This window comes from Alosa sapidissima, chromosome 18, assembly GCF_018492685.1.
Source record: "Alosa sapidissima isolate fAloSap1 chromosome 18, fAloSap1.pri, whole genome shotgun sequence".
Lineage (NCBI taxonomy): Eukaryota > Metazoa > Chordata > Actinopteri > Clupeiformes > Clupeidae > Alosa > Alosa sapidissima.
The window spans coordinates 20519973-20592061 of NC_055974.1; the positions used below are offsets into that span (position 1 = coordinate 20519973).

The 72089-nt window shown below is 40.3% G+C and overlaps 2 protein-coding genes and 2 long non-coding RNA genes across 5 annotated transcripts; 3 read left to right on the top strand and 1 right to left on the bottom strand.

The window, feature by feature from the left end:
• Nucleotides 1-10476: 10476 nt before the first annotated feature.
• Nucleotides 10477-16032, top strand: epdl1 (ependymin-like 1). The gene is made up of 6 exons (XM_042069676.1): nt 10477-10733; nt 10935-10969; nt 11098-11232; nt 11682-11868; nt 14595-14682; nt 15519-16032. Exons 1-6 carry the CDS (start codon nt 10655-10657, stop codon nt 15631-15633), a joined length of 639 nt encoding a protein of 212 aa, XP_041925610.1. The 5' UTR covers nt 10477-10654; the 3' UTR covers nt 15634-16032.
• Nucleotides 16033-23557: 7525 nt separating this feature from the next.
• On the top strand, nt 23558-48502 carry LOC121689647 (NACHT, LRR and PYD domains-containing protein 1 homolog). 2 transcript variants are annotated; one of them, XM_042069643.1, is made up of 20 exons: nt 23558-23657; nt 27663-27736; nt 28249-28590; nt 29707-29979; nt 30882-30989; nt 31114-32758; nt 36962-37045; nt 37215-37382; nt 37775-37870; nt 37962-38099; nt 38186-38341; nt 38575-38673; nt 41954-42076; nt 42175-42273; nt 42427-42579; nt 44029-44112; nt 44232-44375; nt 44725-44880; nt 46256-46387; nt 48004-48502. In XM_042069643.1, the coding sequence occupies exons 2-20, from the start codon at nt 27682-27684 to the stop codon at nt 48185-48187; spliced, it is 4239 nt and encodes a 1412-aa protein (XP_041925577.1). In that variant the 5' UTR covers nt 23558-23657; nt 27663-27681; the 3' UTR covers nt 48188-48502. The 2 variants fall into 2 exon arrangements, with proteins under 2 accessions (XP_041925577.1, XP_041925578.1); XM_042069644.1 differs by lacking the exon at nt 42427-42579.
• On the bottom strand, nt 35597-36682 carry LOC121689665. Its single transcript, XR_006024839.1, has 3 exons — nt 36666-36682; nt 36257-36303; nt 35597-35828 (listed from the first exon to the last, which is right to left on the bottom strand). It is a non-coding gene; the product is annotated as an uncharacterized LOC121689665 (long non-coding RNA).
• A 3893-nt stretch (nt 48503-52395) lies between the features above and the next one.
• Nucleotides 52396-53759, top strand: LOC121690199. The gene is made up of 3 exons (XR_006025017.1): nt 52396-52688; nt 53451-53568; nt 53704-53759. It is a non-coding gene; the product is annotated as an uncharacterized LOC121690199 (long non-coding RNA).
• The last annotated feature ends 18330 nt before the right edge of the window (nt 53760-72089 follow it).

The following is a 72089-nucleotide window of genomic DNA, read 5'->3' on the forward strand; positions in this document are numbered from 1 at the left end:
CGTGGGACAGGTTCAGAGTTTTCTTATGCTCTGCTATCATGTTAGGTAGGGGCAGCGCGAACAGGCCTATGTGTTTGACATGTTGGACTACGTGAGTGTGGAGTATCGTCGCACGGTCTCGGATTACACTCGTTCTAAAGGACATTGTTGGATACTTTGCCTTTTTTTTCTATATGGGGATTACTCATCTGGACGGGCGTTTACCAACAAGGACAGGCTGGTGAGACGCGGGGTTTTTAAAACCGGACCGCCGTGTCCTTCCTTATTTTTTTTGCGTTCGCGGAGAGGCTGCCACTTCCTAAAAGGACATTGTTTTGTTTGCTCGGACATTTAGTTATTCCACGGACTTGACCTATTAGACAATATACTGGACAAGTTGTTTTGTGGGGATTTTGGGTGGCGCGATGCACGCACTTTGTTTTGTTTATGAGTGAATAAATGGAGCGTATTCATTGTGCCCACCCCAAATTTCTATTTGCCCCCCAATCTGATCAGCCTAGATCCGGTTTTGCATCAAAATTTGTGACTAGAGGGCGCTGTTTTATTGGAGTCTATGAATGTACTGAGCTGTACTGACACACTGATGAGGCAATTCTGTTATGTGTATAATTCTTCTAATAAACTTTGTAGGCTACATTTTTGAAACATGGATCATTGACTAGGTGTGGGTGTATTATTCTAGAGTAGAGCTAAAGCCTACCCCTCACCACTCCTGTGAACAGATGGACTTCAGCAGGACAGGTCACATATTTTGATAGGCTACTGTCAAATTATGTCACTGTAACTGCAGAAAAACATGCTGTGGAGGTCACAAACTGCCTCCTTAAGTTTGTATATCAATTTGAGGTGCCAAAAAGTATATTAACAGACAATGGCAAGGAGTTTGTCAATAATGTAAATAAAGTGTTTGCTGATGTCAATGACAATGTACAATATCAGTCCATTTCTGCAGAGTTATAGTGGGGTAACATCATTTGACAGTAGGCCTATCAACATATGTGACCTGTCCTGCTGAAGTCCACCTCTTCACCTGGAGTGGTGGGGTAGGCTTTAGCTCTACTCTATAGAGATAGTATAGAGAGCGAAGATACACAGGCAGGCATGTGGAGTAATACATCCACACCCAGACAATGTTCCATGTTTCAAAGATGTGCAAAGTGTATTAGAAGAATTACATGCATAACAGAATTGCCTCATCAGTGTGTCAGTACAGCTCAGTACATTCATAGACTCCAATGAAACAGCGCCCTCTAGAGTCACACAATTCGACAGGTTACAGAATTTGGTGCAACACCGGGCCTGCACTTGGGTAAGTTTTTAGTAATAAGTGATACTGCTACTACTACTACTTCTACTACTACTATTACAACTACTACTACTACTACTACTACTACTACTACTACTTCTACTACTACTATTACAACTACTACTACTACTACTTCTACTACTATTACAACTACTACTACTACTGCTTAGTTTCTTTCCTAACCCCCCTCACTGGGCATATCCTCTGTCTTCTGTCTTTGTACTTTGTCAGACTGACAGGAATGAGTACTTACAGTAACACATTAGCATTAGCATTAGTGCTTATTTCAAATAACTTAGTGAAACTTTTGATTGTTGTTCCCTGTAAATACAAATTTGTGACCAAAAATGTTATTCTTTTGTATTCACTACTGCCCCCAGACCAGCTTCATCTGGTTTCTGAGATGATGAATTGGACAGCTGCGTTGCATTACTGCAGAGAGCACCACACAGACCTGGTCTCCGTCACCTCACCCACGTACGGGCTTTTCCCAAATCATGGAAGAAACGTCGACGCAGCGGTATAGTAGCAGATAATCAGTCAAGTCTTATTTAAATAAACTCCTGGTGCACTTACAAACATTCTAATGCCTCGTTATTGGACTAAAGGTCATAGTTGTACTACTGCAGAAGTTTCGTACCATTCAGGGCATTATTAGTGGGGTAATTTACGAGATAAAAGTTGGTTCCATCACGACTGCAGAACGTCATTAGTTTCTGACAGCGCGACTCGACCAGGGTTCGACCAAGGGAAAAAAGGTTCTGGGAGGGTGTTTGGCTCGGGGTCATGGTGCAAAGGACCCTAGGGTGAAATTACTCCGAACCATCGCTTTAACAAGGACACATGTTTAACATTCTCTTAATGTGAACTTTTATTTGTTGTAGTCTTCTTGTTTTTTGTTTGCTTGCTACATAGTATTATCTTTTTTACATTAATTGTTATTATGTAATGGTTCATAGGAATAGCTGTTCTTATAAAGATTACTTCAAGGACTGGTGTGGAACTCGATGCAGGAGTTTGTACTTCTGACTGTAAACCCTTATCATACAGACACTATATAGAAGAAAAAGTAAAAAAATAATAATAATAATGCTTGAGTGAGTATATCTTGTTATCATTGTTTATGATTGTGTGGTTATAAATAAAGACAATACACAAAAAATAATCGTCCCCTTTAATCAAGTGTTACATCTCAAGGCGAGTGTTCTTCTTCCCCCGAATCACAAAGGCAACAAAGCTGAAATGCTACACCTGAAGCAACAAAGCTGAAATGCTACACCTGAAGCAACAAAGCTGAAATGCTACACCTGAAGCAACAAAGCTGAAATGCTACACCTGAAGCAACAAAGCTGAAATGCTACACCTGAAGCCTGTTTAAATCAAACACGGCAACATTTGCCTTTTTTCAATATGACATAGCCAGACACACATTTTTTTTTTTTTTTTTACTTAGGGTTCTTTTTTGCCTTAAATTACATCATTGTCATTGCCATACTTTTGCACTAAGCTTAACTCAATTAAACCAAACTGAACTAAACTACAAACAACTAAATCCAAATGTGAAACTTCTAATTATTTTGGCACCGATTTACAGTATCAGTCAGAAAGTCTTGTGACCATAGACTGTGCTTGTGACTTTTCAAAGCCACATGCTGCCGCTCAGTTTCCATCATGACAATGCATTACACGTCAAAGTCCATAAGAATAATTGTTATACAAAAGCTAATGCGATAAGTGGGTAAAAAAAAGGCTGTATTAAAGAGCACCTGACCATTACTTCAACACATTAGACCTTGTGCTCAGGTAAAGGTGCTTCCCCCTCTAGTCAGGTGAGGTGAGGTGACACTCCCTGAATCATATGACCGTGAGACATAACTAACTTATGTGACTCACTCCAGTCCAAATCAGTCCAAATCCACTCCAGGCTTTCAACCAGCCACCAATACAAACACATGCACACGCATACACATACAGTACACACACACACACACACATGCACACACAGTCTGATATACGCTGGCGTCTTCTGGTGAACACTTACAAGTTAGTAGGGGGGCCTATGTGTCTAATTTGGGGGCTTGTGGGATTCGCATGTTAATTTTTGGAGAGTATTATATCTTTGTTCTAGGGGTTCTTAAGAGTAAAAAAAAAACATGTCTCCATTTTTTTGAAGGTTTTGAAGGACCCAAATCAAAGGTCAAATTTGGTGTTTTGTCCATAAACCTCACATTGCCGGTATTAGCATAGGGTTTGGTGCCAAAAAGCAAAGATATTCTACAAGGTAGTGTGCAAAAGTGGACCACATAATCAATACAGCATTATAAAACATTTTTAGGTTGATGATTGATCTCTTTAACAAGAAATTGTGCCTAAAATTCTTGAAATTGTCCGCTTAAAAAATAATACTTCAATATCAATACTGTCAATTCATGCCTATTAGTGTGCTTGAGTCTAGGCCTAGCCTGCTCTGCCAGTTCTTGTCTACACCCATTCAGAGCACAAATAAAAGTGCAGAGATCTCTGTTAAATCAAGTTTAATAGACTTTTACATAGCTAGTACCAGCTAAAGTCTGTAAGGCCTTCCGTAGCCTATGTAAGTGTCAAGAAAAGAAAGGGTAAAAGGATCAGATAGACAAACAGACAGGTGAGAGAGTGTGTGTGTGTGTGTGTGTGAGAGAGAAAGAGAGACACTACCAGTGACAGTTGGCTGTTGATAGCTGGCAGTTATAGAATTTAGAATATCAAATAACCTGAAGCACATAGTGCTGTTCTTCATGGTTGGTGACATTAGTGACCTTCTAGCCTTCTACATCTGAGCAAGCCCATTTTCATAGTTCATGGTGGCACAGTCTAGTTAGGTTATATTCTGAGGTGTGTCTTTCTGTTAGTCAGGTGATGGCACACATTCTAAAAGAAACAGATTTTGGGCTATGTATCCAGTGGCAGATATGTGTGGACTGGTGAATGACCCATCACTAGAGACATATGCCAAATTTCTTGTTTTTGTCCATGAGAGAGTATGGAGATGGTGATCACAGATTGTTACAGTAGCCTGGCTGGCCATCCTATATCATTGAAATGTATAGTCTGGAATCGAACCATTCACCTCGCTTAATCCAAGGGGCGGGCAGAGAATTGTCTTTCAAACTGCCTAGGCATGCAATAGGCCAGCGCTACGACCATATCCGTATCCGGTCGGCAAAACGGCAAATACATCCTTCTTCGAAAGGAATGACTTAAGTGCATTGTGTTGCTCAACTTTCAAAGAAAAGCACAAGTCCAACTCCTCCAAAGTTGACGCCAACGCCGATTCAAACAACCGCTCTTCGTTCGCAGGGATTAAAGTGAAAAAAAAATCGTTTGACTGAACTTTTTTCAGGCCATAAGTCATACATTGTTCGTATCTACCTATAGAGATAGCACCCCTTTTGCGGTCGTGACCTATTGGTTTTTAATGTACAAAAAGATGCAAACAACAAAGTAAAGGGAGTATTCGCCTTATTCACACAGCGGCCATTATTTAAACCAAAACGAGGCTACAGGGTACACTTACTATATAATTAATGCCACCTACAGGTGAATGCATAGAACATAACAATCCTATGGTTTGTGTACCCTGTAGCCTCGTTTTAGCCGCCAATGGCCGCCATGTGAATAAGGCGAATTGAGAGTGTTCTTGATTGAGATTGAGTTTTCCTGATGAACAAAAATATATTTTAGTACTATCCCTGACCATTGCTGATTAGCCATTGCTGTTCTTTTCTACTGCAGCAATATAGTAGAAAAGCTTTAACTTACACTTTAACTTTTTTTCTTGTTAATATGCAATTCAACACCAAGTAAAATCTATAAAATCAAGTTTGCAAGACTTCCCATTTCCTCATCAAAATAACGAATCAGAACATTCTAGATATTGTTCATATTTCCATTTGTTGCCTCATCCGCATTTAATGAAAACATGGTAATTTTGAGTTTTACAGACAACTCAGTTTTCCAATGAGCAGTGTGTGCTCATCCAGGAGGTCGGCGCATTTGATAACGGCAATCTGGAGAGGGCGTTTTTGTCTTCAGCAACAGATTGTATAAGGTTGACAAGAGGTTGCGATATGGTGAGGGACAGGTCGTTTTGCGCTATGAAAGAACATGCGTAGCCTACTTTCTAAATGTAAAAACGGTCAGCCATAGATAAACGTAGCCTATCCTCTGTCGTGGTGGCTAGTTGCACCAGGTAGGGAAGAGGTCCTGAAGTGCACGAACGTTAACCTTATGACGGTCTTCTGATTGGTGGCATGCTAAAACGTTTTCCTATTGCATCCATAAACAATTTTCTTGCAGCGAACCGCGCAAAAGCAAACCCCTGGCACTTTAATTTCTTTACACCATGGTTCTCCCCCGTTTCCAACAGCCGCCCATCTCCATTTATTTTTTAACTTTTGACACCTGCCTTCCTTTAGCAACAACGCATCCATGACAGCTAGTGCCCTTGCCAAATAGACGCACACAAATCATGACGCTAATATGCGAGGTTCTGATATGCCTACTGGTTATGGTTTTGTGCTATAAATTAAAAATATTTCATAGCAAAGTTTTAAGTTGACTATTTTAATTAAATAGTTATTTTTTGTCAGTATACACTTACAACCTACTGTCGTTAAAAGTGAGGCCTAAGCAAAATAGGCTACAAGGCTGTCTGTGCGTCACAAACACGACTGACCCCTTTACTCAACAGTTCGCGATGATGACAATATTATTATTATTTTATGTTAACACGCTCAGTCAAAACCTTCCGTCGCATTGTGAAAAACATTGGTGTACATGTCATAACAGACGGGATAATAAATTGCATAGGCCACGGTTTATATTGCGTCGCTTTACACATAATGTTTGCATTGATTAAAAACTGTAACAATAACAGTAGCCTACATCGGGTGGCATAGCAGGCTATCTGTTCAAGTCATAGGTGACACCCAAAATGAATGACCTCCCCTGATAAGAGTTTGCGATAATAAAAAATTGTCTACATTGAAAAGAACACAGCCTACGCTTCTTCTCCGAATACGCACATAGAGCTCACAATATCATATCCAAAAAAGTTAAACGGATTGGCCAACCTCATCAGCTGTCTCGATTGTGTCAAGACCGTTATAGTCCTCCATACGTGTTCTTTTTTTTTAAGCAAACGCCCGAGACAAGCGTGTAGCTACAAAATAAACAAAGCGAAACTCATGGCTGACGTCGGCTATCTTCTTGTGCGGTCACTGATTGAAACACAGAAAGTTCTCAAGAACACTATTAGGTCTTTAAACATTTACCATCACACACATTAATTCATCGGACCTAATATTTGTAGTTGCCTTAAAAAAGGAAAAGCAAAGGTGCCCCCCCCTCCTTTTTTTTCTCATCGGATCTGCATCGATCTCAAATATGACATTTCTAAAATCAAATTGACGGAAATCCGTCGTACGACGGAGAACTTTAATCCTTGCATTAGCCATAGCCACCTTCCTTGTTGTTCACCGTCGCAGGACTGTCGTTATCCTGTTAAGCCCGCCTTAAGACTCTAACAAAATAGAGCGCTGTGATTGGATGACGTCCACGGCGTCAGCCAATAGAAATCCCTATGGTTTGATACTAGACGTACAGGATGAGCAAATTAATTTGCCGCCGCTAGGGTGCGTCTAGATTTCTAGGCTATTGTTACAGTGCAGTTATTTTACAACAGAACAAAGCAGTTTGGCACAGGAACTGCTACAAATCCACCGGTAACAGTGAGCATCTGCAGCATGCTACGATTCTCTACTAGAAATCATGTGAAGCAGGCAGGACTCAGTGTCTTCAGAAAAGACATGGTAGACCATCTTCTGAACCTGCAGCAACACCTGCAACTGCATCAAGTCCATCTAGAGGGACTTTGTACGCTTGTTCAGCAGCAGCTGCTACCAGCATAGATAAGTGCTTCTTCTGTCAGAAGCAGACAAAAGAGCGTCTTCATGAGGTGACCTCTTTCAATGCAGGCAACCAAACAAGAGATATAAGTAATATTTTGAAGTCAATGACTTTTAACAGGTAGCCAGTGTAAAGATGCTAGGATGGGGGAAATATGTTCATATTTTTTGTGTGTGAGAGCAGCTCCATTGTATAAGCTGTAAGCTCTTTAGACAGGTATTATTACAGCCATCATAATAGCATTGCAATAGTCTATCCTTGCTTGAGGTGACAAAAGCATGGATTCATTTCTTGGCATCTGGTAAGGATAAGGACTTCCTTATCTTTGAAATGTTCCTTAAATGGTAAAATTAAGTTTTGGTGATCTGTTTTATGTGATTATTTAGTGCTAGGTCCTGGTCAATTATAACTCCTAGGTTTTTAACAATTGTGGATGAGGTCAGTGGAAGATCACTATATGTAGCCTGTGATGTGGATAGGATATCCCTCATCTTTTTAGAACCTAAAACCATGACTTCTGTTTTATAGTAGTTCAAAAGCAGGAAATTATTCGTCATCCATGTCTTTATATCTCTTATACATGTGTCAAGTTTGGCTAACAGGATTAATTCATCAGGTTTTATGGAGAGGTATAGTTATGCATCATCTGATAGACAGCAGGGGCTCCAGTGTTGAGCCTTGAGGCACTCCATATTTTACCATAATCTGGGTAGATGGTTTATTATGGACCTGTACAAATTGTTGACGGTTAGGAAGGTATGATCTAAACCAAGCGAGTGCTGAGTCTTTGATGCCTATCAAATTTTCAAGCCTAAGTAGTATGTCATGGTCTATGGTGTCAAAGGCAGCGCTGGGTCCAGGAGGACTAGTATTGATACAAGGCAAGGTTTTCTGAGGGAGGGCTTAATAACAGATGTCTTAAACGACTGCGGTATACATGCCCTGATGGCATTGAATTATTCAAAACATTATCCAGGAAGGGGAGAGTAGTCTTAAGAAGGTGAGTGAATAGGGTTTAGTAGACTTGTTGCAGATTTTGAAATTGTGGAGGTGAGATCTAATATGTTTTGTATATGTAAATGAATTAAATGTTGTTCGATGTCTCATCTGTGATTCTTTTATGTTTTTGCTATCTTTCAGCAATGGAGTATGTGTATTTTGTGAAACTGATTGGTTATTGATCTTATCTCTTATTGTTTGACATACAATCATAATACTGACATACAATTATACTGTTGAAAATAACTGTTTTGTGAACTTTATTCATCGCCAGTGATTTAGGTGAAATTTATGGATTTAATTATAGTGAAATATACAATTTTAAAAAAATAGGGTTGAAACAGGTAAAAAAAATGGAGACATCATTTTTCTCCTTGTTCAATGACCTCTAAAGACAGTCCAACCACTCTCCAAAAATTAACATTTCAAACCCACAAAAACCACACACCACCCTGACTAAGTGCTTAAGGTTATTGCTTAACCAGAGAAAGCCACTATATGCTGCCTGCATTATGTAGCTATGTTGCCACTCTATGTTGCTGAATGCTGTCATGTGTTCTGTGTCCTATTCATGGGTTTCATCAGGTCCCTTTCCACAGGTGTATAAAATCAAGCACCTAGATTATGAATGCAGACTACATGGTGCTTGATTACTGTAATACACCTGTGGAAAGGGACCTGATGAAACCCATGAATAGACTATATCCATTCATGATTTGCTACACTTGTCATCTACAAAGTGTTCCAGAATGTTCTGATTTCAGAATAATTCTATAGCAAATCAATGAAATTGAACATTTTCAAGGATAAGGTATCTTGGAAGAATTTTGAATCTTACAATCGTTTCTAGGATGTTTTTAAATCACATGTGACAACAGAGTAAACCACTGATTTGTTCACATTATTAAAGTAAAATACATGTGTTCCATGTGCTGTTTTAGAGGGGGTATAAGGACAAATTCTGAAATAGAATGTCATTGCTCTTTCTAATCCGCACTAGACAAAGACAAATAAAAAAATAAAACAAATAAAAAATTGTTTTACTATACTGCCCAAATTTTCTAGCAGCGCCCCTTATAGTATATAATATAATGGACTAGAACAGAATAGCTAAGTGCTTCACACTAAGAGAAAGTGGAATACAGCATTACGTCCAATATTCACATGTGGTTTAATGTTATATTTGTCATTAGTAGATCACCCTGACACTAAAGTCAGCTCCTTCGTCATGTCTCTGTGATATATGGACTGTGTTCCCAAACAGGGACAATGTATGGCGTCTGGTTTAATATCACTACTGATTGCTTGTTTCCTGTCAAATGCCATGTACTGTATGTCATTGATTAGGGACAATAGCCTGGACATCTTCTGACTCTGCCATTGTCACTATATGGTTATCGATGCTTTGCCACGATTTGTTATGTATTTAAACTCTGGATAATTCTGTGTCAGGTCAGAGACGCATATGCTGAAGTGCCATGTGCTTTGTGTGTGCCTCTCTCCTGTATACAGCCAAATAAACTATCTTGATTGTACTTCTTCTCTGTGACTGGACCTCGTGCATCACCTTTCTATACAGAATGTTTACCAACACACAGACATTAAAATACATAGACAAAGACAAAGACAACATTAACAACAAATAAGAAGTCCATGGTTATTTAGTAACAAATGTATTTTCTGTCTTCTTGTATGATTTAATTCCTTAATTTTCTTATCAGAGGTCAGAGTCAAGCACTCTCAACATCAATGCCATTACACACCTCTAGCAAACAAAAGGAAAAAATAAAGGCTTTTATGACCTCATAGTCAATGATCTTCGCAACCAATCAAGGATCTTAGTTGTATGAAGTTGTATGGTTTATTGCTAACATTTTTTTCCCTACCATGTTGTTACAAGCCTACAATCACCAGGAGCATGACCTCAGAGTGAATGATCTTATCAATCAACCACTTTAAAACACCAGAGAAATACAGAGGGTCATATTCCTTAGTTGCACAGTTTATTCCTAAAACATATCATTTTATTATAAAGACACAATAAACTAAGATAGACAACAAAAAAATAACTTGGTCTTATCGGTCATCAGCTTTCCTGTACAATAAAAGCACATCTAGGTGAAAGGCTCTGGCTCATGGAAAATGTGAAGGGGAATAAAACCCGGAAAGTGGAGTCCTGGAATGGACTTGGTTTGCATAAATAAGGAAGTGAGGGGAGTGGAGGCGTTAGAGATTGGCTGTCGGTTTCCCTGTGTCATTGTTTACAGTGCAGCAGTGCAGTGCAGCTTCGCAAGACGAGCCCGAGAGAGCAGAGAGAGAGGCAGACTGCAGGCGGTTGAGGCTAAGAGGAGGACTCTTTAGGTTGTGTACAAGTGTTCAGAGTGAAGTTGAAGGCTTAGAAACATGCAGGCGACGTACTGGATTACCCTGGCCATGTGCCTGGCTGTAGGCTTCTGTTCTGCACAAAAACCGCAGCATTGCAGTAAGTGTGAAAGTGGAGGATAGTGAGCGAGTGAGAGTCTGAGTGTGAGAAGAAATGTGTGTGTGTGAGAGAGAGAGAGAAAGAAAGAAAAAGGAGGGTGGGGGTGAGAGAAGGAGGGAAAAAGTGGGTGTGTGGGTGTGTGTCTTTCCCACTATCTGTATGTCTTAAATCTAACTTAAATTTGCTCTTGTTATGTTTAAGGGTCTCCACCTCTTTATACCGGAGGCATGACTGTGGTAAGTTTAACAACCTTCCCATAAACCCATTTATCAACCACCACAAACCAATGTCTGTGTGTAAAATCTATGTCAATATTATTGCAATGGTAAAGTCATTTGCCTTCGTGCACCCCTTCCACTTTCAGGGAACCCAAAATGAGCAACTGTGGGCTGTTGGGGGGTATGCCTATGATGCCATCACCCAGCGTATCCACTTGGGAGAAGTGGGGACTTACAACAACAAGAGCTTCACCTACGATGCCCTCATGCTCTTCCAGGAGGTAAATAAGGCCATCTCCAGTGGCAAACTCTTCCAACTGCAGCACCCATCATTCACATGACAAACACAGATACAGATGTACACACACTATAACACAAACACACACACACAACCGTTCACACACACACACACACACACACGCACACACACACTGGGACTCACATTCACTCACTCACACACACACATACGCACACACACACTGGGACTCACATTCACTCACTCACACATACACACACACATACACACACACACACACACACACACACACACACACACACACACACACACACACAGTTTGGTTTTGTCCAACGGGAATTAAATCTTCTCTAAAAGGGAACGTGAACCCATTGTTAAACTGTCTCAATTGTGTGAACCATCGTCTGTGACCCACAAATCACCTGACATGCGGCCTGCCTTTGTTTCCCTTCCTCTTCACATCATAATCTAAAGGAAGTCCTGTACGAGATCAACCACCATGACAAGACCTGCGTGAAGAAGGCCCTGAAGTCTGACTTCCACCCCATGGAGGTGCCCAAGGCGGCCAGTTTCGTCTCCCAGGTGGTCCTGGGAACCTCCTCGGGACCTGGAGAGGGTCTGCTGGTCAACTCCTGGTGGGGGGACATGCCTGACAAGAGTGGTGAGAATTGTTATAATTATTATTTATTTGCATGGACGGGCCTTTAGGCAGAGGGGGCAGCCGTGGCCTAACTGGTTAGGGCTTCGGGCTTGTAACCGAAGGGTAGGAAAAATGTGGGTGCGGGAAGTGGTTGAGCACTGCTCTCCCATGCCCACATCCACAGCTGAAGTGCCCTTGAGCAAGGCACCTAACCCCCTCACTGCTCCCCGAGCACCGCTGTAGCAGGCAGCTCACTGTGTCGGGATTAGTGTGTGCTTCACCTCACTGTGTGCTGAGTGTGTTTCATTAATTCACGGATTGGGATAAATGCAGAGACCAAATTTCCCACACGGGATCAAAAAAGTATATATATGCTACGTGATTTCTAACCCGTAACCCTTTTTGTAACATTCAGTGAATATCCTCACAGTCCACTAGCTTTCCATTCTGTGAGAACACTGTAAAGAAAACCTGGTCTTACACAGCCTTAGCTCTGTGACCTGGAGAGTGGGGGCAGCTTGTCCCCCAAACAATAGCAAAACACCATGTGGACCACTGAAGGGAGCAGTGAGCTACCTCGTCAATATGTTTTGTTTGATGCTTAAATATAATTTTGCTTTGAAAAGGAAGGGGTCACCAGAGCACACAGATGTTGAAGTTGCTAAAGTTGTTTTTATTTTTGAGCGGTGCAGCTGATGTTTTTTGCTGCACGGATCTAAACTAAAAACAAGCAACTTCAACATCTGTGTGCTCCAGTGATCCCTTAATTTTCACGGCATGATCGGTCCTCTCCCATTATCCTCTCCCATGATTGTTCTTGTATCTCTACTTTAGCCAGAAGCGTAGTGGAATTACCATTTTTTACTTTATTATAATTTTGTTAAGGAGAAGCAAACACATACACAAACGCGGCATCATCCAGCATTGCTCACTCTGCCTCGAACTGTTATTCTTTTTTGGTCAACCTACATCAGACTCCAGCTTGCCCAAGTCTGACATTGTGCTCAGAATTTTGTCATTCTGATACTGACATAACTGGTTTCCATGGTGTTGGGAGCAGCATTCCAGTGGAGTGGCAAGACTGGATGTCTTACTTCTCTCTCTGCATTAAGTGCACCTGATTGAATTGTGCTAAACAACAGTAGGCTATGAACACAACAAAGCACAACCTCAAAAATGTATCTGGGTTACAGTATGCAAAGAATACAAATTTACTGCAGCATTTCTGTTACTCACTATTTTTTTTTACTGTGCATTCTAAGTAAAGAAGACTCATTTACTTGTAGAAAGTATAAAGGTGCCACATTTGACAATCATTTGAAACATTATTATTATTATAGTGGATGGAATCCACTATATTGAAATCTCCTGGCTTCTTCTTCTTCTTATTATAACCTTTTCTTTTTACCTTTTCAAGAATTAATGCGACTCTAACCGCTTAACGTACAGACATGTTGAAATAACCGTTCTGACGGTCTGGAGTGGGGCAAGAGAGTTATTATTTCAGATTTTTTATAAAGTTTATACTTTTTGAGATTTAGGGGATTAAAAATGTTAAAAAGCTCAATTTTCCCCCTTAGACTTCAAAGGCTGTGATGTCATAATGGCCTAAAGGCAGCTGCGCTTGTTAAGCTCCCAGAGTAGTTCCCGGGCTAATTAGAACACTGGCACAGGTGTCACCTGTGAAATCAACTGTCTCAGCTTCTAGTGCATACAATCTGGTGCTCCCTAAAACTACACATCCTGTTTAAGTGTTTCCCGTGTGTCAAAATAAAAGTCACAGCCATATCTCATGCTTTGCGCATTATATCTCCAGAACGGTTTGACGCATGTGCTTCAAATTTGGTACAAGTGTTTGTATGACTCAAAGATGAAGTGAGTTGATGTTGGAGGTCAAAGGTCAATGGTCAAGTCAATGAACACTCTGAGTGCGATATCTCAAGAATGCCTTGACATATTGACCTTGAAATTTGGTATGAGTATTTGTATGGATTCAAAGATGAAGTGAATTGATGTTGGAGGTCAAATGTCAAGGTGAAAAACACCTTGAGTGTTATATCTCAAGAACGCCTTGACACACAAGGTCTTTTGGTACGAGGGTTTGTATTGAACTCAAAGATTAAGTGATTTAATGTTTTTTTTTCAGGAATTTCCCCACCAACTTTAGCAGCTTTCCATCCACTATTGTAATTCCTTTGGCATTACATTCTAGTTATTATTGTTATTATTATTATTATTATTATTATTATTATTATTATTAAAAACAGTATGTTTTTTATATTCCATGAAATGTTAGTGTTTTGAGCGCTGGTGTGCAGTGACTGCATGTTTGTCTTGGATAGAAAAAGCATGTGTTAGTGTTTTGAAAGACATGTTTTGATAAAGATTTTGCATAAAGAGAGAGCTGTTTGTGTTTTGAAATTTTGTAGTATACAAATACAGTTTTGAGCGGCGAATTAACTATTTTATGGATGTTGTTGTGTTAAGAGTTTAAAAGTGTTGCAAACTCATGTTAACAATCATCCAAAAATGTTACCTATTTGGCTAATTGTGTGTTACAGGTGTGTTGTTGTGTTAAGAGTTCGGAAACGTTTCTTGTTTTTGTTTTCAAGTAAAGGTAAACACTACAGCGATTGTAAGAAAAAATCTTTTACTATTCTTTGCTCTTTGCTTTGTTGTTTTTTTGTCCTGACTTCATTTTTATGTATCTCATGTTCCTCATTTCTAATTTTCTGTCTTCCCTTTAGGCAATTACATGCTGTCCTTCACTGAGTTTGGTTGCCTGCCCGTCTCTGCTCTTGTAAAGACAAAGAATATGGGATGGATGAGTGTGAGGTTAGTCAAAATCACAATGTGCTGTGGTTGTTGTTGTTGTTGTTTTGTTTGTTTGTTTGTTTTTCACGATCACTACATACTGTTGACCAATGTAAAATGCTTGCTGTCATTTCAATGACAAGCTCACCCAGTGCCAAAATCATGCATCGTCCTTGTCTTATTTTCAAATGTTTTCACACATTATGCCAGAATAGAAAACTGAATACAACAAACAATATCTAGACAAGGAAGAAAATTAGTTGGATAAGGGACAGGAAGATGACCATGGAGGGGTTAAACTGGACCATGCAGAGTCAACAACTGAGTTGCATATAAGTACATAATGTAGTGGTTTTACAAGGCAAAAAGAGAAGAAAAGGGAAGGTGACGGGGTACAAATCAGAATAAGAGCTGTCCCTACTGATGACATATAGACCAGGACTGTGCATGTTTTGTTTTGCTGAATTCATTCATTCATTCACTCACTCATTCATTCATTCATTCATTCATTCATTTTATTTTTTTATTTATTGTCTCAGACCTTTTGGAACCATATTTAGTTAATTTCATGTTCCATGTTTTATTTTTTTTCATTCCATTATTTGTTCTATTCTGTACTATTCTGTCACTGTACTGGTGCAGTACAGGTACTGACAACTTGTTCAGTTATAGATATAACAGATGCCAAAAATGCGCCCATTTGAGTATCAGTTCTAGATATAATAGATGCCAAAAATCCATATTGAGTTTGTCATTCATTGCATTGTGTAATGGAGGCCCTTGGAGCGCAGAGTGTTCTTCGGCTCATGCTTTAGTGCACGCAAATCTGACACTTGTCTTTATCTTCTTTTGAACAGCTACTTCAACAACATGCTCGGGGTCGATCCCAATGTGTTCATCCCACCACCATTTTGCAAGGACGCCAAGCTGGAGGATGGGGAGAAGGCTGATTTCTTCTCCATTTTTCACTGAGAATGGTGGGAGTACTGTATTTTTTCTGTCGAGAGGGCTATGGAGGATCCCATCATGCACTTGATCAAGGAATATATCTGATTTCACTGTAATAAAGGCAAGATGCAAAAACCAAGACATGCTTTTCATACATTTCCATCACTGATTATTCTTTGTTTTTGTTTTTTGAAAACTGTAGTCGGGTTAATTTTTTGAACACCCTGGAAATTCTTTCACAGCCAGTTGTAAAGTTCAGCTAAAAAAAACAAGATTGGATGGAAAGTTATTTGCAAGTACACCTTTAAGGCAAATAATGTAGTTATTTTATCAAGCTGTTGAAATGTTTGAATGTCTTGATCTATGGCACTTTTTCCCTGAATGGTTGGAATTCATTCTAATAAAGTTTTTGATTCAGCTTTATTGGATTTCCCTCTATCAAATGTGCTTAAGAGGCATCTGGTCCTGAATATACTGTAAACCCTGATAAATCTCCTGGGTTTAATCTTGGTGGTTTGATGTACGTAGGCTATTCTGTAGCATTACATCAGTTGTGTCTTTAACATATGTGTTTTTTAAAATTGTGTGATTTGCTGTGTATGTTTCCTTTTTCTCAGGAACTACATTTTATTTTTTTAATCAAATTAAAATAAAACTACTTGGAAATGAAACATGGCTCTATAGCCTGCATAAATGACTGCACATGTATAACTTCAAATGTCTGTGCTCAAGAAAAGTAAAGTACAGATCCCTCAAAATTGTACTCAAGTACTGTACTCAAGTAAATGTACTCCGTTACTGTCCGGCTCTGGCCATATTGCAACGCTTTTTGGGCACTCATCGGGCATCCTATTCGGCAGAAATGCACGTGCGCAAGGCTTCACGACACCAATCTTGCTCTAGCGGTGAGTTCACAACACATGATTGGCACGATGTCTTCACAACACACCATATGATTGGCTCAATGTATTCACATCACACCACATGATTGGTTCAATGTATTCACATGTCAACGTTTTGCCGAGGAAGGGGTGGGATATGTGTAGAAAATGGCCATATTGGCGTTACAAACTAGCCCCATGCATTTCTATGGAGGATTTTTTGAGTGCTGTGTCTCCAAGTCTCTGACTATGTTGTGTGTCTGACTGTGTAGATCCCCACATTTATTTCTTCACATTCTATTGATTCTATTGCCATTTCTAGCCAATTTTTAGCATTTTCAATAAACATAATAGCTCAAAGCACATTCCAAGTCATGTATTTGACTTCAAATGGAGCCCTGCTTGAACCAGGTACCCTGCTCTGCTTGAACTTCTTGTATCTCAGCCTGTGATTTGTGCTCTGTGGTTAGTGCCTACAGTATGTGGCCTACTGTATCTCCTATTCAGTAAATAGGTCATGTGGCACAGCTAATGCTAACAGGATGTGGTGAGCTGAAATACCCTGTTGTGTATGGTTGTGTGAACAGAGGGCAAGCTAGCTATTCCACATGTATCTGGCCTATTTCTCTTTATGAGATCATATACTGCTCTTCCATGTCCACATCCATGGCTGAAGAGCCCTTGAGCAAGGCACCTAACCCCTCACTGCTCCCTGAGCGTCGCTGTAGCAAGGCAGCTCACTGCTCCGGGTTAGTGTGTGCTTCACCTCACTGTGTGTTCACTAAGTCACGGATGAGATAAATGCAGAGACGAAATTCCTTGTATACGCAAGTATACTTGGCCTATAAACCTGATCTTTACATCAATGCCCCTGTCAAAAACAATTAAAATAAGCAGTGAATTAGCTCGCCTGCCAATTCTGGCAATGTATAAACACCTACAAAGCACATACTATGGGAGCATATATCTGGCAGTAGTTAATCACTTTTTACACCCCTTACAAGGCTTGACATGTTACAAGTATCAGCCAACAGGATCCTTACAGAAATACACGTGAGCCTGTTGACCCCAGTAAATGTAAATTAACTTGACTGTTTTGGTCCCCTTTATTCACGTCTCACAGTGTTGAGTCTATGCAAACCTTATACATCAGACCAAAAAAAAAAACTTAGCATAGCATGATACCAGTAGAGGGCAAAGGTAATTAAACATTTGTTATGCCTTATAGAAAATAACTAGGAATCTTATAGTATTTTGTGACAAATACCCTCAAAAGTCCCTCAGGACTTTGGACTAAAGACTAACAGACTTAATTAATCTCAGTGAGTGAGTGAGTGTGTGAGGCCACATGGGCTTAGATAGGTATAAAAGGGATTAGGATAGCACTTCACGAGATCACATGTACCTTGGCGACGTTTAATAACAAAGACGTTGCTGACACTTGCACCATGCACATGTGTCGTGCTGTTGTTTACCTTTGTAATTTCCAGATTTCCCTATGGTCTCCACGGTAAACGTCAGAACGCTTTGAACTGTGGGTAATTCCCTTTGGTGAAGTCTGCATCGATGCAGATTCACGGAAAGGGCTCGGTAAGTGTGTACTCAAACCCTCACGCCCTTTGAAATGCGACATTGGGACAGCCCTTACGAATTTTGTGCAGCAAAGTCTGTGAGTCTGTGAGTCCAGACTTTTGGATTGGGCCAAAGAATCTTAAGGCTAAAAGTAATTCCTAACTGGTGGATTTAGGATTCTGGAAAAAAAAAATTGAGATGGTATAAAAGGGCATAAAAGCCCCCAGAGTGTAGCACTGTAGCTGCCTTGTAGCTCTAGCTGTTGGCTGCAGCAACTCGAGCTAGGTAGAACAGATATTTTTTTCGTCCCAACAGTACTCTGTGACCTCAAACAGAGATCTATGTGAAAAATCGCCACACAGAAACAAAATATACAAAATCACCTATATAGAAACAAAATATTGAAATAAAATGTAATAAAAAATATGTTTAAGTGTCAAAAATATATGTTTGGGCCAATTTATATTTACATATATTTCAAAAATATATTGTGAAAATATATTTCAAATATATTTTTGTTTTGTATGGGAATTATCCTTTAAATCTATGAAGCAACAGTGCAAAGGTCATGAAAGTAAAATAAGGCCTTGGCTGCACTAACCTGAGCAAATAATATGCATATTTGAAGTTGAAACAATCTCCGTCCACATTATTGTTTTTTTTTTGTAGCATTTCTCAAAAGTTTGGCATCCACGCACGAAAACGCCATGGAAGTGTTTCTTGTTGGTCATGTCTGGAACACTCAATTTTAGCAGTAGCGTTTTTCAAAAGGTATAATTTTCAGTGTCAGAATACGCCATTTGGCTAAATGGGGAAATAATTTATAATTCATACATATTCATACTACTTGGCTATGTGTGGACAGGGCCTAAGTTAAAGCTTCTTGTTGAACAATGTGGTTATTGACGTGTGTTAGAAAGAATGTGGGTGGAGTTGAAAGAGCAGAAAACAGCATACTAGTAGAGTTGAGAGACATAATCAGACATCACAATATTGGCCTTGAAATCTCAGTGTGCATCTTGAAGGTAAGACCAAATAAGTCGATAAAGAAATTAATTTCATGGGAAACAAAAATAGAATAGCATATAGCCTTGTGACCAAAAGGGTTGTGTTATTATAATAACAATTTTATAAGGGCATGAAATAGTATTTTGAATATCATATGAATCATATTTTGAATATCATATGAAAAATCTTAGATCTAACAGACAGTAATATTGTTTACTGTAATTTAAATTTGCAATGCTCCTTAAATTTCCTGTGAACCTCACTGGATTCTCAGTGACTCAAGTCAAAGTGGTCAGATCAGGTTTCTAACAGGGAATAAAAAATGTGATTTAAGTTGCTAGAGTAAGAAATAAATATGACAAAGGTACATTTACATTACATCACATTTACATTTAGTCATTTAGCTGATGCTTTTATCCAAAGCGAGGGAAACAATCAAGGTACACTGTGCAGCAATAGGTACCACTCACATTGAGTCAAGTATTAGTTAGAAGGGGATAGTCAAGTGGTAAATGCTAGAATTAGTCAAGTTGTTGGTAGTGCATAAGCAATGGTAGCCAGTGGGTTCAGTTATTGTGCAATCAGTGAACCTCCTCCCCAATCCCTTACAGCCGGGCATAGAAAACTTTTCTACGTTTTTTAGATACACACAATGCTATTACGTCTGGTGTAGCCAGTTCCATTGATTATAGTGGAGGCTAATTGTTGCAGCATATGCTCCGCGAACAGATCGCTTCGGTTACCTGCATGGTGTAGCCTGCCTGCTGGGAGTTGAGCTAGTGATAAGACACTACCCTAGCACCCATGGGTTTAAGCTTTCTTCTTACTGTACACAAGTTTGAACCTTGGGCTGAACTGTGCAGTTGTCAAAAAACTTTGAAGCTCGAATATCTCAGAACTGAATGTAGAACCTTCTAACAGGTTATACATACTAAACTTGTTCAAATTAAGTCAGTGAAAATGAGCACTTTTTCTGTGTATAATGAGTCAGTAGTCTTTAATTCCAGATTATGTGTAACCTACCACATTTGTATAGCCAGGCAGAAACAATTAATTCATTAATTATAGGCTATACAAGTGAAAGTTGCTAAGTCAGAATTACTTGCTTTTAAAAATATTGTAACGATTCGATAGCGACACACACAGTTGTCCAATCAAAAGGTTTATTAGCTGAGAACGAGAGCACACAGACCAAGACCAAGACACACCAAGATACAGAACACAATACACACGGGGCAGGTCAAACAGACACACACACTACACATACAGGGGAGGACGCAGCCCCCCACACAAAAAGGATCACACATGAGGGAAAACTAAAAGGGAAACATGTTACACTAAAGATACTAACTTTACACTTAAAACTAAGGAGATATAAAGACATAAACCCCCCAAATGTTCACTCTCATATCCCAGCATGCCGTTCGCGGGAGAACGCTAACACTGTCTTTTTGCGCCGACGCTACAATATTAAAGGGGCTCTAAGCGATGTTGGGTAACGTCACTTCTGTTGACGTTCAAACAAAACAGAGAGCTAGCGCGCTACTCCTTCCCCCTCTCTCCTGTACAATTGAAGCTCTCGTCGTGCGCTTCTCGTCGTGATTGACTGGAACAGTTTGTTATGTTTTTATGGTCCAGGCTGGACCAAGTTGTTTTTGTTGCCGTGTTTGGAGCCTGGGCTGTCAACAGAAACCACATTTTTTATAGTGTATATTCTGCAGGCAGCTAGCAGATGGTGAGGTGATGTTTGCAGTTTGTGACAAAAAATATTTCAGTTTCAAAATGGCGTAACATCGCTTAGAGCACCTTTAAGTATTCAACAGTACAAGTATTTTTAATTTTTAATGTATTGTAATGTTATGTTTATTTTGTCAATAATAGGGTGTACATCATTTGGTTGCTGACTAGGACTTGAACAGATTTTTAGTTCCTTACATCCAACATCAACATTTGACCTATTTTCATAACTTTGCAACAAAATTGATGCAATAATAGAATTTAAATGGTTATCTGTTCACAAATCAAATACATGTTTGACTGCCAAATACCAAACAGGATAACTCAAATATGAGTAGTTAATTTACAGTTTAATTATGTAAAATCTACCTATGTACAGTAGTAAATGACAGGTCAGGTGGTTGTTTAATTTCATTCCAAGTTCACCATGATCATGGAAAAGTTTCTGATGAAGAATCTGCTTACCACAGCCAAGTTCAACTTCTATTGAAAATGAACTTCAATATGGTCTACTCTTATTGCATTATTGTATTTAAATAATCACTTCAAATGTGCTTAAAAAAGTAACAAGTAGCCTACTTCATGCTCATATTGGAAATGTTGGAGTCAAACGTATTTGTTTTTTAAATGAGTAAAAGTTACAAGTTTCCAAAAATATTAGTTTTTTTCTGAATGCTTAAACACAACTGTGATTCTTATAGCACAATTTCTAAAACTATTAATACTTATAGCAAAACCACTCACTGAGTTCGCAAAACTAAAAGCACAAACACTGCTTTGCACTCAGTTTGCACTTTTGTAACACACACTTTGCACAACTGTAGGCACAATTCACTGCACTTACACTATTTTGCTAACTCTCTGGCACATTTTCTCATGTGAAAACAGTTTTAGATAATTACAGTTTTTCTCGATTGCTTTTACCTGCTTAAGTAAACTAGAACCCACTTGGTCTTCATGACTACTTTCTTTGCACAGCAGAAGTCATCTCTTGTGAATGTGTTCACACATTTTCATTGGGTTCACACATTTCTCACACCCTTTTGCAAAACAGTTAACACAGGTGTCATTCAAAAGCCCCAAACTCTATTGGTTTTCCTGTGCTAAACAAAAGGAAAACATCTTTTCACAGGTATAGATTCCTTGCATAAGTCTGAATCTCTGATACGCCTGTGTGAAACTCCTTTGCACAATTCTTCAATCAGCAATCATTCATTATACATAAGAGCAATCATTCATTATACATAAGAGATGTCTGTTCTGTGTTGCTTCAAAGTATGTTCTTGTGAAAACATACTTTGCAAATTCAAAGTGATACGTCACATTCAACCTAGTTTAAAATAATCAAATCATCATTTATACACATTGTAACACATTGAGGTCCTCAAAGGCAAAATTAAAACAATCGAGCCATGTATGTTGTGTGGGGTTGGGTTGGGTGGGGTAGGGTGTGTGTGTGGGGGGGGGGGGGGGTGTTGAAACAACTCCTTATTTAACTGTGAACCATCATTTATCACTTTTTTGGGAGTGATAATCAGCTTCAGCTTCAGGTAGCAGAGAATTTACAAGAGACCGCATCATCTTAAGAACAGAGGTTCATTGAAGAAACATGGGATACTCTCACATTACTGTTGAGAAGGACATTGACCGTTTACTGTACCACAGGGCACACATGTAAAACATCAACTAAGTCAAGACAATTTAGGAATGGTTTACGTAGGCCTACACATTTTTACTACACAAGGCTCTATTGGCTGTTGATGTGGCACTTCCTATGTCTGACCTGTAGATGGCACCAGTTACCTGATCCAGCCAGAGCCGTATATGGAGAGAGTTTGGCATACAAATCATGGGCGCCATGTTTTTATTATATTTTTCCCATTATTCACTTCACTATGTCAATGGGGATCTGATGAATATTGGTACCTAACATGGCACACAACACTCTTATCCAAGTACTAACTAAGCCTGCTTAGCTTCAGTAATTCAGCAAAGTCAGGGTATCTGCTGGTCTGGCTGCTGGCTAAAAACAAAAGGTAAAAGGCATATATGATTCTAACTGTCTCACTGAATTGCTCACTCAACTCTCACTCAATTCTCACTGGTATCTGCTAGACAACAAGTATCAAAACATGATTGGTTCATAGATTTCACATGTAATATACATTTTATACAACCCCACCCCCATCTTGCCTGTTCATAATTCTGAGAAATTCTTGAATTTTGTGCATGTGTGGATGTACGTATTTATGTTTATATGTGTGTGTGTGTGTGTGTGTGTGTGTGTGTGCGCGCCTGTGTGTAGGCCCTACGGTTCTCAAGATATTCACAGAAAACTCTGTTGGTGTACAGTCACTAAATGTACCCATAAATTAATTTATTGTATGGCCCACCCATGAACGAAAGTCCGCGAAACTTGGCATGCATTCAGAGGGTGTCATAATGATCCTACACTTTCAATTTTGTGCAGTCAGCCAGAGATATTGTGATTACAACACCTAATTTTTGCTTTTTCATTTTTAACTAGGTGGCGCTATACATGAAATGAGTGGTTATGGGATGGGTTGACATGGCCCCTTAAGACCAACATGCAAAAACATCCCAGGAATCCTTCATGGAAAATTACACATGCGGAAAAAAAAAACGGAAGAAAAAACTGACTAAACCTGTATGACAGCCACGTAAACCTATAAAAAAAAAAAGCTTCGCTGCACGGCGGTCATAATAATATGTGGAAGAAAGTAAACACCCTCTCAAAGTGAAAGCTGCTCAGTCATAGCTAGCAAGAACAGAAACGGCAGCAGCTACAGCGAGCTCTTCGAGCACAAAATAATTCTCCAAAATTGACTGGTATGTAATAATATATTCATTAAACTATTTAGCATTTCTTTCAAAATACTGACAAAAAACAGTGCATTGTCAATCTTTGCTTTCTTATCAGTTTCTGTGCCAGTTTGTGTTTTTTTTTTTTTTTTTTTTCCCCGGGAGGCTCACAGACGTCTCACATTTGTGCCACTAAATCTTATGGATTTTTATACTCATAGAAAGTAAATCCAGCAGATTAATAGCGCAGTGTAACATTAATTGTTAATCAACAATGTCAGTTATTCAGTGGATCAGCGTCTCTCAAAAACGTCTCATCTCTGTGAGGGCAAACGTAGCCTGTTCACAAAACACTGACAAATGTGGCAATTATGCATGTTGGTCGCTGACCCTTCAGTTTTTAGTTAGATTTTGTTTTAAAATGTAATTTTCCTCTTGAACTGAAAGCATGAAGGCATAGTAATAGCACAGAGGTCAGTGTCCTCAGATCTGAACTGCATTAAAGCACTGATGTGATTCAACATGATTTGTCATGTACAGATAAGCACACTTAATGGTTAACTTCATATAACGCAGGTTACAACATGAGGGGACTGACACGTGTTGCTCACTTTTGGGTGCAAATATCACTCTTTCATTTAAGTTATTAAAGCAGTGCCCGATTTTTGCTTAATTGCTCAAGGACCTGTCAGAAAAGGTTTTGTACTAAATTAACTTCCTTCGTTATACACTCGAGATGAGTACAAAGTTCAGGTAGCCTACCAAGTTCAAGGAGCAAGTTAGATTTATGATCGTGATAAACTCAGGGAGGCCATTTATGGTCATGTTTGTGTGGCAGTACCAAGTCACTATTGCTGGAATTCGGAACCCATTTAATTTCCCCAAGCAATCTAGGCCTGGGTTCCCCACTCTAGGTCACTCACACAAATTAATGGGGCAAGAGATGCAGTCTTCCTCAAATACGTTAATTTTATTAAGTACACATGGGCAGATGACAACACAATTTAGTTAAAAGGAACTCACAGAATCAGTAAGACAATAGCAAAATGAGCCTCCAGAGACGGAAGTGCAGCAGTGCAATATGGGTACCCTCAAGTTGGTTCTCTAACGACACAGCAAACCGTACAATAGCAAATGACCTGGTATACACACCCAAAAAATAAACTTGATGTACCGCGGAGTGGGACAAAATATGACCGCCGCCCAGTCCAGCACATTTTTTCCACAAAAATAAGTCACGCATTTTATACAACCCCACCCCCATCTTGCCTGTTCATAATTCTGAGAAATTGTGTGCCTGTGTGTGTGCATGTGCATGCATGCATACATATGTCTACTGTGTGAGTATGTGTCATACGTATGATTACTGTGAATGTATGTGTGTGCGTGTGTGTGTCTGTTTATGCACATGTGTGCACATGGAATGGGTTAACATGACCCCTGGAGGCAAAAATATGCAAAAAATTGGTCATCCTAGGCCCTACGGTTCTCAAGATATTCACAGAAAACTCTGTTGGTGTACGGTCACTAAATGTACACATAAATTATTTTATTGTATGGCCCCCCATGAACGAAAGTTCACGAAACTTGGCATGCATTCGGAGGGTGTCATAATAATCCTACACTTTCAATTTTGTGCAGTTTTGACCATGTTAGGTCACAGATACCTGCGATTACAACACCTCATTTTTAACTAGGTGGCGCTATACATGAAATGAGTGGTTATGGAATGGGTTGACATGGCCCTTTAAGATGGTCCACCTAAACCCTACTGCAGTTTTCTGCAGACACAGAAAACTGTGTCTGCCCTACCCTCCTTTCGGGGGTCCAGTCCAGCGGGGGGGCTACAGATCAAAACGAAAAATGATGGTTCCATGCTATCCATGTGGGGCTACATGCCCACCAAGTTTCGTGTACCCCGGTCTTTCAGTGTCCCAGGAATCCTTGACGGAAATTTGGCCATGCGAAAAAAAAAAAAATCTGACTAAACCTATATGACCGCCGCTTCGCTGCGCTGCGGTCATAATAAATACAAAACCAACACACCAGATAAGGGGCACAGCAAACGGAAATGACTACAACAGAAAACACAAGGCCATCATGTAACCATAGACAGTAAAAGAAATGGACGAACAGACTCCGTCGTTTTCAATGGGAAGGCACCAAAGATTTTAGAACAGAATCTTTGGAAGGCACTGAAGGTTTTTTCAGTTGGCTTCCCATCGTACTGCGCAGACTCACACTTAACTTCGTGACGTTAGCCATCGAACTGAATCTTGTAACTCGTCTGATAGATGGTTCACACAGAAATTCTTCTCACACTTCCTTCGCCTTCAAAGTCAAACATTTATTAATCATCCTCACAAGTGATATCAAGTACCAGACATGATCATCTTCAAACACAGTCATGGTAAAACAAAACAAAAAAGTTATAGCCTAATCTTCTTTCTACTTTTCCGACCTACTGTCAATCCATTGAAAACCTCTGAAATGATTAACGTTAGTGCCGTTTTTTATTAGGTTTACTTGCCTCTATGTAATGCTTTACCTTAACATACAATGGTATTGTAGGCTACATGGATTTGTTCATGAGTTTCCGTGCTGGCTGGACTTAGCTTCTTATCCAAACAATACGGTTATCTCCCCACTGTGCGACAGAAAGACGCAGGCATAATTGCGTCAAATTACGTCAAAAGTTAGCTTCCCTACAACCGGACAAGCTAACTATTATTCTTACGGGAACCCAACGTTACATACGAGGTAGTTGAGCCTGTTTTGCCTTCTATTGTTTATGTAGCTAATACAGAAACTACAATGTCGGCACAGGATATATGTTATATGAAGTTATGGGATTTCAAAAAAATCCTAAATGAATGGGCGTTCTATGGGGTTAGTAGAGAGTTGATAACCAAAGCTCCATGGGTGGTTCAACTTCCGGGAATTCGCCTGCCCCCTTGCATGTAACGCTGTATTACTGCCCCCAGATGGAATTTTCCCAGGCCAGTACTGATTACATGTCCCAAAATAAAAATAATATAAAAAAGGTTAAACAAAACCCGCGATGACCCCAGCATAATTAAACAGTAATTATGTAAACAATACAGGAAATAAACAAACTGACAGACACAGACAAAAAAACAGTCAGACACCCTTGATCGTAGGTTATGCTCAGGTTATGGTACCGGGTTTCACTCACACACATATTCAGACTCACCCAGACAACACACCACAAGCAACAAGCACACGATCACCCAGCAGTAGAAAAGCAGTAACCTTACACTAGCATAACCCTGCCCCTAAACCTGACTTACAAGGCTACGCAGTTGCAGTGCAAATGTGGACTGCCAGTATTTCATTTTCGTTTCACAAAGAATGGCCAGGTGTGCCCTGCTAAAGGAAATTTAAAAGGAGGCACAATTGCATTTAGATTATTCAACCAGCCAGGGGTGCAGCTAGAAAATGTAGGTCCTATTACAGAACATAATTCTGCCCCCCCCCCCCCCCCCCCCCAAAAAAAAAAATGCTAGATGGTCCGGTTTCAATTGATAATTGACTATAGCATATTACAATACAGCTTATAAAACCCTACATTGATATTTCCTAACACAATTTTAGGCAAGTTGGATTTCTTCACATAGACAACATCAGTGGAGTAGTTCCTGAACAACTGTAGCCTAGCAGCTTTGAATAATGTAAAGGTGACACTCGTTAACTTCACTTCAACATGACATTTATGGTTATGGTTATGGTATTTAGCAGACGCTTTTGTCCAAAGCGACATACACATAACAACAATACAGAGTTAAAAATCAGAGCAACTCTGTACTCATTATGGGATTTAATTTGGAAATAAAAATATTCAGAAAAAATATATTCCAGACTTTTCAAGGGCCCTCTTCCTCCTTGGGGCCCTAGAAAATCAGTCCCACTTTCCCCCCCAGACGCCCCTGCAAAAGGGCTGTCATGTGTATGGACACCTCTGGGTCATTTCACTCTGTTCGTAACCTCATTGCCCTGTGTGTTTGTTTTAAGGCTACCATCCTGCAGGAAGATGAAGTGTATCTGCATGATATTTCTGCTTCAGTACTGCACCCTCACTACAGCAGGTACAGAGAGGCACTGTGTGTATGTGAGCGCGAGTCGGCTAGCCTAGAAATCTAGACGCAAATTACATTTGCTGCCAGGGCTAGTCTAGCAACTCTTCCTTGGCTTGCTTCCTTCACGGTGGCTGCGGCAGGAAGACCGCTAAGGTATCCTAAAAGCACACCCTTCATAAAATAAAGTTTTTAAAACCTTTCAAAACACTTAGAATGTTTACAACACTTTGATTTGTCTGCAGACAACCTCACCACACTACCACAGAAGTGTCATTCTATTTTGAACATTGTCAGTGGTGTAAAATAGTGACGTGATTTTTATGCCCAGTTTGCTTTCACTGTAAGACAATTTGGTGTTAATGCAAACTACAGTACGTTCTTGCACAAAACTTCATCAATTTACGTAATTATGCTCTCAAACAACATTATGAACCTGTTAGCTTCTGAAAATAGACCCTAGGTTGTTTTTGCACCAGAACATTCCTATAACACATATAAATATTTGGTTTCTTTCTCTGGAGTTTGGTTTGTGGTGGTGGGTCCTGATCGTCCCGTAGTTGGTGTGGCTGGTGGGGACGCGCTCCTACCATGTTTGCTCAAACCCAACATCAGTGCCGTGGACATGGAGGTCATGTGGCTCATCGGCAGTGCTGTAGTCCATCGCTACAGAAACCACAAGGACGAGGCCGACCTGCAGCTCCCAGACTACCAAAACAGAACCAGCTTGTCCACAGAGGGGCTGCAGAGAGGAAACGTCTCACTGAGGCTCACATCAGTCCAATTCTCAGATGCAAATACATACAGGTGTTACATTGTATGTACTGAGGGGGTGTTTGACACCAACATTGAACTCCAAGTGGAGGGTAGGTGGTCTACTTCAAAATCTCAGTGTTGTTGAGCTTAAAGGTGCCATGTGTAAGAATTGAGGTAAAAATATCCAAAAAATGAGCTACACACATCAAAAGAATGAGAAGAAATAAGAAGATGATGTCATTAAAAAAAATGACAAGGTATTGTGCTGCAGAGAATTACTAGCCCGACGTGTCATAATACCAGTTTCGGCAATGGGAAGCGTTATGCGGGTAACATAACCGCCAGCCAAACTGCAATACACGTGACTCGGTTGTTACTCTAGGGTAGACCAACTCACTTTCTGGAGGTATACTGTCCCCATCTTTTATGGAATGTGGAATATGAATTGATTTTTTGGCGGACATTACACATGGCACCTTTAATGGTTGTATCAGCGATTGCAGGCCCAAAAAAAAGGCCCAAACATAAATGATCACATTCATCTATTCTAACGATCCGCTAGCTGTCTGCCCCATAAGCAGGCTGTCAAAAAAACGTGTCTCTGTAGGCAGCCTAAGGCTCCGAGATCTGTACACAAAAACAATTGCTACCAACAAGTGTTTCAACCAATAACCGACGAGATGTGCGTTAAGGAGAGTTTTAATTGCATAGGAGGGAGGGGGATGGACTAGAGAGCTAGCTCTCTGTTTTGTTTGAACATCAACAGAAGTGACGTATCCCCGGTATCGCTGATACAACCTTTAAGTGCCTTTTGGTGTATTAAAGGTTGTATCAGTGATAGTGGGGATATGTCACGTCTGTTGATGTTCAAAGAAAACAGAAAACTAGCTCGCTACTCCCTCCTCCTCCCTCACGTTCCTAAATGCGCACCGCGTCGGTTATTGGTTAAAATAATCGTTATCTTGTAGAATTGCCATCGATCACTAGTGCCTAGGCTGCCTACAGAGGCGCGTTTTTTGACGGCTTGCTTATGGGGCAGGCAGCTAGCGGATCGTTAGGAATTAGATGAATATGATCATTTATGTTTGGGCCTTTTTTGGGCCTGAAATCACTGATACAACCTTTAGGGAGTAGACATAAAGCTCAATCTTTCTAGCAGCAATTGGACCCAGGCCTGTGATTCCTAAATCTTTGAGCTCATTTGATTGTCTTCCATTTCTCTGTAGCTGTGGGCTCCACTCCAAACATCTCTGTTGAGAGTCTGGGAGATGGGAGTGTGCGTCTGCAGTGTGAATCTTCAGGCTGGTCCCCTGAGCCCCAGATGGAGTGGCTGGACAGTGAAGGACAAATCCTCCCGGCTGAAGCTACATTTGTCCGAATAGACCATGAAGGCTTCACAGTGAGGAGGAGTGTCACGGTCCTGGAGAGTGAGAGCAGCAGGTTTCTCTGCAGAGTTTCAAACACGATAATGACAAAAGAGAATCCGACCCATGTCCCACGTAAGTATGTTTCAGTTTGTGGAGTTGGCGAACTATACTTTTCTTCTAAAATTATATATTATTTAGGGCTGTCAATCGATTAAACAAATTAATCTAATTAATTACATACTCTGTGATTAATTAATCTAAATTAATCGCATATATAATTTTTGCTGTGAAAGTATTTTAAATATTTAAATTCAAATGAATCATTGAATAATCAGCATTAGTGACATTAATGTTCAAAAACTCTTTTATTATTATTTTCACTGTTCAAATAATGGCCATAATAATCTATGATATGACCTAATATGCTGAGGAAATAAATTCAAAAGTGCTTCGGGATAAAAAAAAAAAAATCACATACAAGGCATTTCAGGCCACAGATATAACCTAGGGGACACAATGAAAATAAATTAACACTCCCCTCAATGTCAACACTTGCAGACATTGCAAAGGACTTTATTTTCAACATTTTATTTTTATCAACACCATCAGGCTGTTTTTTAAAAGTAAATGTTCCAATCAATGATCCAGGCAGCACGTTTTCTTCTCTCTCCTTCATTTTACAGTCTAATTTTTACTGACTAGAACGTTTCGGGGTCAAAGGTCATACGGCATCGATTAATCTGCACTAATTGTTTTAATCAGTTATTTTTTCTCAAATTAATTATTCGAAATTAATCAGTTATTTGACAGCCCTAGTATTAATAAATGTAACATCAATCTGTTATGCTAATTCTGTTAATGCAAATAATAATGAAAAACATTAAGTTGTCAGTGCTACACCAGTTTTTAAAATGAGTCAGGCCCGTTTAAACTGTAACTTAATGTTACTTTTAATCATTTCCTATATAATAAATGAAAAGTGAAAATGAAATGAAACAATGCAGTGGTCAATTAGGTCATTTTGTATTTTTTAGGAATTATGTTTGCTCTGTCACGGCATCGCTTGTACCCTGCTAGTTTCGTCTTGTTCTTTCTGGTGTCCACTGTAGTTCTCTCAATATGCATCCTGAAAAAACATCAAGGTAATGTTGTCATTTAAAATGTCATTCTTTTTCATTTTCAATGTGTCTATCTAGGGCAAAAGACTTTCCACTGTGAAGTGAATTTGCTTAGTCGTGTCACTGATTTTTTTTAAATGTTATCCAGGGCTCACCAGATACAAAGAATGGGTCATATCCAGTGTTGAGTCTGAACGTAGCCCCTTTCCTGATAATCTACACGACCACTACACTGACCCGCTCATCATTAAGTTGAATGTAGAGGAAGATAAAGTGTCGACTGCAGGAGAAATATTCCAGGAGACCTGCAGTTTAGATAAGCTCTTCAGCGTTGATGATGGTAGACCAGATCCAAATGCAATCATTCTTCAGGGACACACAGGGTGTGGCAAAGCCTTCACTGTACAAAAGATCATGTGTGACTGGGCGTCTGGTGCGGCCTACTTAAAGCGCTTTGCCCTTGTCCTTCTCCTGAAGGGCACAGAGCTGAGGCAGGAACTTCTTCATCAGGAAGAAAAAAAAAGGAGTCTGGTGGAACTTATCAGCCCCATGGGGAAATTAAGTAGTGTCACTGGGCACCTTCTGAAGCACACTTTGAAGGACGCTCCACACAAGGTGCTGTTCATCATCGATGGGTTTGATGAGCTGAGGCTGTCGTCAGCAGTAGAGCCCAGCTCCCATCTCCCCAGCCAGCCATTCACCAGAGCGCCCCCCGCATACATCATCAATGCACTGCTGGGAGGACGCATCCTGCCCGAGTCCTTCCTGTTGGTGACCACCAGGCCCACCGCTTCAAAGGCGCTAAGGAAGATGCTCCAACAACGGGAACAGCGCTTCACTGAGATCCTGGGCTTCTCTGAGAATAAAGTAGGAGATTATTTTAAGAAGTTCTTTGAGAACCAGGAGAGAGCAGAGGAAGAGTATCAGCTTGTGCGTGAAAATGACTTCCTGTTCTCCTCCTGTTTAATCCCTATACTGTGCTGGATGATCTGCTCAGTCTTGAAGAAAAATCCTAGAGGTTTTCAGGAGAGATCTCCTGTAACCAGAACCTCTATATTTCTACTTTATTGCACATCCCATATAGATAATGTTCGGCTCAAGAGGCTTGGCCAACTGGCAGAGAGTAAGACATTGACAGGGGAGGTGCTGTTTGATGAGAAGAGTGTGTATGACACAATAACAGATCCGACCAAATCCCCGCTCTTGCGGAAATATTCTCTCGGCTGGAACAATGTCCAGCAGGTGATGTACGGTTTTGTACACCCGACTATTCAGGAGTTCATCTCAGCTCTGTACTATATCACCTTAAAAGAGGAAGAGATGCTAAGGGAAGTAAAGGAGCTGCTCAATTCATTGAAGGGACCCTCTGCAGATGAAACCATCCAACTTCGGCCCATTATTCGTTTCCTCTTTGGTCTCTCAAATGCGAATGTGTGGAGCTTACTCTCTGCCAAATTGAAATCAACAGCTGACAATAAATCTATTCGAAATATCTTAGAGCAATGGATTTTTGAAGAGGTTGCAACATTTGTTGGGAAAGATATGAGACTGTTTATTCTCCACTGTCTTTTTGAACTCCATGAGGAGGAGTTTGTGAGGAGCGCTATGAAGAAATGGTGGAAGCTTGACTTTGCCTCATTTTCTCTGAAGAGGATAGACTGTTGGGCATTGCACTACTGTTTGCAGTGCAGACCTGCCATAGCACGCCTGAATCTCAGCAACTGCAACCTGACCGCAGAGAAGCTGAAGCTGCTTGAGCCTGCACTGTCACAACTGGACTGCAAGGAACTGTGGTGAGTGACAATTGCCTGAATATACTTACAATCTAATTAGTCAAGACTTGCTCATAATTGACTGAAAGGCGAAACATGTTTTTTGTTTTGTCATTGTTAGCAGCCTGGTCCATGGAGTTGCATCAGTACTGCCTATGTAATCAGACTTCCGGGTTTAGCCATGTGGCTTTGTATTTCATTGTCATTGTCAATGTCATCTCTCAATGTTCGCCTAATTGTTTGCTACCTTGTGTCTCACCTGCCCATTGTTATGTTTCCACTAAATGGGTTGCCCTGTGTATTTATAACCTTGCTTCCACTGTTCTTTCCTTTTGTTGTGGTCATCGTCATGTTTTGCCTTCATGTTTTCCTGAGTGTACTTTTTGGTAACACTTTATTTGAAGGGGTTTACATAAGGGTGACATGTAACCATCATAAGAATAAAATGACACATGTCATGTACATTAATGACACATTATTGATGTTTATGACTGTTGTCATAATGTGTCATTCGGTTTTGGAATGTCAACTTGACATTAGCCAAGAAAATGTAACCCATTTACAATATTGTCATGACGACTTGACATTAGCCAAGAAAGAAATGCAAGGTGTTTGGCATAATATTGTCATGACAACTTGACATATAACTGTGTTTGGCCTGACATATCTTCTAGGTTTGTGAAGTGATGGGCCTGAAGAATTGACTGTCATGACCAGGGTAGGAATTTCACGACGGCCATGGCCGTCGTAGCCCCTTGCGTTGGTGTAAAGCAGTCCCCTGTACAGTTAGCCATTCCAGAGTAATCCAGTTTTGAATTTGCAGTAAATTTCGACATGCATGGATGTCTCCAAATTTGGGCTTTAAGTTTTACAATGTGGTTAAATTGTTCCACATGATTTCATAACGGGCCAAATACAAAATAAATGTTACAAATATCGCCTAGATGTTGGTAAATCAGAGGACAGCTGACTAAGAGTTTGTGAAAGTAGCCTTAATGATCACAAAATGCTAAGCATGCATCTAGGCTATTTGAGTTTCTTAAAGCTGAGCTGTGCTTAAATTGTTCAATACATGATTTCATAGCAGGCCAAATATAAAATAAATGTTATATTATTATTATTTATTTAAAGAGGAATGCCTCTTGAGATGTGGCATCTCATTTTCGAGAGGGTCCTCGATAGGACTGGACAAAGACAAAGGTACAAGGACAAGATACTACAGTACAGTACAATACAACATACACATTCACTCACATACAGCCCCCTTCCTCCACCAGCTCCCATTCCCTAAAAATACATACATATACACATATATACAACAAGCATACATCTTCATATCCACATATATACATACATACATATATACACATATATAGCCTAGATATCTGTAATTATTAGATGATCTGATGATTTACAGTTCTATGTAATATGTCATGTTTCATGTTTTTGTAATGTTTCATACAGTGATGCAGGTCTACTGCAGTGAATAGGCTAAATACAACTTTGATCATTTTTATATGCTACTACTGTATAGTTAACTTTGGCCTTAGTGCCCTGACATGTGGCCTTTGAGCCCCCCACCAAATATACCCAAATGAAGGCCAAGTGGCCTTGCCCCCAGAATGGTGAAATTCCAAGCCTGGTCATGACACCATTATAATTGTGTCATGAATACTTTCCTTGGCATGATAGTCATGACAACTTGACATAATTGTTTAATTATTACATGAACAAGTTAATATAACTGTTATAACTGGCCTGATTTATCTTCTAGGTTTGTGAAGTGATGGCCTGAACAATTGGCTGTCATGACACCATTATAAATTGGGCATAAATACTTTTCTTGACCTCAACTACAGTGGTACAGTTTTGACTTGTCATTAAGCTGTCACAAAGAACTATTACACACAATAGTTTCCTGGCAGTGTCATGAATACTTACCTTTGACCTAAAGTACAGTGAACCATCTGAGATGTTTCCTGAACATGTCATTAAGTGCCATTACACTATCATGTAGGTCCTATTTCTGTACATTTTACATTTCTGGAATATTGAGTCTAATGTCAACTATAATGACAACAAATACCACTCAGTCATGACTTAAAAGAGTTTATTTCAGCAATGAATTTTGCAAAACCATAATACATGGACATGTTACCATGCCAGCTAACCTAACTGTGCATGTGGAACATGCATTAAACTATTCACATACTAGTCTTTAAGCACCATTTCATTGCCATAATTTCTGCAGCTTTTTCAAATCATGCACGAGTCTACCCAACACACCATTACGATGGCGGATTCCTAACCAGTAGTACCATTCAATCATTTTAAGGTGTATTTTGAGGGACTGAGGGGTTCGATTCCCCCTGAGATGCCATATTTGGTTTTTGTATGTCTGCAATGCACGTTCAATATGTTGAGTATATCTAATTTATAATGGTGTCATGACAGCCAATTGTTCAGGCTCATCACTTCATAAACCTAGAAGATAAGTCAGGCCAAACACAGTTATATGTCAAGTTGTCATGACAATATCATGCCAAACACTTTGCATTTCTTTCTTGGCTAATGTCAAGTCGTCATGACAATATTGTAAACGGTTTACATTTTCTTGGCTAATGTCAAATTGTCATGACAGAGACACTCTCAAATAATGTCATCTTGGCTAATGTCAAGTTGTTATAATGATGACAACCAAACAATGTCAACTTGACATTCCAAAAACCGAATGACACATTATGACAACGGTCATAAACATGTGTCATTAATGTGCATGACATCTGTCATGTCATTCTTATGATGGTTACATGTCACCCTTATGTAGACCCCTTCAAATAAAGTGTAACCTATTTTTTTTTACTTCATGTTGTGTTCAAAACCTCATTGTGGTCACTACGAAACAAAACCACTTAATTTCACCACTTATTAATGCCTTACTTTTGACCTTAAAATCCTTATTTTATAGTATTAGTTTTTAAGTAAAACTGTGCATTAAGGTCAATTAAGGAGAAAAGCCTACTGAATTTACCCCATACATTTCGATTTCCTCTTAATTTCCCCCCTTAATCAAGGAATCCCTGTATTAATACTGCCTTCATGCCAACCGTAAAACTCGGAGGACCCAACTTTAGATATCCCGACCACTGAAACCACTGAAAAAAGTGTGTTCATGAGATCAGCATGGAAAATAGGAAATGCATAAATAAGTTATTAGAACTGCTTACTATGGTTTAGCAAGAAGGAAAATGTCTCGGGTGAGTAGCATCTGTAGTGTTAATTTAGTGATAAATTACCTTGTCTATTTGAAATGAGAATGAGATTCACCTTGTGTTGTTACAAGGGAGGCTGTCGTGGTTGGAAAATATGATAATGATGTCAAGTCAGGTACCTCGAGGTACAGGAGTTCCGCACAAGTCTCCGAGCGTAAAATCCGACCCGAATTTGCGTTCAAGTCACTTTTCCTCTATCAGAGGATGGAATTTCCGAATATCCAATGTGGCATGAAGGCAGCGTAACACCTTAAAATAAAATGAAGATATACTTAAATTGTCCTTAATTACTCCCTTAAAGGTGCCATGTGTAAGAATTGAGGTAAAAATATCCAAAAAATGAGCTACACGCATCAAAAGAATGAGAAGAAATAAGGGCGATGATGTCATTAAAAAAATGACAAGGTATAGTGCTGCAGAGATATCAACCTGAATTAGCATGCTAAATTACTAGCCACAGCCCGACAGGTGTCATAATACCAGTTTCGGCCATGGGAGGCGGTATGCGGGCAACATAACCGCCAGCCAAACTGCAATACACGTGTCTCGGTTGTTACTCTAGGGTAGACCAACTAACTTTCTGAAGGTATACTGCCCCCATCTTTTATGGAATGTGGAGTATGAATTGATTTTTTGCCGGACATTACACATGGCACCTTTAATGACAACAAATAAATGGAACCCCTGACACATTAAATGTAGATTAAGGGGTCACACCTTAAAATGGCCTTTTAATGTAAAATGAAGTGCCTGTTTTACAAATTATGGGCCTCTTAATATAAATGAAGTGGTTTTGGTATGTTTTCAGGGGTAATTTAAGGTGGCCTAAATGCACAACCCACTACGGAATTTGAGTACATCACATTTCGTAGTGGGTTGTGCATTTAGGTCCTAGAGTTAAATGTATGACAGAACTCTGGATGAATGCTGAGTAATGAATGTGGTATTGCAGGCTGGATGTGGAGGACCTATCAGATGCTAATGTTGCTGATCTGGTCTCAGCTCTGAGCACAGGAAGGATCCTGGGCAGATTGAGGTGATGTCATGTCCTGTTTTTCTGTTCATCACCAATGTCATACACAGCAGAATAAAGTTGCCTTTATTTTGGCCTCCGCCTGTCGGCTGTGTGGTGGAACATGAACACATCAACACAGTGAGTGATATGCCAGTCTAGTTGAGTATTGAATACTTTTCTTCTCTTTTAGAGTGGAAAACAGCTTGCTGTCAGATGAGAGTTTACAGCAAGTCCTCACTGCTCTGGAAAAACAGAAGTCTGTGGGTTCAGTTATCCTCTCAGTGAAGACAGTCAGCTTACTCACAGCAAATATGGTCATAAGACATGTACACAAACACAAAGTCACAGGCATCATGAGGTGAGAAATACTGTAGGCTTCCTATACCTCTAGGTCAGTGGTTCTCAAACGTTTCACAATGAGTACCACCTCAGAAAACAATTAGCTCTCCAAGTACCACTATTATGACCGACAATAAAATACAGTAGCCTAGTGTAGAACAAATAAACTACATATTTTACATTGTACATACTGTTTTACATCATTTTTCTCCAAGAAAGACAAAAACTAGTTTAAATTTAACTTCAGTGATCAAGGATTTTTTATTGTATATATTTTGATGTAATTTGAAGGTGATATGCCTCTGGAATACATAGGCTACACACACCTGCAGTTGTTCCATTCAGTGCATAAAGCATTGAGATTTCCAAGGAAAAATAAACTGCAATGATCTTTTCCTTCTTATTTAACAGTATCACATTGACATGGAAGAAGTCACCTAATGGGGATGGACATGAAGACCGACTCTGTTCATCCCTCCGTGTGGGAAAAAACCAGCACAGCTTCACGTGAGGCAACAGACAGGGTGGTTCTTTGTGTGTGTTCATGGTGGTCATCAGTTTGAATGCAACACTTGGTTCTGTGTGTGTTTGTGATCAGTGTGAGCGTTGAGGATGATGGCAGCACTTTCCAGCCGGCCGTGTCTCAGCTCTCTGCCACCCTGCCCAACTGCGAGGAAATTGCTAACTGGACACCCCTCCTCAAGTCTTTCCATGAGCTGAGAGCGCTGAAGAGCAAGTAGGAACACTGTTAATGAATGCAGTTTGTGATGTGTTCTGCTGGTGGTGGTGTCTCTGTTTGTGACGCGCCCTTGTGTTCCCCAGCCCAGAGCTGGAGAAGAATGTGGAGATGTTGTTTTCCTCCCTGCGCTCTCTACCTGGGCTGAAGAAGGTGTACCTGAATGCCAGAGTCCAGAAGATACAGTGGGCCTTTGAGCTCCTCTCTCTCATCCACAACTGTGCCAATCTACAGGAAATGGAGTGAGCAAGTTTGTGGTTCTGAATGTGTGTGTGTGGGGTGTCTTCTCTCCTCCAGACCTATCCCAGACAATGTTGGAAATAAATCTTTTAGCAGCACCATGAACAGTTTTGTAAATTGATAAAAGCCGAAACACAAACATGTTGAATTAATTATACTGTTGTTATAATAATATCACTGTACTGTATGAATAACCATTTGCTCAGTTTTCTAATATTGTTCTTTTTGTTTAAAGTGTAATGGTGAAGCATCGGCTAGAACAAGAAACTCTCTGCTCATTCCTGTCTTTGAAGAAAGCCCCGTATAGCACTCTCAAGCAGGAGGCAATGATCAGGTAAAACTAGAGCAAATGCTAATTGAAGGACTGACTAAAACTTCTGGCCCGTGGATGTATCACTTCACAAGTCCCGTCTCTCTTAGTTATTATGACCGCTGTGCAGCAAAGCGGCGGTCATATAGGTATAGTCAGAGTTTTTTTTCATCCGTTTTTTTTCCCCGCATAAGTAATTTTCCGTCAAGGATTCCCGGGACACTGAAAGACCGGGGTGCACGAAACTTGGTGGGCATGTAGCCCCACAAGGATAGCATGGAACCATTATTTTTCATTTTGATCTGTAGCCCCCCCGCTGGACTGAACCCCCCGAAAGGAGGGTAGGGCGGACACAGTTTTCTGTGAATATCTCGAGAACCGTAGGGTTTAGGAGGACAACCTTTTTTTTGTATGTTGATCTTAAGGGGCCATGTCAACCCATTCCATAACCACTCATTTCATGTATAGCGCCACCTAGTTAAAAACGAAAAAGTAAAAATGAGGTGTGTAATCGCAGGTATCTGTGACCTAACATGGTCAAAAGTGCACGAAATTGGAAGTGTAGGATCATTATGACACCCTCTGAATGCATGCCAAGTTTTGTGGACTTTCGTTCATGGGGGGCCATACAATAAATTAATTTATGTGTACATTTAGTTGAGAACTGTAGGGCCTAGGATGACCAATGTTTTGCGTATGTTTTCCTCCAGGGGTCATGTTAACCAATTCCATATGCACACATGTGCATAAACAGATATTCACACACACACATACATTCACAGTAATCATACGTATGACACATACACACACAGTAGACATATGTACGTATGCATGCACATGCACACACACAGGCCCACACACACACACAAACACACACACACACACACACACACACACAAACACAAACACAAACATAAACACGTACACACACACATGCACACAATTCAACAATTTCTCAGAATTATGAACAGGTAAGATGGGGTGGGGTGGTATAAAATGTATTTTACATGTGAAATCTATGAACTAATCATGTTTTGGTACTTGTTGTCTAGCAGATACCAGAGAGAATTGAGTGTGCATAATGAATTCAGTGAGACAGTTAGAATCATATATGCCTTTCACCTTTTGTTTTTAGCCAGCAGCCAGACCAGCAGATACCCTGACTTTGCTGAATTACTGAAGCTAAGCAGGAACAAAGTAGGAAATGAACACAATTTGACAAGCGTGACTTATTTTTGTGGAAAAAATGTGCTGGACTGGGTGTCATATTTTGTACCACTCTGCGGTACATCTAGTTATAACATGAAAGCCAAGGCTTTTCAAACTCAAATGCAAATATATATTTTTTAACCACACTATGTACCGTCCTTTCTCTTTCTATATTGATAACCTAAATGAAAAACATGTTGTAGGCTAGTATAGGTTCTTGTTTCATGACAGAGTGTTCTGCAAAAAGGCATGTAACTCCCCTTGTGCTGTTGAAATTCATAAATCTCAAAACATCTCTGTTGTAGGTCCTTTGACACAAAGACATTACAGTAACAGTGTTTTATAGCACATAGGCTTATATTGTTGACATTATGGGTCTCACAACTTCACCGATCACATGACTGTTTGATCCACTGCTACTGTAACAACTTATAATACAATGCTGATGTAATCCAAAGTATTCAAAATACATTACTGACTTTGAGTAATCTATCGGTATACATTACAAAATACATTTTAGGGCATGTTTTCTGTATTCTGTAGTGAATACATTTTAAAAGTAACCTTCCCAACACTGGACACATACTGTAAGAGGTTCATTCAGTGGTGGAGGAAGTACTGAACCTCAGTACTTAAGTAAAAGTACAAATACACAGAGAAATATTTACTTTAGTAAAAGTAAAAGTACCACAATGACAACCCTACTTAAGTAAAAGTAAAAAGTACCTGCTTTTAAATGTACTTTAATTATTAAAAGTAAAAGTATTTGCATAATGATTTATTCTCTTAATATCTATATTCTAAAAGGAAAAATCAGTATGGGCTGTGGCATTTTAATTAAGCTAGTTTTAGGTTATACTCGACTAGATAGTTTTAAGTTAATGCAATTGTGCTTACCATCTGTGGCCCAGTTTACATTCTGACCTACAATTCTAGAGACTGTAATTCTGGTTATCTACTAGGGTGATCTGCTGAGTAATATCATTCAGCAAAACACGAGAGCCTGAAGTTTAACGGGGTAGACAAGGGAAACGTCGGGTGGATCGTAATGCCAATTCTGCTGATTGAACAGAAAAGTTGCTGAGAAAGGTGTCTTTATGATTACGTTCAGTTTCACTTGCGCAGACGCATAGACATTGAATGAGCGCTCACGTTACTACCCCCCAATTGTAGGCTATGCATCTTTATTTAATCACACACAATTAAGGAATATTTCCTAATCTGGAAAATGTTACGTTTTTCCCGGCCACCGGTTCATTAATAGTCTACCATTCATTTGTGCCGCAAATGATCAGACGTGTGACAGAAGCATGGGCATAGCCTGTAACTTCGCTGATCCGCGGATAGCAATCTCATCGGAGAGGAGGCCCTAAAGCTGCAGATAACAGACAGAGAAAGGCACAGAACACAGTTGCATGTACAGTGTAGCCATGGGTCTGGTGAATATAGCCTACCGAATGCAGATGGCTACAAGCTCACGCTTTGCCTGGTCTAGACTAGAAGCTTATGTTTCTAAGAATGCACGTAGCGCTCCAGAACCTGTGGTAGCAACCCCCCGGTAAAACAAACGTGTTTGTCAGAGAGAAAAAAAAAAACTGATCATAAAATGTATCGTAAAAAGGAACGATGGTGTTGTAGAAATGTAGCGGAGTAAAAGTACAGATAATTGCTGTAAAATGTAACGAAGTAAAAGTCAAAAGTATGCACTATAAATTTTACTTAAGTAAAGTACAAATACGTGGAAAATTTACTTAAGTACAGTAACGAAGTATTTGTACTTCGTTACATTCCACCACTGGGTTCATTGATTTTTTTCTTAGTTGCCGGCTCGTCAGGTTTGTTTGTTTGAATGTGTTCCTTGTCCATCTTTCCCGCATTTTAGCACCGATTAAAACACTTTTTTTCACTGATGAGATTCACTTTATCTATACCAGCTGCAACAGGTGCATCCAACTACAAAGTGGGGTCTGGGGTCATAGAACCAAGTCCCTCAAAAAGAGAAGCAAAAAAGAGAACAATCCCAGAAAATCTTATATGTGCCAACCCTATGTTAAATTTTGAAATAACAGCTGTGTGTATATGTGTGTTTCTCTAGGCTGACTGTGGAACAGAATACCTTAGGGATCTCTTCTTCACAGACACCCCCATCTTTTTCTGTGGATGATCGTAGTTGGCGGAAACCTAGTCTCACTCCTTCTCTTTTGGCTCAGGAGAAGAGGTGAGTCATTCTCTTCTCTCAAAGCACACACAGTCTGAAGATTAATGACAATTAAACTGTATGTGTGATTGTGGTTGTGTCTGTGCATGTGCTCCCAGGTGGAGTCCCCTGTCTCTTATCTCTCTCACCTTCCCAGGCTCAGAATACTCCACAGGGAATTGGAAGCTTTTCTTGGATATGTTTTACAACTTGAACAAGTATGAGAGATTGTAAAGTTCATAAATTCATTTTAGCCTTATTGTGGGTGTCAGCGGATTGGACAACAGCATGAAATGTAGAATTTGTGAGGCCACTGACTGTGGAACACCAGCATCTACAGTGATTCGTATTGTGGTGTTTTGGTCTCTCAGGAATACAAGTACTGATGTGGAGACCGATGTGGACACTCTGTTCACCACCCTGCGCTCAGTGCGTGGTCTGAGAGAGGTGGAGCTGAGGGTCCAAGGCCTGACAGAGAGCTGGACTCATCACATCCTCTCTTTCATCAGGGACCAGGAGATTGAGTACAACAGCAGCAATAACTATTACAAAGCTAATGTTTGCCAGAGATAAGCTAATAATGCTAGAATTAGCCAGACACAAAAATGATTGAAGCTAGTATTAGCCAGAGATAAGCTAATGCTAATGTTAGACAGAGGCACAAAGCAAATGAAGCTAGTGTTAGCCAGAGACACAAAGCTATTGTTGAAGCTAGTGTTAGCCAGAGATAATTATGAAGCTAGTGTTAGCCAGAGATACCCGTAAAACAATTTAGTACTATTTCATTTAATAATAAATCCGAATAATTATAGCCCAGGCTTTTATTTTCCCAAATCGCCAAACTGCACCAGCTACAGGCCTTTAATTCCCTTTACACAAAACTTTTCCTCTGCAAAGATGGAAAATAATATGAATTATTTCAAACACACTGATGACAATGACAATTACGGATCATCATTCATTTAGTGTTGAGATGTTGTTCATAGAGTGAGATAATATCCAAATAGCGGGGATAGCCAGAACAGATGAAACACGTTTTAATCAAACGTAATTTACAAAGAGATCATATCACACTGAAAGCTCATATTTCACTGTCATGGGCAACCTATATCTGTCCTCTGTCAAATACAGTTGCATTTTCAGCCCTGACCAAAACCGCTCAGGAATTATTTATGCAAAAGTGGAATGTGCGTAATGTTTCATTCTCCCTCCTTTTCACCCCAAATGAAGCAGCATGAGAGAGCATGAACCATATTGTTTCTCCCATATTTGATTTGCCAAATTTGACAACAGTAAGCTTACATTTCAAATCATAGCTTACTTCATACTCTTTATCGCCATGGTGGTACGCATTTAAAATAAAGAATAACGTTTGTGAACCCTTCTGTTTTGTTGCCAGCATAAAAACAAGCTTACCATCAGCCTATCCGCAAATTTGAAACAAAAAGGAATAAATTGAACAATGTCGAAGTCGGAAATATAGGCATAGTTCATATTGAAAAAAGTTATACTTTTTTTTATATGCTTTTCCCCACCGCAGTATTTTAATGCCATCTAATCATAACGTTAGTGTGTGCAGTCTGCACCATTCTGGCTTAAACAGCCGATCTGACGGGTTTTAGAAGATTAAATACAACCCAAAACTAAAAAAAAACAGGCCTTTATTTGAGACCGGCCTTTAACCCAAACCTGTAGCCACACCAGGCATTTAAAAGAGACAGGCGTCTATTTGGGACTCAGCTATTATTTGAAGTTTTACGGTAAACTAATGAAGCTAGTGTTAGCCAGAGATAAGCTAATGAAACTAGTGTTAGCCACAGATAATCTATTGATGCTAATGTTAGCCAGAGATAAGCTAATGAAGCTAGTGTTAGCCAGAGATATCCTATTGATGCTAATGATCCTCTCTGCTGTACCCTGCCTCACACTGCACAATAAACGCTTGTACTGTGTGTGTGTGTGTGTGTATGCAGTGTTCATGTGCTGAAGAAGTGGGAGAGTTGTGAGGAGAGTCTTTGCTCATCTTTCTTTGTGAGAAAAACAGCCAGCACCTTCAGGTGGGTCCACACCATCTGGCTCCACACACACACACATACACACACACAACTAGCCACTTAAATGTCCCCTAAAGACTGAATAGACTGAATCTGTGTGTGTGCATATGTGTGTGTTTCAGATTGGCAGTTGAACACCTGAGGAAGGGGAGCAGCACTCCTGCTCTCTCATACATCTCCATTCTGGTAGACACCAACACAGTCACACCCTCGGACTGGACTGACTACCTCAAGAGTTTTCACACTCTGAAGCATGAAATAGAAAGGTACAATGACTGCATCGGTCCAGTTTTGTGGCTATTAACATAGATTAGATCTGCTTTAAAAACAACCTGGGGTCTGGGGTCAACCTGGTAAAAACAACCTGGGGTCTATGTAGGGTTGATAATAGGTTCAAAGTTTCATTTGGGAGCAAAATTACATGAATCGAAGGAATATTGAGCGAGACCGTTCAAATAACATATTAGCAACAAAATGGTTTATAACATGTTGCAGTTGAGTATCCATTTAATGTGTGAGTGTGTGTGTTTGTGTTGGTGGTGGATGTACAGCACAGTATTTCAGTGTGTGTGTGTGTGTGTGTGTGTGTGTGTGTGTGTGTGTGTGATATTGCAGTCGGTATTTGTATGATTTCGTGGGTCCTCTCCTGTTCCCTCTGGGATCTCTGGCTGGCCTGAGGGAGGTGGAGCTGAGGGTGAGCTGTCTGACGGAGGTCTGGGCCGATAACATCCTGTCCCTCATCGACAGATGTTCCAACCTACAGGAAGTGAGGTAAGAGCAGCAGCTCAGCTGTCTATTCTATTATTTATTTGTGTCAGTGTGTGTGTGTGTGTGTGTGCACTAGATGGTGTGTCCCTGCAGGCTGCGGGTTGGGCTGTAGATTGTGTTTGTGTGTGTCCATGATGATGAAACGTGTGTTTTCCTCCTGCAGGTTGTTTTCTGGCCTGGCTGTAGTGTGTGTGTGTGCAGGGCCATCGCGGGGGGTGGGGGCGGGCGAATGGGGCCGTCACCGAGGGCCTCACGTCTGATGGGCCTCGCACCTGGCCAAACATTGCATTAAGCATTTATTCTTCATTAACTCCTATTGTAAACAAAATGCTTAACGTGGCTTAATGTCCTAAAACAATCAGTGATCACCAAATTTCTCTAATATTGTTCCTCCTGATCATTAAGAACCTTCAAAACATGTAGCATGAAGTCATTATGAACTTTAGGCTACCTGACGTGACAGCATGTTTCTTCAATCTCCTTCCTTCACTGACGCCATATGGAAAAGGCTTAATGGGCTCCCAAAACAACGATTGGTGATCACCAAATTTCTCTCTCATTCTGCTCCTCATAACCCCTGAAAACAAAAAATCCAGCCCGACGTTTTTTTTCCCTTTTTGAGCAATGTCCGAATCGCAGGACATAACGCGCTGACCTCTTCCAGGAGCTGAGGCTACTTCGAGATATAATTCCAAGATATGTTAGGCTACTGCACTTAAAACTTAAATATTGAACGAACCTTCCCGAACTTTGAAATTGCGATCAGTGACTGGCATCAGGTGAACAAAGCTTTTCGAGATTAAAACATAGCTATTGAGAACTATTTGCGCACCTCCATGTCACAGGAGAGATATGTGGGCTTGCCTTTCTATTGAAAAAGACGTTACCTGCAAGCTGGTCTATGAGTTCATTGCTGAGTTTGCGGCAAAGAAAGCAAGAAAAGGTTTTTGTCTGAGTCAGAATAAGTCAATTTGTCCAATGTTACAGACCAGTTTCTGTATAGTGCATCTTATCAATAGTTTGAATGTTGTGTGTGTTTCTGCTCATTGACAAATAGCGTTCATTACAATGATTCATGCCCAATTAATGTCCCCTGTTAAAGTGTTCGCCTTTGTCTACACCAGTTTGGTTTCCATTTGTATGCAATTCGGTGATGTAGTCTATTAAACGGCTTATTGCCAAATTAGCCTATTAAACATCCACCGACAGTAGGCTATGTGTGTGTATGTGTGTGTGTGTGTATGTGTGTGTGTGTGTGTGTGTGTCCTTGATGGGGAAACTTGTGTATTCCTCCTGTAGTGAGAGGTGTAGTGAGTGATTGTCTGTCTGTCTGTCTGGACTGACATAAGAGGTGTCTGTGTGTGTGTTCCTCTTGCAGGCTGTCTGCAGGTCATTCTGTAGTTAGTGATGGTCTGTCTGTCTGGACTGACTGTGGTCCTTTACTGCTGGAGGAGATTACTCATCTACAGGAGACTCTAATACGCCCAGACTGCACCATCACACTCACAGGGTGGGCATCTCCTACACACACACACACACACACACACACACACACACACACACACATGCTTTGTTTTGTTTATAATAATAATAATATGTTTATTTTATATAGCACCTTTCTCAAACCCAAGGTTGCTTTACATAGTAGAAGGAAAACACAACAACAGACAGACAAACAATAACAATACAACAAAGACAAGCTATTTGTATAGAGCTACTGTATGTGTTGGGTGTAGAGGAGAAGTGATCATTAAACAAAAAGGTCTTGAGATGTGCTTTGAAGAAAGGAAGAGAAGGACAATCACGAAGAGGTTGGGGTAGGGAGTTCCAGAATTTCGCAGACTGAAGGACCTGCCACCCAGGGTGGAGAGTCTGGTGCGGGGGATAACTAAGAGGTTTTGATCAGAGGATCTGAGTGAGCGGGAAAAAGGGTAAGGGGCCAAGAGGTCGCAGATGTAGGGCGCAAGGTTGTGGAGGGCTTTGAAGGTGAGTAGTAGTACTTTGTATTTGATCTGGGACAGAACTGGTAGCCAGTGGAGTTGATGGAGAATGGGGATGATGTGTGCAGATCGTTTTGGTATGGGTGAGGAGCCTGGCTGAAGAGTTTTTGAGTGTACTGCAATCTTTCAAGGGATTTAGTGGGGAGACCAAGGAAAAGTGAGTTGCAGTATAGTATATCTAGACAGGACATGATGAAGGAGTGAACCAAAGTCTGTGCATCAGTAACAGAGAGGAAGGGTCGGAGTTGGGCAGTGTTACGGAGGTGAAAGAAGGCAGTCTTAGTGAGTGTTTTGATATGAGGATCGAAGCTAAGGGTGGAGTCAAGTTGTATGCCAAGGTTTTTGACAACAGGTATAGAGTGGACAGGTAATCATTAATGTTGAGAGTGAGACAGATTTTTCAGAGCATGCTTTTAGGGCCAATCAGTTGGATTTTCGGTATTGTCTGTGTTGTTTGAGAAAATTGTTTTGCATCCATAATTTTAAGTCAGAAAGACAGTCAGTGAGGGAGCGTGGTGGGGGGTCAGGGGGAGAGGGAGTGGTAAGATAGAGTTGGATGTCATCTGCATAGCAATGGAAGTTAAGGCTGTGGCTGCGATCTGGCCAAGAGGGAGGATGTATAATATTAATATATAATGCTGGATCATTGTTATGTTGGACATAAACTTCACGTGTGGTCTCCATGGAAATGGGAATAGGCTTGAGTTCGACTCAGTATGGACTTTAGGCTGCAGGAAGCAACGGAGGGAAACAGGTTGACTGCCTAGGCTACAAACACAGGATTTATACTGTTCCTTCACAATTATTGGGTTGAACACACACAGTGGTGTCATGTAAGGACCCTATTCATGTTGCGCAGCACTTATCATGACATTTTGAGTCTGTTAGGAGGCGCTAAGGCACAGTTTAGTACATGCATAGCTTGTAGACACTTTGGCTGCTTTAGCCGCTAGCTGGCTAACTTGCGTCAGACAGCACCGATTTTTTTTCACGTTTTTTTCAGGCCGACAGGATGAGTAGAACAATGATCATTACTGACATACATTTGCTAATGATGAGCGCAGGTGGATATGGACTTTGTAACAAACACAGTGGCGATGTTTGGTTTTTTTCCTTTCGCTCCCAGGATTAAAAGGAGGACTGTTGAAGTGTCCAGTCACTTCAAAGAGGGGAGACTTCAGTGCAACAGACCAGTGAGGATCACCATCAGGGGAAACAAATCTACTGAGGACTTCCTAGAGCACATCAGAGAGAGAGAGAGAGAGAGAGAGAGAGAGATGAGTCCCTGTGTCCACCACCCCGGCAACTGACCCCTGACCCTCCCTGCCCAGGATCCAGTGTATTGCTGAGACCAGAGACGGTTGATAAAGCGAAATAAATAAAATAGCTAACTAGTGTTTGGTGGAGACTCTGGCCGACTTGCCAAACTGGGGGCCACAGATTTTCTCTCCTGCTGAGCCAGCGCTTGAAAACTGGCAGCTACATGCGCAGTTCAGTACACGTCAGCACGGCCACTCCACACACGCGGACAGTCCACTCTATACTGTACACCAGTGTTTCTCAAACTTTTTCGACCAAGGACCACTTAACCAATAAAAAAAAACCTCACGGACCACCTAGCTAAAAGAAAGAGTAAACCTACTTCAACAGTATTACACAATAGGCCTACTCACTGAACCACCTTGCTTATTGTATTTGCACCTTGCAGAACTGTTTGGATTTACATACAAGTTGGTTCAATATTGCAAACAACTCATCTATATTATATTTTACCACGTCTGCTCGCGGACCACTTGGGATAGCTTGCGGACCACCAGTGGTCCCCGGACCACACTTTGAGAAACACACACGGACAGTCCACTCTCCGCTGCTGGTGATGAAATTTGTGCACAGTGTTTGCAGATGGTGTCTGCTGGAGTGTATCTACCCGCTTACTGCATATTATATTATTGTGGGCAGCTTTAACATATTGTATGTATATATAAATGTTCAACATATTATATGTATATAATTTGCATTTCTTGGATGTTGTTTCTGTTTTCTTATGAGTGTTAATGGTATGTGACCACCAGAGGGCAGTATGGCCCCAGTGATATTCCTGAATTTGCATTTATTTATAAGGTAAAAATGTATGATATGTATTTTGTGTGTGTGTGTGTGTGTTAATTTGAGTTCACATATCTTTAAAATAAAGATAAGGATGTCACAAGAAAACATTTTGTGTAGATTATAAAAAAGAGAAAATTACAACGGTCAATTGTACCAGATTAAATCCTCCTATTTCAACTATAATCTCATATTAAACATCTGCCACAAATGGCTGAGGAGTGATTGCATCTGGTCAAACACAAACAAAAACCATCATTCAACTGAAACAACAAAAATATTTCTTTGTGGCATATAACCTACAAAACAGTAATGAAACCAAATGACATAGGAACATAACACACAGCAGCATCAAGCACACTTAAGGCTGATTTACTGCAGCTGTAAGCAGCTATACAACTAGCAGCAAGCCAGAAAAAACACAGTACAGTGTGGTCAAACTGATCTCTGGTCAGTGTGGAGCTCTGTCTCTGTCCCTCTGGTTGCCGTGGGGATCTCTCTGCAGACCAGCACACAAAGTAGAGGGTCTGCAATCAACCGCAAAACTTGCGATGGGAAAAAGCATGTGCAATCTATAATCAGAAATGATGAAAAGCGTTGGAATGCAATAGAGAAAGATCATAGAAAAGAGAGAGGACAAAGAGCAAATCTAAGCCCGGCTTCCTGCTTGAGTGTGAGCATGGAATACAAGTTAATACACATGTAGTGTGTTCATACACATGTCTTATTGCAAACAGGACAGGGTAAATAAAATGACAGACAGAATGAGGGAGAGGGGGATGGAGACAAGTGGAGAGGAGAGGTGACTGGAGCAGCGGGGACATCTAAGAGAAAAGATTCCCTCCAGCGCCACCAACTGGTGAAAAGAACAACCACAACGTAATATGACCAGAATGATACTAATAATGAGGAAAATATACTGCTTCTCCTAAATTCCTCAGCATGAAAGGGGTGAGAAGGAGCTCCAGGGCATCATTGAAGAGAAGGAAGATGATGAAGATTGAGACTCTACCACCTTGGAGCTAACACAATGATCGGATAGCCCAGATCAGAGCCGGCAGACCCGCACACAGGCCAGTGATGAGGAAAATTACTGATCTGATGTGGAAGGACGAGATGAGTCTGTGGTGTTGTACATGGTCTATCCTCAGTTCTGTCAGTGAGAAATATGTTTGCATTACTTTCACAAATGTATTTGTGGTATGTTTGTGTTTGAAGACATCTAAAACATTTGCATCCAGAACAAGGGCGTAGGTTTGGTCTCAACATTTTTGACCAACATTATTATTTCAATACGAATAGCAAGTGAAGAATCTCGATTTCGATACTTTTGCGATTTTTTAAAATTTGATTTGGTTTGTGTGATCATACAGATTCAGTCTATGTCTGACACGCACAACAGCGTCAAAGCATAGCCTAGGTCTACTTCACTTTGTGGAGACACTGCCAGAAAAGCGAGCGAGTATGTCGGTATAGGCTAAGTTATCAAGGCTGTCTACCAATACATAACCCAAAAAAGGCCTGTGTAAAACATTTTAATATTCCCTTTGCCCTTCAGCATGCACATTTTGCCCCTTTTTGTGCTTTGTAAATCAGTTATGCTACCAAAGAAGAAAAGGCACATTTGTGTCAGATAAACCCCATTCGGTTTCAGCCAATCAAACGACAGTGTTTCTTTTACAGTTGGAAAGGTCCAAATAGCACAGAGGAGTTCACTAAAATATTGGTGGGGACAATTTTGTCATCTTAAGACCAAAAAAGGTGGTCCTCCTAGGCCCTACGGTTCTCGAGACATTCACAGAAGACTGTCCGGCCACCTACAGACCACTTGGTGTACAGTAACATAAATTAATTTATTGTATGGCCCCCCATGAATGGAATTCCAAAAAACTTGGCGTGCATTCAGAGGGTGTCATAATGATCCTACACTTTCAATTTCGTGCAGTTTTGACCATGTCAGGTCAGTGATACTGTACCTGTGATTACAACATCTCATTTTTGCTTTTTCATATTAACTAGGTGGCGCTATACATGAAATGAGTGGTTATGGGATGGGTTGACATGGCCCCTTAAGTCCAACATACAAAAAAGGTGGTCCTCCTAGGCCCTACAATTCTCGAGATATTCACAGAAAACTGTGTCCGCACTACCCTCCTTTCGGGGGGTCCAGACCGGGTCAAAATGAAATACAATGGTTCCATGCTATCCTTGTGGGGCTACATGCCCACCAAATTTTGTGCACCCCGGTCTTTCAGTGTCCCGGGAATCCTTGACGGAAAATTAAATTATACAATTTTATTTCTAAATGTATTATTTATAAACAAAAAAAAAAGCAGAAGAAAAAACTCTAAACCTATATATATCTTTAGAGGTGTTTTTGTCAGTCTGGATACCCTTACAATTTACCTCCACAAGGTAAGAAGTACTTTTTGAACAAAATATAGCCAACCTTATAGCAACTGTATAGCAATTTGTCAATGTTGTTATCTTCAAATTCATTTCATCTGTGTATTGTGATGTAATGGACAGATAAACAGCCTGTTGATATTTGTAATGTTTTTGCATATCTTTGGGTAGGGCAAAAACATACCTTTGCTTGAGCAAATTCATTGTTATCCCATTCAGAATCCCATATCTGTTGCTCTTGTACACATACTATGACTCGTGTTATCTGGGCAGGCTGTGAGGACAGTTATTTCTGTGTAACCTGTCCTACTCTCAAAACGAGGTGTTGTTCTCTCTCTCTTTCCCTCTGGCTATATCCACATATTAACTTATATCAGCATTGTGAATAATCATCTGATAAATGAATGGGCCATAAATGTGTCAGTTGTGATACAGATCAAGTAAAAACACACATACAAATTTGCATCACATGAATTCACACACTTAGATAGATAGATAGATAGATAGATAGATAGATAGATAGATAGATACTTTATTGATCCTCAAGGGGAAATTCAAGTGTCTCAGTAGCATACAGACATAACACACAACATGCACTTACAGCACAAAGGGTAAACAAGTATAAGTATGAACATATAACTAAACTCCACTGTACAATAAAGACAGTAGAAGATAAGAAAACTAACAAAACTAAATACTAAATACACTATATAAGTTAAATTAAGAAAGTCCAATGTGCTGAGGGTGATCAAGCATAAGACGCTTGTAGTGACAGGGCCAGGACTGGTGAGGTGCTAAGGGAGTGAGTGTCATGGTGAAGGTGCAAACAGTAGTCCAACCATAGTCCTTAGTTATGTGTGCCTGGCAAGGTGCTCAAGAGAGTGAGTGTCATGGTGAAGCTGCAAAAAGTAGTCCAACATTAGTCCAACAGTGCAACAGTGCAAGAGTAAGGTCTAGAGACCAGCATAAATAATATAGACAAATAGGAGAGTAAATGTAATGTACACAAATTTCTGTAATTTCTACAGCAAAATTTTAGTTACTTCTTGTTCTGTCATTTTACAAAAGTTTAGCTGTACATTGCAATGCATTGTGGGTCAAAAAACTATTACAGTAGTTGACAGCTTTTCCCCCACCATAAATTACAGGCAGATTTGCGCTTGACTGTAAATGATGCCGTAGTACAGTTGTTGTACTGTTGAATGTGTTGCACGAGGCCGTTAGCTTAAAACAAGACCTTGATGTCAGATTGCAGAGGAGCAGCCACAACCACATTGCCACTCCACTTATCCACAATATGTAAGTATACTATTATAACCTAGGCTACATAATTAAATTGTGATTTAACTTGTTAATGTTGGTTGAAATAACCTACCTAAACCAACCTAAAGTTGACCGTGTATCAGTCTGTGCAGGCCCAGAAATAAAGTGAATTTGTATAGCTGTGGAGACTTTTCAGACATTTTGAACAAGCAATCCCAGGTGAAGCAGTTTAGTGGTAAAACTAAAGTAAAGGTATAGTGGGTATGTTAACGTTAACCCTGTTCATATGTAGCCTAATTTTGAACTAAGCTACGCATAGCCTACTTCAACGTCTGTGTTGTAACGTTAACGTCACTCAGGTATGCGGCAGAACAAGTAGGCCTACCTAGCCTACCTATCAGGCACCACAGAGTCAGGTCTTTGGTAAGTAACGTTAGCCTAACGTTAAGATGTTTTATTTAGCTATGTGTGACTGACTGTTGGCCTAAGACAGCTAACATTAGCAAACTAAAGTCAAATTTGGTGAAGCAAAAGTAAGCGAACTTAACCATGCATTAGCAGCATCGCCCCCACACCAGGGAGGCTGCAAATGAAGTCCGCTAGTTCGTGTCTAATTGAACCGAAAGCCCATAACGTAAATCCGCTGGTCGTGTTTTGTCCAGAGGTCACTGCTCCGAAAATTCAGTGGCTGTTGGCAATTCATTCCAGACTGCATTGATATATTGTTTGATTTAATAGATAATGTATAGCCTACATTATACGTTTGCCTTTGCTAATACTTCAGTTTTTTTCCAACAGAAGCCAGCAGGGACTAATGCAGATGAGGTGAAGTGCATAGGGAGTGCGATCCATGGCCAGTCATAATCCTCCTGCTTATGGCACACTTCAAAGAAACACCTGAGGGACTCCTGTAAGTGTGAAATTATTATTATAAGTTTTCAAAAATGATATTGATGTTGTTACCAACAACTATAGCTAACCAACAACAGTCTTGAGGTTAGAAAAATTAGGCCTACTACACATTTTGAATCCATTTTTCTTTGTCTTTTAGGTGTTGGCAGCAGCTGACAAGAAACACTACAGCTTCCTTACTCTCCAAGACTAATTATGACCGCCGCGCAGCGAAGCGGCGGTCATATAGGTTTAGTCCGATTTTTTTTTTTTTTTTTTTTTTCGCATGTCCAAATTTCCGTCAAGGATTCCCGGGACACTGAAAGACGAAAACGTAGCATTTTCCAGATTAGAAAATATTTCTTAATTGTGTGTGATCAAATAAAGATGCATAGCCTACAATTGGGGGGGGGGGGGGGGGGGGGGGGGGGGGTAGAAATGTGAGCGCTCATTCAATGTCTATGTGCGTCTGCAAGTGAAACTGAACCTAATCATAAAGACACCTTTCTCAGCAACTTTTCTGTTCAATCAGCAGAATTGGCATTACGATCGTTTCCCTGGTCTACCCCGTTAAACTTCAGGCTCTCGTGTTTTGCTGAATGATATACTCAGCAGATCACCCTAGTAGATAACCAGAATTACAGTCTCTAGAATTGTAGGTCAGAATGTAAACTGGGCCACAGATGGTAAGCACAATTGCATTAGCTTAAAACTATCTAGTCGAATATAGCCTAACCTAAAACTAGCTTAATTAAAATGCCACAGCCCATACTATTTTTTTTTTTAGAATATAGATATTAAGAGAGTAAATCATTATGCAAATACTTTTACTTTTAATACTTAAAGTACATTATAAAAGCAGGTACTTTTTACTTTTACTTAAGTAGGGTTGTCATTGTGGTACTTTTACTTTTACTAAAGTAAATATTTCTCTGTGTATTTGTACTTTTACTTAAGTACTGAGATTCAGTACTTCCTCCACCACTGCATATTTTGTACCGCTCGGCGGTACATCTAGTTATCTTAGGTAGGCTAGTCTATTTTTTTGTAATCAGTTGTAAAGCATTGCAAAGACAGATGCTATGAAGGACACACATCAGTTTAATGATATGTTTATGTGGAAGGCAACAGAATTTCTTTGCATGTAAACCATTTGTTTATTTATGTTTTGGTGAATTGCTCACAGCAAGCATTTGGATGCTGAGCATCGAGTCAGGTGGTTGTGCCTCCACACCCCAACTTCGTGGCTGGAATGGCAGCACTACAACTTCACTACAACTTCAATCTGGTGTACCAGGAGCAAGCATCTTGCACACTGGAATTCATTCAAAGGTAACTATGTGCTTGAAGTAGAATGCGGTTGATCATTATTTTGTAAAGTTTGCTATTATGAGTAACAGAGATTTTATTTTGCTTTAAGTCTACTTACAGTAAATCCCTTTAACATGATTTTTGAGTTTATAAAAAGGGTAAGTTAACACTTTATTTACCCAAATGCTTTATATTATTGCAGAACCAATTCATTGTATAATAATGATAGTCACTCTGAGAGCTGCTAAACTGTGTTTCGTTGTTTTTCAAACATTGACAATAAGATCTATTTGATTATACATTTTGAAAAGTAGGTCTGCATTGGACTGAGCATTTAGGTGAATAAACTGCAAACTTGCTTTGTTCTTTTTTTTTAAATTGCATTCACAAGAAATCCCAGATGAAAGTTCATTTTACAGTTATGCATTATTTTCTATGCCCACTCAGCCCCCACCCTCCCCACTATGGTGCAGTGATGCTCAAAGCAAATACACAAAAAAGGATATGTATACATATACTGTATTTACACACACGCATGCATATACACACCCACATACATATACTGATTCATAAACATACCATACACACCTACCTAGATGTTTTTAACAAAAAATGAGATTTGCATGACCTTTGACGATTATCCAATTATTTATGGGTTCATTGGGGTATAAATGAGACTAAATGAGAAGGCGCTTTGTTATGAAAGCAGTCATAGGGATAGTTCTTTTGGAGTTTTTTCACAAGGTTGTACATGTTACCAACCCCATAGTGATGTAGTTGCATGGACATAGCCCTGTGCTATGAGTCTTTTAATTGGAGATCTCTGGACCAGCCCAACAGCAGCAAACTTAGACAACCGAAGAACATTTTACCAAAGACATGTCTTCTGTGTCCTCAACAGAATACATTTTATTTTCCTGCTTTAGGGTGCCCTCAGACCACTCCCTACCTTGGAACAATTTTTGTTCATTACAGACTGACAGTATAAATACGCAGTGGAGCCTCTCTGAAGCCTGCACGGTGAGGCTCCAGTACGTATCCAGAATGTTTTTCACAAACAAAATAGTTCCAATGTAAGGAGTGGTCTGAAAGCACTGTAAAGCAGCTTAATACACTTAATATGGTGTATTATGTAATGAATATTAAAATGTTACATTGTTGTGGTTTGCTTGATGTATTGTTGTCCTTTGAAGCAGGGGCTAGTCGGGAAATTTTCAACCAGAGGACCAGAGGTTATGTTGATGCAACTAACTTAACTAACCTATCTAACCCCAACTCATGCAATTTTGTGACTAGAAATCCTGTAACTGTTATGACCCTATAATTTTTCCTATATTAGTCATTGCATTAAAGAGCCACTTCCTGGTTTGAATAGTCAAATCAAAAATTGATTTTTACCTTTTTTCTGTTCATCAAGCCGTTCTGAGTCTGGCGATACCACTTTTAGCTTCAGCCTAGCATAGATCATTGAATCGGATTAGACCATTAGCATCTCGCCTGCTAGCATCACGTTTAAAAGTGACTTGCCAGACTCAGAACGACTGGATGAACTGGAGAAAGGTAAAAACCAATTGTTTAACTCAGGGAGATGGAAAATGAGTGTAATTCCCCAAGTAATGGAATATCCCTTTAAGCTAAGTTAAGATTATGACGATTTTTGCTATTGCAAGACCTTGTTGCAACTCCTAATTTGAATTCCAATGAATGTTTAATGAGCTGTTAAGAAAAAGAAAAGTTACCTTCTGAAAATGTACTGTAATGTAACACTGTATTGCGTTTTAATAATAAAATTTCATGATTTTGCAGCTCGGACTCTGGTTTTATTTAACAGTTGAAGAGAATCTAATCCAAGTAACTGCTATTTAGTGGCAAAAATAGTTGGCAGGTAACTCATGTAATTTGAATTGGATACAAGATAATATTGTAAATTAAAATACAATAAATGGTTGTTTATCATATAAAACAATACATTGTTGTGTTTTATATACGGCAAAAAAACTGTAAAACGTATCCAGTAATATGTTGTAATTAATGTTTACAGTAATTAACAAAACTTTTACAGCACTTTATGGGCAACTTTTTTGCCTGTTCTTTACTGTAAATACAGGAAATTTGTTACAGTGTAGACAAGGTAAAATAAAAAACTATTTCAGTGCAAGAACTAATAGGGTTATAGCCATTCATTCATTCAGTATTGTATCAGAAGCCTGACCGCAGCCATTGATCATGTGTGCTAATATAGCATGAAAAACAGTGTAGCAGTAAAACAGTAGTGAAAACATTAGGCTGTGTAATTTCAATTTCAATTTATTGTGCTTATAGAGCGCCAAAACATAACACATGTATCATGGCGCTTTACAGAATGTAGGCAATCAGAGAAAGAAGGGAAGAAAGGAAGAAAAGAAAAGCAAGAAAGAGGCCCATGGGTAACAGGGTAACAGGCTAACAGGGGGGAAAAACTCGGGGGGAGAAACCTCGAGCAGATCCACGACTCAAGGGCCTGACCCATCTGCCTAGGGTCAGTACATGACAGTAAGGTCTGTATACATGACAAATGCATATGATAGTCGGGTGTAGAGAATAAGACATGGTGTTAAAAGCACTTGAGCTGAAAGTTACAAGAGGTGGGATGATTACGTATCCGTTATGGTAATTTATTATTCCTGATTTAGTGACAGAAAGTTCAATAGTCCAGCGTTGGAATTGTCCAGGGTAAGGGAGTTGTCGAGGGGCATGTGGTGGGTTGGCAGACGGGCCAGTAATCCGGGCAGAGTTGCCATAGGCTGGTGGTGGGTCGCTAGGCTGTACGGGCCAGGAGTCCAGATAGGGGGCAGTAATAGGGCAATGGGGGATGGGACTTCAGGTGAGATGGGTGAGAGGAGGGCCAACACACGGATGGTTGATGACTGGTGATGATATACCTCACAAGTGAGGTACAGTAAGGGGGAAGAAAGAGAGATGTAGAGTGGGTTAGTATTACTGAAAATCAGAATGGTTAATGTCAATAAGTAATCAGTAATACTATATATTGTTACAGTATACCATGGTGGGAATAAGCAAGAGAGGGAGAGTTGAGAGAGAGAGAGAGAGAAGGGGGGAGAGGAGGGGGGGGGGGGTTGTACGGCGTGACACATGAAAAGTCCATGACAGCACTATGCTATAGCAGCATAACTAAGGCATGGTGAGGGGTAGTCGACACCAGCGCAGGTATGGTCAGTGACCACCATCGCACGCGCGACTGGGGTGCCAGTCACACGAGGACTCAGCAGGGTGGTCCATTCCAAAAAAACCCTGAGGTGGGTGAATTTCCACGCACCATACCTAACTATGGGAGGCAGTAAAGAGGTATGTTTTAAGTCTAGACTTAAAAATAGGGAGGGTGTCTGCTAGTCGAATTGAGGTAGGAAGATTATTCCAGAGGAGGGGTGCGCGATAGCTGAAAGCTCTGCCTCCTACTGTAGTTTTTGAGATTCTTGGAATTACAAGAAGGCCAGTATTCTGTGATCGTAGCGGTCTGGGTGGGTTATATGGGACTAGGAGATCTTTAATATATTCTGGTGCCTGGCCATTAATGGCTTTGTATGTTAGAAGTAATATTTTGAAGTCAATGCGACTTCTAACAGGCAGCCAGTGTAGAGATGCCAGGATAGGGGAAATATGTTCATATTTTTTAGTTCTAGTGAGTGTGCGAGAAGCTGCATTTTGTATAAGCTGTAAGCTCTTTAGACAGGTGTTATTGCAGCCAGCGTATAGAGCATTGCAATAATCAATCCTTGAGGTGACAAAAGCATGGATTAATTTCTCAGCGTCTGGTAGGGATAAAGACTTCCTTATCTTTGAAATGTTCCTTAAATGATAAAATGAAGCTTTGGTAATCTGTTTTATGTGATTACTTAGTGATAGGTCTTGGTCAATTGTAACTCCTAGATTTTTAACACATGTGGATGAGGATAGTCGGAGATCAGTAAATGTAGCTTGTGATGAGGATAGGATATCCCTCTTTTTAGGACCAAAAACCATGACTTCTGTTTTATCGGAGTTCAAAAGCAGGAAATTGTTCGTCATCCATGTCTTTATGTCTCGTATACATGTGTCAAGTTTGACGGAGTCAATTCGTCAGGTTTTATGGAAAGGTATAGTTGTGTATCGTCTGCATAAGAATGAAATTTAATGCCATGTTTCCTAATTTCTGAGCCTAGAGGAAGCATATAGAGAGAAAATAACAGGGGCCCTAGTACTGAGCCTTGAGGCACCCCATATTTTACCATAGTCTGGGTAGATGGTTCATTGTGAACCTGTACAAATTGTCTGCGGTTAGAAAGTATATTAGAAAGTGTACTATAGTAAAACAGTAGTAAAACAGTAGTAAGCAGTAGTGGGCAGTCAGTACTCAAAAAACATGGACATGGAGGGGGTGGAGAGGCAGACAGACTAAGCAGAGAAGTCTATCTCTCCTCTTCCCTTTAGTGAGGCATTGAACAGTTCAATGGCCCTAGGAACAAATGACTTCCTCAGCCTTTCAGTTGTGCATGGCAGTGAGCAAAGTCTCCAGCTGATCAAGCTTTTTTGGTTTTTGATAGTGCTGTAGAGCGGATGACATTCATTGTCCAAGATGTTGATCAATTTGTTTAGGGTCCTTTTGTCACTTGTACTGTATTAAGCTACTGTAAGCCCAAATGTGTATTTGTAGCTGCACCATAGTAGATATTTCTGATGTGAACTGTGAAAAATGCACAGGCGTTTTAGTTAAAGAAGAAGGGGTCTGGTTTGACCCAGTTCACCAACACATGTCTCTCCTTGTGGTTGGACTTTCTGATCGCTGCCTATGTGGTCTGTCTGTGGTGCAGTAATTAGGACAGATGCATGTCAGATGGCATAGCATGTGGTGTTTTTGTTTTTATATTTTCTGTGTTTATTACTAAAAGTGATTATCATTTTGTCTTTACAGACCAGAAAAAACCCATGAACTACATCTACAGCAATCCCATTGGAGTTACTTTTAAATCAGGAGATGATCAAGATGATATTAATGCATTTCACCATAGTGAACCTCTACATTATGAGAGAGATGTCTCCATAATTACAACTTTATTGTTCAACATCACTGGGCTGTGTGCAGGTCTGCCTGCATTGATCTGGGCTGTTCGATCACTGCACCTAGGTGGGGGAGACAGAGTGTCAGCCTTCAGTGTCTCCCTCCTCTTCAGTAATGCCCTGGAGCTAATTATTATACCTTTCATTGTGGCAGATACAATCAGAGGAGGGATTGTAATCAGAGAAGGGTACATTTTTCTAGTGTATCCTGAATTCTTTAAGACTAGGTTCTGTGGTTTTTACCTCCACCAGTTGGTGGCGCTGGAGGGAATCCTTTCTCTTCATAATCCCCTCTGCTCCAGACGCCTTTCCTCTCCACTCATCTCAATCCCCCTCTCCATCACTCTATGGACGTGTGCTTTCTTTTATCATCCCATAGTTACTTTGATACTTAATGCTATCTTGTGTGTGATGACCTGCATTGTGACACTTACTACATGTGTATTATCTTGTAAATTATCCTTATGCACAGGCAGGAAGCCAGGCTTAAATGTACTAGTTGTTGCAGCCTTCACCTTTATTTTTCTCCATGTGCTTGGATTGGTTGCTTACTATACTCGTATGCTAGGCGATGTCACCAGTTTACGGTTGATTGCAGACCCACTCCTCTGTGTGTTGGCTAGCAAGGTGACCCACAGGCAGTCATTACAGAGAAGACAGGACTCTTGGTCTATTGTTTTAGTCACTGTTGATGAGTAATAAACTATTTGTGTAATCTACTAAGTGTTATGTGATGGATGATAAATAAAACAATAGACATCAACTCTTGCTTACTTAATAATTTGTATTATTATTATTATTATTATTATTATTATCAGTTAGTAGCATTTATTCTAATGATGTCTGTGTATGCTTTCTACTGTTAATAGCTCTTCCATCCCAACCACATAATTGCCCACTTTATTGTTTCTATTGTATTATTAGCTGATTAACTATTTGCCTGTCTCACGTATTTTAACCCATAGAAGCCTGTCTGTCTGTAAAGTCTCGAGTGCATGTCTGTGAAGAAGGCAACGACAAATTTCCTTGTAATAGGACAATAAAGATTCTATTTTATTCTGTTTTACAGAACTAGTTATCTGTCTCTGGTATCTTTTAAACCTTAAAGGAGAAATCCGGCGAGTTTTAACATAGATCTCTGTTTCTCAAGGTGACCGATTACTGTTGGTATGAAAAAAACCTAAAACAATCGGTTTTACCTATTGAGTTGCTACAGCCAGCAGCTAACACAGCCAGGCAGCTACAAAACCGATTGGTTTTTTTTTTCTTGTTTTTTTTTTTTTCCGTACAGACAGTAGGCCTAGGCTACTCGGTTTTTGCCACAGCCCATATAGAACCACAGACAGCAGTTATTTTAGTTTATGAAAGCTGGGCTTTCCACTTTACTCAAAGGCTGCAGGTCTCCAACAATATACTACTGCACCGCCAGGACTGGAGCTGCGGCTGGGAGATGACAACGGAGCCGCTACTGTATGCAGTTAATGGGATTTGGGTTGTGGATCTGTCTCGACTGTCTTTTGATTTTCTATTTGCTTGCACATACATTGAAAGGCCAGATGGGTGCTTCAGTTCAATGTGCCGTTTCAGGTTGGCTGTGGATGTGACAGAAGTGCGGATTTTCTTTTAGAAAACGTGCAACTTCGCAAAGTTGCATGTCCCCTTTTTTGAATGCGGGCGACTGGCTACATTTAAAAAAAAAATATATATATATATTTTCAAATGTGCTTATGATAACGTACACTCGGGATGAAACTAGGCTAGCAGTTTTTCAGCAGAAACATGCGAGAACCCATTGAAACTAATCAGTGATTTCACTCTTCCCATACATTTTAAAAGAAGTAAATGTTTACAATTCCAAATGAAACCAAGATCTACGCACAGCCTGGTTAGGTGCAGGTAGATTGCAGGAACATACTTAAATAGCAAAAATAAGATTACCGCACACTGTTGACTTCTACTCGATTTTATTCAGAGCGAACAATGCGTTTTGCATACAGCGTCCTCGGGTTCGCTCAGGTATGTAGGCTATCTGCTATAGCCTACAACTGAACGTATGCAAAATGGAAAGTAACCTAATGTAGGGTATTAACTTTGATTCGCTGTGCTGCATGGACAAAAGATGCATAGCCTATCGTAAATTAGGCCTATCTTAAGTATTAAAATTGGGCACAACCAGGGCCCACTTCCCCGAAAGCATCTTAAGCCTAAGAGCGTCGTAAAGTCCCTCTTACGAACGTCTTAAGATTTGCCGACTGTTTCCTGAAACCATCGTAGCTTAAGAGCATCGTGAAAACACTCGTAGATCTACGAGTGCTCCAGAGTACTCGTTACCGGCTAAGAGCGTCTTAACAGTAGCCTACTTCTCACTGAGGTCACCAACAGGACATACAGAGGAATTACAACTTAGAATACATAATCCAATTTACGGTCCCATTCTTTATTGTGTTTACCTGTGATGAATCAGATTTTAGTGTGCAAAATAGCCTACATTTAATGGTCATAATAATGTGATGAAAAGCGGACAAAAATGCAATCAAGTTATGAAACGAGACGTTGCCAGAATAGTTTGACATTATCTTTGCTAAGTGAATATTTTATTAGGCCTATGAGGTAAAAAGCAGAGAAAGCAACATGTGGTTGCTTATTGCATCAATAAGCCTTATTGCAGCCTATTGCATCAAAATCTAAGCCTACACATTTCCTCTCTTTCTTACTCGACTTCTTTCTTATCTTCAAACGTGTTCTTAAGTGGCACCGCGAAAAATTATTGCATGGTGCAACAATCTAATCTTAAAATAATTACAATTATTTATGTCTCTGTGTGGTATATAACCTACTTGGGATGCTTACATGCAGATGTCAAAGTGTTTCTATTTTCGTATTGATGTGAATTAATGTGTAGATCCGAAGTTTAAATGGTAAGAGCAGTGCATGCGCGTTCACGCTACGAGCATGTTCGGGAAACAGTCGGAAAAACCAAACGAACGATCGTAAGATGAATCGTAGAAAACCCTCTTAAGAGCGTGTCTCCGTCGTTATCGGGGAAGTGGGCCCAGACCCTTACAAAAAATAACTTTAATAACATTACTTCAGCTGTCAAACCACAGATTTATCAAAACTGCAGTTTTGGAGGAAATATTTACTGTTCTTATATGGAATGCAGTATTTTGGACACAAAAAATACTATGCTACTGCACTGTAACCTACTACTGAGCTGTACTTCGAAAAAACTGCAGTAAGGGGGCTTTTTGTATGTACAGCAAGCATTAAAAGCAAACAGCCCAGACATTAAAACTGGGCATTTATAGTTGTGACGGTCCTTTATGGGGAAAACACACTATATTTGGTAACTTCTGTAGACATCCAAAATGGGATGGGATGATTGTATTGGGAGCACTGAGGTGTCATATAATATATATAAAAAATGGTTACATTTTGTCCCTCGGAGTTCAGGTAGGAGGGCCTCTTAGCAGGATATTGCCTAGGGCCCCATGGAGGTCCGAACCGGCACTGGAGAGAGTGTGCCATTCACAGACACCAGAATGAACGAGTTCACAGTTACGTTCATCAGGCAGTAATACAGAGCGTTCAGTTCACGTTCACCCAAAATATGAACGAGTTCATGAACTATCGTTCAATGAACGCATTCAGGCACAACACTGACCATTCCATTTGTCTGATATGAAATTTACATGGTTTAGACAGCTATTTCTCTGAGCATGGGAGGTATTACCTGTGTGTGTGTGTGTGTGTGTGTGTGTGTGTGGGTAGGATGGGTTAGGGCGAGAACCCTAAGTAAACACATGGTTTTCAGTCTTCAGTAGAGTTACTGAATGTAGAGATATTCATCACTCCTCCTCAGGTAAGTCCAATGAAAACATGTAAATGTAACTCTTACTGTGAGGCACATTAGTCACTATGTTGCACAATTGGTTTGATGTCATGAGGCCAGGGAGGATATTGGATTTATAAGAAAGAAAGAAAGAAAAAGAAAGAAAGAAAAAGAAAGAAAGAAAAAAATCATATTTGAAAAACAAGGCTTATGGCATGTGAGGGACATAAGTTTATATGTTGTACAGACGGTTTGATGACATACCGGTAGGTTCAAGTGATCAGGGAGCATAATAGATTTTTCTTTTGACTAAATATGCTACACAATTGTAAAATGATAATAAATGATGATAAAAAAAGATGTGTGGATGTGAAAAATAAGCCTTGTACAACACAAGGGATCTTAGCCTCCTGAGTTTTAAATTAATGTTATTACACGGCTCTTCAGAGTGCTGCAGAAAGTTCTATTCACATGAATGGGCCTTCCCAACGTTCGGGCCTATGTTAAATCTATATAAATCACCGGCAAAGTATATAATTGATTAACGTCTTTCATATCCCTCCGCAAGAATTCCGTTCGCTTATTGCAATGGAATTTCATTGAAAGGGAAAGTAAGCTAGTAAGATGTTGCCACGCAACATCTGAAACTGTCAAGTTCTATCTGTGTGGCGAACTATTTATTTTGTCATTTGATATTTTGTCAGCGGAAGACACGAAATGGTAGCCAAATCATTTTTAAAGATTCATTGTGTTAGGTTTCTTTTCTCGTTTTGGCAAGTAGCCGTGTAATAAGCGGGATAATGTATTGTCCGCCGGTAATTATCAGAAAATAAGTCCCTTCAGGTCGAAGCAAAACCTTCTGTTCTGTTCTGTTCTGTAGCCTACTTATTTTCTGATAATTACCGGCGGACAATACATTATCCCTTACTTAAATGTGAAACTAATGTTGCTGCAGTATATTAGGGATGCATATATATATATATTATGTGGTGCATATTTTATATAACTTCACAAATATTCTTTGTATAAGTAATACAACAGTATTTTTCACAGAGAGATTTGAGGATAGATCATGAACAACACCAGACACTCCTTGTACATCAGATCAGTAATTTTCCTCATCACTGGCCTGTGTGCGGGTCTGCCTGCTCTGGTTTGGTATGGCCTAGTTAGGACATCTTAAAATAAAGTCTTACTAAAAGCAAATGCTTGAGAGTGTGGTTGTCTACTTCATTTTGATTACTGAAAAACTTTGAACACTATGTATTCATGTTGCAAATGGAAAATGTGTCATGTGTAGAAAACCACATGCCTAGTCGAGCCCTCTTACTAGGAAGTTGAACACCTGTCCTAATTACTGCACCACAGACAGACCACAAAGGCAGTCATCAGGAAGCTCAACCACAAGTTGTAAGTGCAGCTTAACTGGGTCAAACCAAATTCCATCTTGATGAGTCAAATGAAGCATATATTTTCAATCTAAGATAAGTTCATATCACAGAAGTTGAAAAAAATACAAATTAGTTACTTAACCCTCCTGTTGTTTTTGTTTTATGTTTACCAGCTTTGCTCATGCAAGTTGAAAAAGGGGAAAATACTATTGGGGAAAGGTTCCAGTGGGGGCTGGCAGAAACAAATAGGGGGAGTGAGGGTGTGTTTGTGTGTGTGTGTGTGTGTGAATGAACAGAAGCACATACAGTCCATCTGATCAATAGGTATGTGCCTGGACTCAATTTTATACACAATGTTCTCACTAATTCATTTCTAATGGCCGGCCATCTTTGACCTGAATACACATGGGTGTTCTAAAGTTAAATGAAACACCCACATTGTTATGATCAAAATTTGTTTTGTGTGTTCAGATTCCCCGTGTTAACAAAGTCATGGAGCATCATGACTACGGCAACAGGTCCAGACAACATTCCAGGTCGTGCGCTGAAGGACTGCGCAGGGGAGCTTAAGGATGTCTTCACAGACATCTTTAACACTTCCCTGAAGCAAGCCATCGTCCCATCATGTTTCAAAGCTGCCACCATCATACCTGTGCCGAAGAAAACTGCTCCATCCTGCTTCAATGACTACCGCCCTGTGGCACTGACACCCATCATCATGAAGTGCTTTGAGCGGCTTGTCATGTCACATATCAAATCCATTCTCCCCCCCACCCTGGACCCCTTCCAGTTTGCATACCGAGCCAAGCGGTCTACAGAGGATGCAATCTGCTCTGCCCTCCACCCAGCCCTCACCCACCTGGAAAAAAGAGACTCATATGTGAGATTGCTGTTTATAGACTTCAGCTCTGCATTCAACACCATAATACCACAACAACTCATCAGCAAACTTGACAAACTGGGACTCAGCACCTACCTCTGCAACTGGCTACTGGACTTCCTCTGTCAGAGGCCTCAAGTAGTACGTGTTGGCAACAATACCTCAAGCAGCATCACACTGAGCACAGGGGCCCCCCAAGGCTGCGTGCTCAGTCCGCTGCTCTTCACCCTGCTGACGCATGACTGCACTGCAACCTACAGCAACAATCACATAGTGAAATTTGCTGACGACACAACTCTGGTGGGTCTCATCACCAAGGGCGACGAGACCCAATACAGGTTGGAGGTCGACCATCTGACCACGTGGTGCAGGGACAACAACCTCCTGCTGAACGTCAGCAAGACCAAAGAGATTGTTGTTGACTTCCGGAGAGGTCACACCCAACACCTGCCACTGACCATCGACGGTGCTGTGGTGGAGAGAGCGAGCAGCACCAAATTCCTGGGGGTGCACATCAGCGAAGACCTCTCCTGGACCACCAACACTGCATCACTGGCGAAGAGAGCTCAGCGCCGCCTGTACTTCCTGCGGAAACTCAGGCGAGCAAGTGCTCCACCAGCCATCATGACCACATTCTACCGAGGCACCATTGAGAGCATCCTCTCCAGCTGTATCGCTGTGTGGGGCGGAAGCTGCACTGAATACAACAGGAAAGCCCTGCAGCGCATAGTGAACACAGCTGGAAGGATTATTGGTGCTTCACTCCCCTCCCTGAAGGACATTTACACCACCCACCTCACCCGCAAGGCGACCAAAATTGTGAGTGATGCAAGTCACCCCGCTCACAATCTGTTCGATCTACTGCCCTCTGGGAAGAGGTACAGAAGCCTGCGCTCCCGCACTACCAGACTCACCAACAGCTTCATACACCAAGCTGTAAGGATGCTGAACTCTCTCCCTCCTCTCCCCCCTCCACCCTCAGCTACATAACATCCTGGACATTGGACCCACAATGGCCGCGTGCACTACTCCACTTGCACACTTGCACACTTGTACACTTTACAACTTGTTGTTGTCCTGAAAACACAACACATCTGCTGCTCTTACATAACTTGCACCACTATGTCACTTTCTTTCTTACTTAGGTCAAACAGAACTACACAAGCCTTTTATTGGCCTGACTTTGCACTAGTATTTTATTGACTGTCTATGCACAATTTCATCCAAATTTTGCTGCTCTTATTTTTTTCATTATTATATGTGCCCTCTTATTTACTTACTTTTTTGTTTACTTGAATGTTATGTTTGTCTGTGGACTTAAATTGGTAAAATATGTCTTGTCTTCACCGTGGGATAGTGAGAAACGTAATTTCGATCTCTTTGTATGTCTGGAACATGTGAAGAAATTGACAATAAAGCTGACTTTGACTTGACTTTGATCATGGCAGAATAAATTAACAATATTTTTGAGAGAAAAGAATTGTCAATCGGTCAAATTTGACTGTGAACCCAACAAGAAGTAGGTTAAGTCATGGTGGGTAAAACCATGGTTTTAGGTTTCATGCACACAGCACTTTTGAGGTATGAGTTCGCAGGTCTTCCTTTGAGGCATTGGACAGGCACGCAATATCAGTGAATAAACCATATGTGAGGGCTTTGAGTGAAATCAGCAGGCCATGATTTGACATGGAATGACCCAGCTACAAGAAAATATGTATTCCTACAGTTGAGATTTACACATAAGAAGTATAAGTATATATATACTTTTGAATGTCAACCTGAAGCTAATCAGACTCATCAAATCCAAAGCACAATATATATTATGGACTTTGACTATGACTTTGGAGCTGCTGAAACAGGGATCGGAACTCCCAGACCAGAGCACGCAGACCCGCACTCAAGCCAGCAATTAAGAACATGGAAATCCTGATATCTCCCTTTTTTTACATATTCATGTTGAGTGGTGGAGTAGTTGCCTGTGGATTTCTGTGAAGAATACATGAGAAGGCTTTAAAATTAGGACATGTTTTAAGACAACTTATGTTGTAAAGAAAACCACGTGCTGAGTTGTCACCTGACATGCCAGCTCAGTATCTGTCCTAATTACTACACCACAGGCCACATAGGCGGTGATCAGAAAGCTCAACCACAAGGGTTGTGACAAACTGGTTCAAACCAGATATCATCATGATTAGTTCAGAACCCAAATTGGTAACACTTTATAATAAGGTGCCATAATAAATAGCAAACTAGTCATTACCTAACCCTTTGTTAATATTTGTTAATTGTTACTAAAATATCTATTTGGCACAAGTTAATAGTTTTTTCATCATTAATTAAATATTAGCTGTTTGCATACAATCTGTATGTTTAGCAAATAGAAAACAATCTATTAAATAATATTGTAATAGTTAACGAAATGTCTTTTTGGCACTAATTAACAGTTATTTCTTACATCATTTAAATTTTAAATGTGTATTTACAAACTATATGTTAATATACAAGTTAATGACATATTATTATTTAACTAATTGTTATTAAACTGTGCTTCTGCCTATCCCAATATGAACCACTCCTCATAGGACCCTTACAATAAAGTTGGTTAAGCTTAATTAATATATTAGTAATATATAGCTATCAGCGTGGGGCCCCTTATAATAAAGTTGGTTAAGACAGGTCCACACAGGTGAGGTTTAGATTTGGTCAGATTCTCAAGCCAGTTGACAGACTGATTCAAACTATGTCAAGGCAAGATATTGTTCACACACATCCGTCTGTGCAGGCTATCTGCAGGTCAGTGTTTCAGGTTTTTCATGATTAGACATAGTTAGAGAGGTCATACACACGTTTGGTAACATGGTTATGTGATTCAAGCTTTTCTGATTAGCTTTATGGAGAATGTTTCTGTTTTTGTTTTGTTTACAAAAGTTGAATGAACGAGTACTTATGTCCTTTTGATTTCTTACAGGTTGGGTCGCTAGCATTGTGCTAATGAATGACGTCATTGACACATTTGAAAGGCTTTTAAGAACAATTAAGTGACTTTAAAAAATATAATACTCCAAGTGTATTTTCTTTGCCTCCCCTTTCGAATACAATACTCAAATTACTTGAAAAAGAGAGAAGTGGATTTTGAGGGGTACAGCTCCATAGACCTCCATGCATTCTGCACTCGTGGACGAGCACCCTCATGTGGAACCACAGAAGGAACTGCAACCAGTTCAGAAACCGGAAGTTTTCAGAGAGTGGCAGTTCTCCCCTTATTAGACATTCTCTGGTTCAGTCAAGTGGTCTATGACTAGCAGGATTAACGACATGGAAGACACTGGATTAAATGGATAGGTAAGTAGTAACAACTAGCCAGAACGATTTATTATCGGTTTCGATGTCTAGTGCCGTTTTTAATTTCATAGACTGTAAATAAGTCCATTTAGTCAGTGTACAGCTGCTAACGTTAACAGCTAGCTAAACAGCTGGTGCCTGTTCAGCTTTGTTGGTGCCTGCACAAAACACATTAAGTTAAGATTTCCCTTAAAATCTGATTTATGGCCCCTTTAAAATAAAATGTAGTTTTCCCTAAAGTTATTGTATCTTGCAACTCAAGTGACAGGCTGTGTTCGTGTTCGCTGTTTTACAGATGTTGCAGATCTTACATTACAGATGTTAACATAGCTTCTAGGTTAACGTAACGTGAGAGCCAGCTCAGCTGAGATCGCTATCTGACAGACTGCCATTAATGTCAATATTGCTAAATGGACTTATTTATACAGTCTATGAAATTAAAAATGGCACTACACATCGAAACCGATAATAAATCGTTCTGGGTAGTTGTTATTACTTACCCCTCCATTTAATCTAGTGTCTTCCATGTCATTAATCCTGCTAGTCATAGACCACTTGACTGAACTGAACTAGGAAAAACAGCGTCAGAAAGATTCAGTTGCTATCAGTTGATAACAGACATGTTGTACAACACTGCCATCTGCTGGTTGTTCAGTGGAGGGTGTCTTCGCATTCAAATCTAGTGGTATTTATTTGTGGATCTTCGTGTGCAGTAGGAATGTCTCAAAATTACGTCATCGACATAAAAGCAAAAAGGAGATTCACAAATGCAGATTCCACATACAAAGTCAAGCATATTTATTTTCAAATCTCGAAAATATATTTACAAAGATACGTTTATTTATATAAATTTGTTTATTTATTTGTATGTCACATTTTTATATTTGTATTTTGTATTTGGATATTTATAAATGTATGTATATGTATATCCTTTTATATATATTTAAATCATTTTGAGACAATCCTCACTCCATACTCCTAGACCGTTTGAGCTATCGACGCAGTTCGAACTCCAAAAATTCAGGCCCGAACCGGTGTAACTTGCTTGTTACTTTCGTGTCGCTGGCCCTTGTCGTTTCGCGGTATTCCCGTTTTTCGGCGTTTTTGGGCCCCATTGAAATGAATGGCGGAATGTTCAAGGATTCTAATTCCGATTGTGACATCACAGCTCTAATTGTTTAAGCTTGCACCTGGCCGAGTTCTGAGCCATCTGGCAGAGCTCTAATGGGCTGGGCTGGGCTGTCTGTGTATACAAGGATACAAGGAAGTTTATTGTCACATGCATATAGTTACTGGAAGTAAGAAATGCAGTGAAATTATGTCTGGTGTCAGCCTATTTGTGCATTAATGGGGGGGGGGGGGGGGCAAGGCAAGGATTAAGTGGCAAGGGCTGCATAAAAAGGTGGGGGAGGATTGGGATTGGGTGGGGGGCACCAACAAGGAGCACCCAAGAGCAACAGGGGCAAGGAAAAACTCCCTTACCAAGGAAGAAACCTTGGGCAGATCCACGGCTCAAGGGGCTAACCCAACTGCCAGGGGTCTTGGTGTGTGTGTTGGGGGGATGACAGGGGAGATGGGATAGTGTGCTGTGTATGTGGGGAGAGGGCAGTGTGCAATATGTGTGTTGGGGAAGCTTCCTCATGAGACAATGTGCTGTGTATTGGGGGTGGGGGGGGCAGTGTGCTGTAAGTATGTTGGGGATGTGTGTTGGAGAAGCTTCCTGATGAAATAATGTGCTGTGTATGTGGGGGGGGGGGGGGTGGGGGCAGGGACTTACTATTGCAAGCAGAGTACTGTATGTATGATGTATGTGAGTGATGACAGTGAAGATGTGTGTGTGGGCGGGAGTGGAGTAGTGACTGTGTGTGTGTGTGTGTGTGTGTGTAGTGTGTGTGTGTGGGCAGTGTGCTGTAAGTATGTTGGGGATGTGTGTTGGAGAAGCTTCCTGATGAAATAATGTGCTGTGTATGTAGGGGCGGGGGGGCAGGGACTTACTATTGCAAGCAGAGTACTGTATGTATGATGTATGTGAGTGATGACAGTGAAGATGTGTGTGTGGGCGGGAGGGGAGTGGAGCAGTGACTGTGTGTGTGTGTGTGTAGTGTGTAGGTGGGGGCAGTGTGCTGTAAGTATGTAGAGGATGTGTGTTGGAGAAGATCCTGAAGACAATGTGCTGTGTATGTAGGGGGGGCAGTGTGCAGCAAGTATGTAGAGGAGGCTTACTGTAGCAAGCAGTGTGTTGTATGTATGTGAAGTGATGACAGTGATGATGTAAGTGTGTGTGTTGGGGGTGGGGGTTGGGGGGGGGCAGAAAGGCTAGGCAATCAAGGACATGGGTAGATGGAGGAGAAATCAAAAATAATAAATAAAAAGTTCTATGGAGATGTGCAAAAGTTGGAGAAAGTCAGATACGTGTGTGTGTGTGTGTATGTGTGTGTGTGTGTGTTTTGACGTGTGATGAAATAAGAAAATAAATCAAAGGTCTGTAGCATAGGGAGAGGGATGTAAAAGTGCTAAAAGTCTTGTAGGTACAGTATGTGTGTGTGTGTGTGTGTGGGGGGGGGAGGGGTCATGAGTGCTGAGTAGTGAATGAGTGCAAAGTCAGTATAGTGTGAGTTCAGAGTTCGGATGGCCTGGGGATAAAAACTTCTCCTGAGTCTCTCAGTTCTGGCTTTGTGACTACATAGGCGTCTTCT

Excerpts from the sequence above, each read along its gene's own strand:
- epdl1 (XM_042069676.1), top strand. The coding sequence starts at position 10,655 with ATGCAGGCGACGTACTGGATTACCCTGGCCATGTGCCTGGCTGTAGGC. Across the intron at positions 10,970-11,097 it reads ATACCGGAGGCATGACTGTG|GGAACCCAAAATGAGCAACT; the intron begins GTAAGTTTAACA and ends TTCCACTTTCAG. Across the intron at positions 11,869-14,594 it reads GGACATGCCTGACAAGAGTG|GCAATTACATGCTGTCCTTC; the intron begins GTGAGAATTGTT and ends TCTTCCCTTTAG.
- LOC121689647 (XM_042069643.1), top strand. The coding sequence starts at position 27,682 with ATGAAGTGTATCTGCATGATATTTCTGCTTCAGTACTGCACCCTCACT. Across the intron at positions 37,046-37,214 it reads AGGATCCTGGGCAGATTGAG|AGTGGAAAACAGCTTGCTGT; the intron begins GTGATGTCATGT and ends CTTCTCTTTTAG. Across the intron at positions 38,342-38,574 it reads GCCAATCTACAGGAAATGGA|TGTAATGGTGAAGCATCGGC; the intron begins GTGAGCAAGTTT and ends TTTTGTTTAAAG.